The sequence below is a fragment of the Oncorhynchus keta genome, chromosome 1 (assembly GCF_023373465.1).
Source record: "Oncorhynchus keta strain PuntledgeMale-10-30-2019 chromosome 1, Oket_V2, whole genome shotgun sequence".
NCBI lineage: Eukaryota > Metazoa > Chordata > Actinopteri > Salmoniformes > Salmonidae > Oncorhynchus > Oncorhynchus keta.
The window spans coordinates 70,104,367-70,176,455 of NC_068421.1; positions in this window are offsets into that span (position 1 = coordinate 70,104,367).

A 72,089-nucleotide genomic window follows, 5' to 3' on the forward strand; every position below is an offset into this window, starting at 1 on the left:
ATAATGCAGATGGATTCCCATTGGAACTCTACAGCGACCAGGATATCTGGCCCCGATTACCACCGGAATGCCATAGAAATCCAGCCTCTGAAAGTAAGGGACAAGTTCAGGAGAGAAACATCCTGGATTTTCTTAAACATTTGTTCAATTAAGAAATGCTGGTGGAAAAAGATCCCAATCAAATGGACTACCAGCCCATCAGACAAAAGGGGTCAAAGGTTTTTGTTTTTTGAGCATTTAAATAAACAGGGTTACGTCCTCCTCCTTTGGGCCCAATGAAGTCCATTAAAGAACATGGTAATGCCCATATGAATGGATGCAAGGACTCTCAAACTCCCGCCTTTTCCCTTTGTGTGAAAGAATGTAACATAAAAAACACAACCTCCAACCCATGGAAAACAGACATAAATTGAGCTTTAAATATTTTCTGCCCTGGTTATAGCTTTTAATCATGAAAGGGGGTTGCCAAGTGAACCATTTTGCAGTTTTCAGCAGATGTCAATATCTATGTTTTTGTGGGGAGTTAATTAATGTTTTTGTTTGCCCCAAGGTGTCAAAAAATGTAAAAGAAGAAAGAGATCAATATATAAATGTGGAGGGGATAAAGTAGGTCAAACAACATGAAAAAAAACATCCTGTCTAGACCCTGAGCATCCACCAAGGTCAGATGTCTACCATGCTTCTCACTTTACACTGTATTCTGTAACATGCATCGGCATTGATCACTGTAAACCATTCATCCTTTTGGCATGCTGTAATCTGTCAAGCAGTTGGACATGCATGTAGCATGCATTCTTCATCACATAGCATAGCATGGGAAGTCATTTTTGGGTCCCACGTATTGTTTATGTAGTCTTGTCAAAGCTTTTATTTGTTTCCTTTCTCTTGGTGGCAGAAGTGAAATGCTACCTGAGAAAATACATTTAAAAAGAGGTCCGGTGGCCATTATCCCTTTTAAGTGGAGGGTCCCAGTGGAACACTAACTGGCATAAGTAGGGTGCAATGAGCAATAGAAAATGAGAAGTAACACCTGAGTGAATATCATTGGCACCACTCTTCATTTATGTGTCTCTAGTGGTCCTGTATGAACTGACATCTCTCTGCTGTATGTTTTGGTGAACACACCCTAATGTCTGTGGAACACACGCACACGCACATGCAGACACACACACAGGAAAGTAGGTCATGTTTTCAGTGGAATCCCAGAGAGTCCTGTTCTGGACAGCCCTCAGTAAGAGGCAGGTGTTACCAGCTAGCCCGGCTCCAGAACCCCACCACACAGACGCAACATAACCTCTCCACATGCATTGCCTTTCAAACTGCTTTTAAATTTACAAGAGCTGGGGGGCAACTAGACTGGTTTGTATGAAAGCACCTCTCCAGGCCTTCATGGAACCCGAGGCTCATGCTTGCTTGGTTGGGTAAAGAGTTTCCCAAACCGCGGGCGGCTCCGGGGTGAGGTGGAGCCCGGAGCTGCTCTGCTCTCTTTCCAGCTGTACTAGTTGCTAGTGTCTAGCACTGGAGGACCCTTACGCTCAGACACCCACTCAATTAACAGGCATTTACAGTCACGTTCACCTCAGTACCGCACGGAGAGGCCCACTTAGCTTGCTGCCGTACCTTTCCACTCTCTGTAAATACAAAGTTACGGACAAGCAAGGGAGCAAAAAAAATCATATTTTAGAGCACGGTCTACAAATTGGCTGAAGGGTTACATTTGGAATGGCTTGGTGTACAGACTACATAATAGTGTCAGAGGGGACGGCTGCAGTTTTACGGACTCCTGACCAACTGTGCTATTTTGTGTTTCTTTGCATTGTTTTGTACTTATTTTGTACATAATGTTGCTGTTACCATCTCTTATGACCGAAAATAACTTCTGGATATCAGAACAGCGATTACTCACCTCAAACTGGACAACGATTTTTCTTTAATGAGTCCAACGCAAACGATATACTCTCCGAGACCAGGCCCAAATCCCCGTCATTCGTGTGAAGAAAAGACGGAAATACAGGGGGAGGATATCGGGGTGTCTTGTGAGAATTCATTGGGCGAGTGGATGATTTACGTTCAAGACTATCCTATCAACGGGATGTTAAAAACTGTTTTTCATGAGTCGTGGCTCAACGACGACACCAATAATATACAGTTGGCTGGGTTTTCCCTACGTCTGGAAGATGAGGGGTGGGGGTGTGTGTCCATTTGTCAATAACAGCTGGTACGCGATATCTAATATTAAAGAAGTCTCGAGGTATTGCTCACCTGAGAAAGAATACCTAAGCTGTAGGCCACACTATCTACCAAGGGAGTTCTCATCTATATTTTTCGTAGCCTTCTAATTACCACCACAAAGCAATTCTGGCTCTAAGACTGAACTCAACAAGCTGTATTAGGCCATAAGCAAACAAGAATATTCTCATCCAGAAGTGGTGCTCCTAGTGCCCAGGGACTTGAATGCAGGCAAACTTAAAGGAGTTTTTACCTATATTCTACCAGCATGTCATATGTGCAACCAGAGGGAAAAAAACTAGACTACCTTTACTTCACACACAGAGACGTGTACAAAGCTCTCCCTCGCCCTCCATTTGGCAAATCTGACCATAATTCTATCCTCCTGATTCCTGCTTACAAGCAAAACCTAAAGCAGGTAAGTACCAGTTACTCGCTAAATACGGAAGTGGTCAGATGACATGGGATGCTACGCTACAGGACTGTTTTGCAAGCACAGACTGGAATATGTTCCCGGGATTCATCCAATGGCATTGAGGAGTACACCACCTCGGTCACCGGCTTCATCAATAAATGCATTGACGACATCATTCTCACAGTGACCGTACGTACATATCCCAACCAGAAGCCATGGATAACAGGCAACATCCGCACTGAGCTAAAGGCTAGAACTGCCGCTATCAAGGAGGGAGACACTGTACTCAGAGCGGGACACTATACTCAGAGCATGCGCGGACCAACTGGCAAGTGTCTTCACGGACATTTTCAACCTCTCCCTGACTGAGTCTGTAATACCTACATGTTTCAAGAAGACCACCATAGTCCATGTGCCCATGAAAGCGAAAGTAACCTGCCTAAATTACTACCGCCCCATAGCACTCATGTTGGTAGTCATGAAGTGCTTTGGAAGGCTGGTCATGGCTCAAATCTACAACATCATCCAGGAAACCTTAGACCCACTCCAATTCGCATACCGCTTCAACAGATCCACAGATGATGCACTGCCCTTTTCCATCTGGACAACAGGAATACCTATGTGAGAATGCTGTTCATTGATTACAGCTCAGCGTTCAACACCATAGTGCCCTCTAATCTCATTAATAAGCTACTAAACACCTCCATCTGCAACTGGATCCTGGACTTCCGACGGGCCGCCCCAGGTGGTAAGTGTAGGCAACAACACATCTGCCATGCAGAGGACCGAACATGCCCCCGTTCTCATCGACGGGGCTGTAGTGGAGCGGGTCAAGAGTTTCAAGTTCCTTGGTGTCCACATCACTAACCGTTCTCATCGACGGGGCTGTAGTGGAGCGGGTCAAGAGTTTCAAGTTCCTTGGTGTCCCCATCACTAACAAACTATCATGGTCCAAACACACCAAGACAGTCGTGAAAAGGGCACGACAACACCTTTTCCCCCTCAGGAGACTGTAAAGATTTGGCATGGGTCCCCAGATCCTCAAAAGGTTCTACAGCTGCACCATCGAGTGCATCCTGACTGGTTGCATCACTGCCTGGTATGGCAACTGCTCAGCATTCGACTGTAAGGCACTACAGAGGGTAGTGCGTACGGCCCAGTACATCACTGGGGCCAAGCTTCCTGCCACACAGGACCTATATACTAGGCGGTGTCAGAGGAAGGCCCAAAATATTGTCACAGACTCCAGTCACCCAAGTCATAGACTGTTCTCTCTGCTACCGCACGGCAAGCAGTACCTGAGTGCCAAGTCTAGGTCCAAAAGGCTCCTTAACAGCTTCTACCCCCAAGCCATAAGACTGCTGAACAATGAATAAATTGGCCACCCGAACTATTAACATTGACACACCTCCCCACCACTTGTTTTTACACTGCTGCTACTGGCTGTTTATTATCTATGTATAGTCACTTAACCCCTACCTACAGTGGGGCAAAAGAGTATTTAGTCTGCCACCAATTGTGCAAGCTCTCCCACTTAAAAAGAGAGGCCTGTAATTTTCATCATAGGTACACTTCAACTATGACAGACAAAATGAGAAAAAAAATCCAGAAAATCACATTGTAGGATTTTAAATGGATTTATTTGCAAATTATGGTGGAAAATAAGTGTTTGGTCACCTACAAACAAGCAAGATTTCTGGCTCTCACAGACCTGTAACTTCTTCTTTAAGAGGCTCCTCTATCCTCCACTCGTTACCTGTATTAATGGCACCTGTTTGAACTTGATATCAGTATAAAAGACACCTGTCCACAACCTCAAACAGTCACACTTCAAACTCCACTATGGCCAAGACCAAAGAGCTGTCAAAGGACACCAGAAACAAAATTGTAGACCTGCAACAGGCTGGGAAGACTGGATCTGCAATAGGTAAATAGCTTGGTTTGAAGAAATCAACTGTGGGAGCAATTATTAGGAAATGGAAGACATACAAGACCACTGATAATCTCCCTTGATCTGGGGCTCCACGCAAGATCTCATCCTGTGGGGTCAAAATGATCACAAGAATGGTGAGCAAAATCCCAGAACCACACGGGGGGACCTAGTGAATGACCTGCAGAGAACTGGGACCAAAGTAACAAAGCCTACCATCAGTAACACACTACGCTGCCAGGGACTCAAATCCTGCAGTGCCAGACGTGTCCCCCTGCTTAAGCCAGTACATGTCCAGGCCCGTCTGAAGTTTGGTAGAGAGCATTTGGATGATCCAGAAGAAGATTGGGAGAATATCATATGGTCAGATGAAACCAAAATATAACTTTTTGGTAAAAACTCAACTCGTCGTGTTTGGAGGACAGGAATGCTGAGTTGCATCCAAAGAACACCATACCTACTGTGAAGCATGGGGGTGGAAACATGCTTTGGGGCTGTTTTTCTGCAAAGGGACCAGGACGACTGATCCGTGTAAAGGAAAGAATGAATGGGGCCATGTATCGTGAGATTTTGAGTGATAACCTCCTTCCATCAGCAAGGACATTGAAGATTAAACGTGGCTGGGTCTTTGTGGCCTAGCCAGTCTCCAAATCTTAACCCCATAGAAAATCTTTGGAGGGAGTTGAAAGTCTGTGTTGCCCAACAACAGCCCCAAAACATCACTGCTCTAGAGGAGATCTGCATGGAGGAATGGGCCAAAATACCAGCAACAGTGTGTGAAAACCTTGTGAAGACTAACAGAAAATGTTTGACCTCTGTCATTGTCAACAAAGGGTATATAACAAAGTATTGAGATAAACTTTTGTTATTGACCAAATACTTATTTTCCACCATAATTTGCAAATAAATTAATTAATGTGATTTTCTAGATTTTTTTTCTCATTTTGACTGTCAAAATTACAGGCCTCTGTCATCTTTTTAAGTGGGAGAACTTGCACAATTGGTGGCTGACTAAATAATTTTTTGCCCCACTGTACATATACAAATTACCTTGACTAACCTGTACCCCCGCACATTGAGTCGGTACTGGTAACACTTGTAGATAGCCTAGTTATTGTTATTTTATCGTGTTACTTTTTATAGAATTTTTTACTTTACTTTATTTAGTAAATATTTTCTTAACTCTATTTCTTGAACTGCATTGTTGGTTAAGGGCTTGTTAGTAAGCATTCCATGTGCAATGTTATTTGATTTAATGACTTCATATACAGTGTCACAGGGAATGTGTAGGGAGTGCGTAACTACTGTTCATAACCAAGTATACACACACACACTCATCCCTTTTGCTCTCTCGCTCTCTCCTTCTCTCTCATTCAGCAGATATCTCTCTCACCACTGGATGTGATCCCTTTCTTCCTCTGAATAAATTATTAAAGCTCTCATTCGCGTTTGCTGATACTGCCACAGTGGAGAAGCTCTTCCTGTGAAGGAGGGAGAGAGACAGAGAAGAGGAGGTAGGAGATGGGCAGAGAAATAAGGATAGCCAGCCAGGATGAGAGGCAGGGGAAAAAACTGAATGTGTGGGGAAAGAATGGAGGAAATGTTAGAGGAGAGAGAACTCACAGTGGTTGGGGTTGAGACAAGGTCAAGGATAAAGAGGGAGGGGAAAAGGAGTGAGAGATGAGGTAGTTCTCTTCTTCATCTGTCTCCGGAATGCACAGTCTATTATTTATCCAGAGGTGTTTAAATGAACTTTTATGTGGTTGTTTCTAGTAACACTTTTCATGATGTATATTACAGCTGCCTCAGATAATCAAATCAAGAAGTGAATTTCATTTGCACAATGAAAGTGAATGATGGAGGTGATGATGAAACATCAATCATGCCCTAATGTGCCTCATTTTTCTCACACCACATGGTCTACTATACCTGTGTGGAATGTCTGTCTTGGAGTCCTCAAAGGTTAGAATCTTCCATCCCCTCTGTTGTCATCTGGAGCAGAGCTCTGGGGGCGTGACCCAGACTCAGAGGACATGACCGAAGCATCTATCTATCTATCTATCTATCTATCTATCTATCTATCTATCTATCTATCTATCTATCTATCTATCTATCTATCTATCTATCTATCTAAACCACTAGGTGTGACTGCAGTATGTTTCATGTGAAATCAGGCCAGTTATAATCCTATGTTGAAATCTATGACTACGGACAGCCATGTGCACAACTCTTCACCTTATAAGTGCTATTCAAGGGCCTGTTCCCTATGAACATAGGAACGTTTGTTCACCTAACAGGGAGGTATGGCTGGGCTGGCCAGCTGGCTCACAAAGGTAAACCAGGGCTTATTTGCAGCCCTGCCATAAATCTCCTGAACACTTAAATAGCGGCTGGTAAACTTTGCCTTGTTAGCCGAGGTCTACAGGTATGCTGCTGCTGTGTGTGTTTTCTGACCATTAGAGCAGGTGTTCACAGGGTAATAAACACAAGTGCAACTACTGCAGCGCATTGGTTTCATTTTTGATTTACCAGTAACCAATGAAAGTGCTTCAGGTGCACTGGCAGAGGTTGATGATTGGCTTATACCTCCACCTGTTGTCAATTGTATTAGTTTAAATTGATCCTTTATTTTACTAGGCAAGTCAGTTAAGAACAAATTCTTATTTACTATGACAGCCTACTGGGGAACAGTGGGTTAACTGCCTTGTTCATGGGCAGAGTGACAGATGTTTACCTTGTCAGCTTGGGAAATCGATGCAGCAACCTTTCGGTTACTGGCCCAACGCTCTAACAAAAAGGCTACCTGCCACCCCGAATTGTACTGGTGGTGTGTTTATCTTGGTGCCCTTGGCCTACAAAAACCTGAGCAGGACCCACCCGCCCCTGTTCCCCTGGCCTGAAACACCTGAGGAGTAACCACCCGCCTCTGTTCCCCTGGTCTGAAACACCAGAAGCAATAACCACCCGCCCCTGTTCCCCTGGCCTGAAACACCTGAGCAGTAACCACCCGCCTCTGTTCCCCTGGTCTGAAACAACTGAGCAGTAACCACCCGCCCCTGTTCCCCTGGCCTGGAACACCTGAGCAGTAACCACCCGCCCCTGTTCCCCTGGCATGAAACACCTGAGCAGGACCCACCAGCCTCTGTTCTCCTGGCCTGAAACACCTGAGCAGTAACCACCCGCCCCTGTTCCCCTGGCCTGAAACACCTGAGCAGTAACCACCCGCCTCTGTTCCCCTGGTCTGAAACACCTGAGCAGTAACCACCCGCCCCTGTTCCCCTGGCCTGAAACACCTGAGCAGTAACCACCCGCCCCTGTTCCCCTGGCCTGAAACACCTGAGCAGTAACCACCCGCCCCTGTTCCCCTGGCATGAAACACCTGAGCAGGACCCACCAGCCCCTGTTCCCCTGGCCTGAAACACCTGAGCAGTAACCACCCGCCTCTGTTCCCCTGGTCTGAAACACCTGAGCAGTAACCACCCGCCCCTGTTCCCCTGGCCTGAAACACCTGAGCAGTAACCACCCGCCTCTGTTCCCCTGGTCTGAAACACCTGAGCAGTAACCACCCGCCCCTGTTCCCCTGGCCTGAAACACCTGAGCAGTAACCACCCGCCCCTGTTCCCCTGGCATGAAACACCTGAGCAGTAACCACCAGCCCCTGTTCCCCTGGCCTGAAACACCTGAGCAGTAACCACCAGCCCCTGTTCCCCTGGCCTGAAACACCTGAGCAGTAACCACCCGCCCCTGTTCCACTGGCCTGAAACACCTGAGCAGTAACCACCCGCCCCTGTTCCCCTGGCCTGAAACACCTGAGCAGTAACCACCCGCCCCTGTTCCCCTGGCATGAAACACCTGAGCAGGACCCACCAGCCTCTGTTCTCCTGGCCTGAAACACCTGAGCAGTAACCACCCGCCCCTGTTCCCCTGGCCTGAAACACCTGAGCAGTAACCACCCGCCTCTGTTCCCCTGGTCTGAAACACCTGAGCAGTAACCACCCGCCCCTGTTCCCCTGGCCTGAAACACCTGAGCAGTAACCACCCGCCCCTGTTCCCTGGCCTGAAACACCTGAGCAGTAACCACCCGCCCCTGTTCCCCTGGCATGAAACACCTGAGCAGGACCCACCAGCCCCTGTTCCCCTGGCCTGAAACACCTGAGCAGTAACCACCCGCCTCTGTTCCCCTGGTCTGAAACACCTGAGCAGTAACCACCCACCCCTGTTCCCCTGGCCTGGCCCACCCGCCTGTTCCCCTGGTCTGAAACACCTGAGCAGTAACCACCCGCCCCTGTTCCCCTGGCCTGAAACACCTGAGCAGTAACCACCCGCCCCTGTTCCCCTGGCATGAAACACCTGAGCAGTAACCACCAGCCCCTGTTCCCTGGCCTGAAACACCTGAGCAGTAACCACCAGCCCCTGTTCCCCTGGCCTGAAACACCTGAGCAGTAACCACCCGCCCCTGTTCCACTGGCCTGAAACACCTGACCCGCACCTGTTCCCCTGGCCTGAAACACCTGAGCAGTAACCACCCGCCCCTGTTCCCCTGGCCTGAAACACCTGAGCAGTAACCACCCGCCCCTGTTCCCCTGGCCTGAAACACCTGAGCAGTAACCACCCGCCCCTGTTCCCCTGGCCTGAAACACCTGAGCAGTAACCACCCGCCCCTGTTCCACTGGCCTGAAACACCTGAGCAGTAACCACCCGCCCCTGTTCCCCTGGCATGAAACACCTGAGCAGTAACCACCAGCCTCTGTTCCCCTGGCCTGAAACACCTGAGCAGTAACATTACATTACATTACATTTAAGTCATTTAGCAGACGCTCTTATCCAGAGCGACTTACAAATTGGTGCATTCACCTTATGACATCCAGTGGAACAGCCACTTTACAATAGTGCATCTAAATCTTTTAAGGGGGGGGGGGTGAGAAGGATTACTTTATCCTATCCTAGGTATTCCTTAAAGAGGTGGGGTTTCAGGTGTCTCCGGAAGGTGGTGATTGACTCCGCTGTCCTGGCGTCGTGAGGGAGTTTGTTCCACCATTGGGGAGCCAGAGCAGCGAACAGTTTTGACTGGGCTGAGCGGGAACTGTACTTCCTCAGTGGTAGGGAGGCGAGCAGGCCAGAGGTGGATGAACGCAGTGCCCTTGTTTGGGTGTAGGGCCTGATCAGAGCCTGGAGGTACTGAGGTGCCGTTCCCCTCACAGCTCCGTAGGCAAGCACCATGGTCTTGTAGCGGATGCGAGCTTCAACTGGAAGCCAGTGGAGAGAGCGGAGGAGCGGGGTGACGTGAGAGAACTTGGGAAGGTTGAACACCAGACGGGCTGCGGCATTCTGGATGAGTTGTAGGGGTTTAATGGCACAGGCAGGGAGCCCAGCCAACAGCGAGTTGCAGTAATCCAGACGGGAGATGACAAGTGCCTGGATTAGGACCTGCGCCGCTTCCTGTGTGAGGCAGGGTCGTACTCTGCGGATGTTGTAGAGCATGAACCTACAGGAACGGGCCACCGCCTTGATGTTAGTTGAGAACGACAGGGTGTTGTCCAGGATCACGCCAAGGTTCTTAGCGCTCTGGGAGGAGGACACAATGGAGTTGTCAACCGTGATGGCGAGATCATGGAACGGGCAGTCCTTCCCCGGGAGGAAGAGCAGCTCCGTCTTGCCGAGGTCCAGCTTGAGGTGGTGATCCGTCATCCACACTGATATGTCTGCCAGACATGCAGAGATGCGATTCGCCACCTGGTCATCAGAAGGGGGAAAGGAGAAGATTAATTGTGTGTCGTCTGCATAGCAATGATAGGAGAGACCATGTGAGGTTATGACAGAGCCAAGTGACTTGGTGTATAGCGAGAATAGGAGAGGGCCTAGAACAGAGCCCTGGGGGACACCAGTGGTGAGAGCGTGTGGTGAGGAGACAGATTCTCGCCACGCCACCTGGTAGGAGCGACCTGTCAGGTAGGACGCAATCCAAGCGTGGGCCGCGCCGGAGATGCCCAGCTCGGAGAGGGTGGAGAGGAGGATCTGATGGTTCACAGTATCGAAGGCAGCCGATAGGTCTAGAAGGATGAGAGCAGAGGAGAGAGAGTTAGCTTTAGCAGTGCGGAGCGCCTCCGTGATACAGAGAAGAGCAGTCTCAGTTGAATGACTAGTCTTGAAACCTGACTGATTTGGATCAAGAAGGTCATTCTGAGAGAGATAGCGGGAGAGCTGGCCAAGGACGGCACGTTCAAGAGTTTTGGAGAGAAAAGAAAGAAGGGATACTGGTCTGTAGTTGTTGACATCGGAGGGATCGAGTGTAGGTTTTTTCAGAAGGGGTGCAACTCTCGCTCTCTTGAAGACGGAAGAGACGTAGCCAGTGGTCAGGGATGAGTTGATGAGCGAGGTGAGGTAAGGGAGAAGGTCTCCGGAAATGGTCTGGAGAAGAGAGGAGGGGATAGGGTCGAGCGGGCAGGTTGTTGGGCGGCCGGCCGTCACAAGACGCGAGATTTCATCTGGAGAGAGGGGAGAAAGAGGTCAGAGCACAGGGTAGGGCAGTGTGAGCAGAACCAGTGGTGTCGTTTGACTTAGCAAACGAGGATCGGATGTCGGCGACCTTCTTTTCAAAATGGTTGACGAAGTCATCTGCAGAGAGGGGAGGAGGGGGGAGGGGGAGGAGGATTCAGGAGGGAGGAGAAGGTGGCAAAGAGCTTCCTAGGGTTAGAGGCAGATGCTTGGAATTTAGAGTGGTAGAAAGTGGCTTTAGAAGCAGAGACAGAGGAGGAAAATGTAGAGAGGAGGGAGTGAAAGGATGCCAGGTCCGCAGGGAGGCGAGTTTTCCTCCATTTCCGCTCGGCTGCCCGGAGCCCTGTTCTGTGAGCTCGCAATGAGTCGTCGAGCCACGGAGCGGGAGGGGAGGACCGAGCCGGCCTGGAAGATATGGGACATAGAGAGTCAAAGGATGCAGAAAGGGAGGAGAGGAGGGTTGAGGAGGCAGAATCAGGAGATAGGTTGGAGAAGGTTTGAGCAGAGGGAAGAGATGATAGGATGGAAGAGGAGAGAGTAGCGGGGGAGAGAGAGCGAAGGTTGGGACGGTGCGATACCATCCGAGTAGGGGCAGTGTGGGAAGTGTTGGATGAGAGCGAGAGGGAAAAGGATACAAGGTAGTGGTCGGAGACTTGGAGGGGAGTTGCAATGAGGTTAGTGGAAGAACAGCATCTAGTAAAGATGAGGTCGAGCGTATTGCCTGCCTTGTGAGTAGGGGGGGAAGGTGAGAGGGTGAGGTCAAAAGAGGAAAGGAGTGGAAAGAAGGAGGCAGAGAGGAATGAGTCAAAGGTAGACGTGGGGAGGTTAAAGTCGCCCAGAACTGTGAGAGGTGAGCCGTCCTCAGGAAAGGAGCTCATCAAGACATCAAGCTCATTGATGAACTCTCCGAGGGGACCTGGAGGGCGATAAATGATAAGGATGTTAAGCTTGAAAGGGCTGGTAACTGTGACAGCATGAAATTCAAAGGAGGCGATAGACAGATGGGTAAGGGGAGAAAGAGAGAATGACCACTTGGGAGAGATGAGGATCCCGGTGCCACCACCCCGCTGACCAGAAGCTCTCGGGGTGTGCGAGAACACGTGGGCGGACGAAGAGAGAGCAGTAGGAGTAGCAGTGTTATCTGTGGTGATCCATGTTTCCGTCAGTGCCAAGAAGTCGAGGGACTGGAGGGAGGCATAGGCTGAGATGAACTCTGCCTTGTTGGCCGCAGATCGTAACCACCCGCCCCTGTTCCCCTGGCCTGAAACACCTGAGCAGTAACCACCCGCCCCTGTTCCCCTGGCCTGAAACACCTGAGCAGTAACCACCCGCCCCTGTTCCCCTGGCATGAAACACCTGAGCAGGACCCACCCGCCTCTGTTCCCCTGGCCTGAAACACCTGAGCAGTAACCACCCGCATCTGTTCCCCTGGCCTGAAACACCTGAGCAGTAACCACCCGCCCCTGTTCCACTGGCCTGAAACACCTGAGCAGTAACCACCCGCCCCTGTTCCCCTGGCCTGAAACACCTGAGCAGTAACCACCAGCCCCTGTTCCCCTGGCCTGAAACACCTGAGCAGTAACCACCCGCCCCTGTTCCCCTGGCCTGAAACACCTGAGCAGTAACCACCCGCCCCTGTTCCCCTAGCCTGAAACACCTGAGCAGTAACCACCCGCCTCTGTTCCCCTGGGGAGATAAGTCTGTGGTAACTGTGGGTCGGCCTCTTCAAACAAGGTCATATGGAGAATGAACCGCAAAACTGTGGCATTTCTGTTTACACATACAGGAGGCTTACTATATGTGTAACCTAATGTTGGGGTGTCACTCACCTTTTTAATCAACAGATTCAAACTCTCTTCAACACCTTACACACACACACACATATACACACATACACATATACACATAATGTTTGCACAGCAATCTAATTAAACTACAACTTTGTCCTGTACTGCATGTAATAAATGGTGTTATTCCCTGAAGAACTAAGTTATATTAGATATATTGAAGCAACATCTCTAGACATCAGTCAGGAAGTTAAAGCTTGGTCGCAAATGGGTCTTCCAAATAAACAATGACCCCAAGCATACTTCCAAAGTTGTGGCAAAATGGCTTAAGGACAACAAAGTCAAGGTATTGGAGTGGCCATCACAAAGCCCTGACCTCAATCCCATAGAAAATGTGTGAGCAGAACTGAAAAAGTGTGTGTGAGCAAGGCCTCCAAACCTGACTCCGTTACACCAGCTCTGTCAGGAGGAATGGGCCAAAATTCACTCCCCCAACCTATTGTGGGAAGCTTGTGGAAGGCTGTCCGAATTGTTTGACCCAAGTTAAACAATTTAAAGGGAATGCTACCAAATACTAACTGAGTGTATGTTAACTTCTGACCCACTGGGAATGTGATGAAAGAAATAAAAGCTGAAATAAATAATTCTCTCCACTATTATTCTGACATTTCACATTCTTTAAATATAGTGGGGATCCTAACTGACCTAATACAGGGAATTTTTACGAGGATTAAATGTCAGGTATTTTGAAAAACTGAGTTTAAATGTACTATATTTGCCTAAGAAGTATGTAAACTTCCGAATTCAACTGTATTTAGGGCAGCAGCCTCTAATGTGCAGGGTTGCGTAACTCGGGGGAAGCCGGCTCGTGATGGCTATTTAACAGTCTGATGGCCTTGAGATAGAAGCTGTTTTTCAGTCTCTCTGTCCCAGTGTTGATGCACCTGTAGTGACCTCACCTTCTAGATGATAGCGGGGTGAACATGTCATTGCTCGGGTGGTTGATGTTCTTGATGATCTTTTTGGCCCTTCTGTGACATCGAGTGCTGTAGGTGTCCTGGAGGGCAGGTAGTTTGCCCTCCAGTGTGCACACTGGGCACAAACTGGTTGAATCAGCATTGTTTCAACGTGATTTGTCAACGTATTGTGACATGGAAGATCAGTTGAAATTTCATTGGATTTGAAAAAAGTAATCAACTGTTGTTCTGAGGGTGACATTTCAACCACAGGATTGTGTCATCATTGTAACAAATTTTCAAATAGACAAACCTAGATTAAAATATGTTGAATTTGTACCTTCGAAATCATGTCAGATCTTCAACATTATATCCAATATCAGAAAAAACACAATAGGCTGGGCCGCACCTCCTACCGGAGAGTTGATCTATAACTATTAATTTGGTCTCCCATCAAGGGTTTTCACCAAACCCAGCCTAGCTTTTATATGTCACTGACTACTACCAATGTGCTATCGTGAGAGTGATTATTGAGAGATCTCTGAATAATCTCTTAATAAGTGAATAGATTCACTGTTGATATCAAACTCAAAGTCATTCCAAAGGGTAGGTTTAAGGCAAATGAAATGTAACCATACTTTATCATTTATTTATCATCAATTATACGATTTAGGCCTATATAGAATTTGCAAAGTCATCAACAGCTTTTGTTTCAATTCAACCCAGGTTTCAACTAAAAATAGACAGTACATATAGGCCTAGGGATGAAAGTTTTGCTTGATTTCAAATGTAATCTTGAAGTTAATCACTAAAGCTCTGTTGGATTCATATCTCCATCTCGACTAAAAATCTAAGTTAAAGAATAAGACTAAATAAAATCAATTTTGGTTGAGATGGAGACATGAATCCAACATATCAATGATTAATTTGTAAACAAACTGGATATTGAATTGGGTTTTATTGTTAACGCAACCAAATTTCATAATTTGAACATCTTGTGCTTGGATAGTTCCATCTGTGCCACTGATTTAATTCCAGTTTTTCTACAAATTAATAATTGATAAGTTGGATTCACGTCTCCATCTCAACCAAAATTTGAATGAATAAATGAAATCAAATTTTAAATGCACTTTAAATAAAGTTTAAATAAAGTTTGATTTGATTTAGTCCTATTCTTTAACTTAGATTTTTGATTGCGATGCAGACGTGAAATTATTAATTTGTAATCTCCTTCAAATGTTGTTATTTGGTTGCATTGACAACCAAACACAACTCAATTACACTTTTGCACTACAGTAAATGGCCACTTAACTTGTTGACAAGTTAACAAATGATACGTTAGATTCACGTCTCCAACTTAACCAAACAAGTTAAAGAATAGGATTAAGCCAGTGGCTCAGATGAAACTGTCCAAAAATGACATTTTAAATGTAATCTCAACTGCAATCCAGGTCATTTGGTTGTGCTATTAGATCAAGCACAGTGATGACACATTAAGTTAATATATAAATATAATAATATAATATAATAATAATATTAAGTTGTTGTAGAAATACAACATATCTGACATTGTATTCCCATTTTAACTTTGATGTGCTTTTAAATGGTTGAAAGTGATAACACATTTAGATTTTGTGGGTAGTTGTTTTCTGTTTTGTGTTTCTGCACCTGACAGGACTGTTTTGTTTTCGTTCAGTCTCTTTGTTATTTTGTCTTGTGTTCAGTTTAAATAAAGATAACATGAACACTTACCACGCTGCGCTTTGGTCCACACCTTCATACGACCAACGTCGTTACATGTACCTTTAGATGGTTGTATAGTGATAACATATTGGGAATTCAACAAACTTCTATCTGTCTTTTTGAGTGGGTGAATAAAGGTTAACATCTCATTGATCAACAACTCAACCAAATATTACCAAAATATCCACGTTGAAATTATGTGATGTGCCCAGTGGCTGGTTACCTACAAATTGCAAAGGAACAGCCTGGAAGAATGACACTCATACACACTAACTCACGACTACACACCCAAAGAATTTGAAGTGTAACAGAAAAAAGGATGGTACTGTAAAGTGACGTTTAAAAGTGTTGTAAAAGTGTGGCTGTGTCCTAAGAATAACCTTTAACATTACACTGGATTTAAGCACTTCCCCTTTTGAAATGATGTAAAATGAAGAGAGCTGTTACCATGGCAGCCAGTGTAACTCAAATGTATTTTTATGTGTATCCAGAGTTTCACAACTTTTTGCTGTGCTGTGATGGAATCACAATTGGGGTTGGAAACCTACCGGTAATTTATGTATCAATCTTCAGTACGTTTGGTAATTGACAGAAAATCTAAGGCAATATATCATCATTTTGGTCATTTATACTTGTATAACTTATATACAAGTATTATATTCATATAACTAATTTATTATAACTGTGTCCATAGTGTCCATGAGTTTCTCGTAGATAGACCATATTTCTCAAGAGAAAATAGCCTAATCAATGAAAAAGGCATCTAGTCAACAATAAATACAAATTTAAAAAACAATGCCATTATTTTCAATTAAATCTGAAACTCTTCCAACTATTGACTGTGTTCACAACTGCAACCAGTTTGATAGCAAAACATTGACAACAAATACATATTGACATAGTAAAATACATAAAAGTGTGTACATGTGAGGAAGCCACACAGAGGGCCAAAGATGTTTACGGACACCTGTGATAATCTGAAGTACCCAAAAGGGTCACTAGATGTCTTGTAATACATTCTGGTAGTTTACTGATAAACTTACAAAGTTTCAAGTAACATACCCTCCCTTTGCAAATCTAATCAAAATAGTCACAAAATAGTCACAAACTAGCGAGCCTTGCAAGGATTATTGAGCAACTTGTGTGTTTGTATTTTGCAGACTGTAGTTCATAGTCATTTTGTGCAGGATTTGGAGTTAGTCCTCTCATGGTATAACCCTTAGTCTTGGTTCTCAGTCTATCACCTTCCTACCTCTCTCCAGGACTTTCTGGACTCCCGTCATGCTTTATGAAAAGCATTCAAAGCTCTTTCCAGAAGTCCAAGCTCCAGCTCATCCATCACTGTGAGTGAGGACCATTACAGTGCTTACTCCCCACTGTGGTCAAGAACCCTGATAACAAGGCAACTCAGAACCAGATGTGCATAAAGGTGAATGTGTGTGTGCTGGATCTGGAAAAGGTGAGTCCCTTGTGTGTGTTTTTTAGAAAGGTTTCCATCCAAATGGTGACATACTTTCATGCGACTATTCTAAAATCTGCATAAAGAAAATATGCACATTTTTCCACCAGAGGTGTGTTTCTACCAAACTGTGTGTGATGTCATAGTGTACACAAAATCTAATGTTCCGTGTGTTTCTACCAAACTGTGTGTGATGTCATAGTGTACACAAAATCTATGTTTTCCCACTCAAGTTTTCATGTACTCAATAAAAATATAAAGTTCAGTGTGTTTCCATTACATTTCCAACTCTACCGATAGTTTTGTCACAAACTATTGTGTTAAATAGCAAATGCGCCCACTCTGGTCTTGGCACGTGTGCTCTAACCAACAGCTGGCAGATACAGTGTTACACAGGATGACATTATTATGGATATTGTATTTGTCAAATGGCAGTCATGCATCGATCATCATCCCACCAGTATAAGACCATCAACATTTATTGGAAAGCAGCGTCAAGCTCATCACCGTGCACTTTCACCACCCTGTGAAGTTCATCATAACTTCTTTCATCTGTAACATAATAAACTGCATGGTTTCCCGAGTCGTAGTAGGGAGACCACACACTATGTCATTGCGTGACTCCAAGTTAACTTCGATATGATTGAAGAGCATCCAGACATAGTCTATATTTGGCAAAGGTCTTCTGACTGATTGTTGATGATAAAACACAGTCCCAGGAGACTCTCTGGGACACAGTAAACTTCACCAGGCTGTACAACCCTGTTGTCTCCCTGTGGGGTTGTCACTGTTACAGTTGTACACACAGTCTATCTAACAGGGTGGTTAGTGACTGGGGGAAGGGGGGGTGATAAAGCAGTCCTTTCTTCCATGGTTTCTCTGTTTGTTTCTCCCTCCCTCTGGACCTCCCTCTGCTCCTTGGGCCACCCTGGCCTCCTCCTGCTGCAGCCGGGGAGTAGGGGCGATTGTTTTACGCCAGGTTATAGGAAGGTCAGATCCAAAATCAATGAGGAAACAGCTCTGCTGCATGGAACTCTATTTCTGCCAATGCATGGTCCTCAGAGAGGAGTGGGAATATCAGCAGCAACCCAAAGGGATCACTAACACGAGAGAGGAGGGGAGAGAGCTTCACAGTGATGGATGAGCTGGAGCTTGGAAAGACTTCTGGAAAGAGCTTTGAATGCTTTTCCAATTACATCCACTGAACACGAGAGCCATTGCATGTACAGTGTCATATAATTTTACTCGGGCTCCCGAGTGGTGCAGCGGTCTACGGCACTGCATCTCAGGGCAAGAGTCGTCACTACAGTAGCAAGTTCAAATCCAGGCTGTATCACATCTGGCTGTGATTGGGAGTCCCATTGGTTGGCGCACAATTGGCCCAGAATCGTCCAGTAGGCCATCATTGTAAATAAGAATTTGTTCTTTACTGACTTGCCTAGTTCAATTTTTTTTTAAATGAAACATAAATAATGAGTGCAAGGTAGGCTGTCGCATGGACATGTTTTTTCTGCCTAGGTTGACAGCTTTAATTTGCAAAGTGGCAGTGGTGGAAAAAGTACTCAATTGTCATACTTGAGTAAAGGTAAAGATACTTTAATAGAAAATAACTAAAGTAAAAGTGAAAGTCACCCAGTAAAATACTACTTGAGTAAAAGTCTAAAAGAATATGGTTTTAAATATACTTAAGTATACTATAAGCATTTGCTTTTAAATATACTTAAGTGTGAAAAGTAAAATGTAATTGCTAGAACATACTTAAGTATCAAAAGTAAAAAATAATTTTCAAATTCCTTATATTAAGCAAAATAGACGGCACAATTTTCAAATGTACGGATAGCCAGGAGCACACTCCAACACTCAGACATAATTTACAAGACAAATCAGTCCACCAGATCAGACGCAGTAGGGATGACCAGGGATTTGCTCTTTAAGGAGGTGAATTAGACCATTTTCCTGTCCTGCTAAGCATTCAAAATGTAACTTTTGGGTAATTTTGGGTGTGAGGTGTTGAAATACTTTTTTTTACCCACAATGCACCCCACCATGGAACATTCCATTCTTTTAATGCTCACCATTTTTTTCACCGGTGATCATCATTCAAAATAACATACAACCATAGCTGCCATTACAAAATGTATTTCAATAGCAGTTTTAATAAATAACTTGTTGTTTTACTTTGTTACATTTACCAATGATCAAAAGTAGGGGGATTTTTTTCATTCCACAATATGATATAGAAAAAAACGACATACAGTAATATCAACCTATTCTAATCTGTAACCAAAGGCGAGGTGAAAGCATCTATTTTCTGTCCATATCCAATCTCTTTCCTCTGGGAGAGTAGAGGAGAGGACTACACACAATGCAATAAGCCCAGAGAGTCACCTGTCCTTCTGGAAACCTCAGGGGTGTTCTTTAATGTTTCCTTCTCTTTCTTCCATCTGTAGGCGTAGAGCGGATATTACACATTCAGAGCGTGGTGGTGTGTTTATGAAGTCTCACCCTGGCCATTAGCAACATGAGCCATTGGCTTTTAAGGTTTATTGTTCTGTAGAATTGGGCTGGACAGTTTCTGTATAAATGGGTTGTCATGGGCAGGTCACAGTGTCTTAGTTACGCTGTTCTCCTAGCTGGATACTGGCTCCAAAAACATCCCCCAGCTCTCATTGCTGACCCCTGTGGGTTTATCACATAACTCTTGAGTCTACTCACCCATTTGGGGGAGAAATTCACAGTTCTCTGTCTTCCACCTCAACCCCAAAGTGAGGAAATATATTATCAAAATCTAATATTTTTTATCGCCTAATGGGGAAAAAGGTTTTCACCTGCACTCCCTCCCTCTGCATTTCTAAACTATATTCCATCCTTCTCTCTCTGTCCATTATGTTTTCCCATATATTCTCTCTCAACCGACATTCTGCTCTATCTCAAAGATCATTATGCTAAATTGTTACCATGACCAGAAAGAAGCATGGTGGCTTTGTGACTCTCAGGGATCAGTTCCTCTTGCTCTCGAATGGAGGGATCAGCCTGACCATCAGAACAAACCCAACTCACAAATGCCAGTCAACATCAAAGCTCAGTCAGAACCATGTTACAATGGGGTGTAAGTCAGCCTCACCTGTTTCTAGCCTCACCTAGCTGGCATTACATCTGAGAGGGAGCACTCTCTTATTGTGATATTGTACAGTTCTTGCCTTTTTTTATAAACTAGGCAAGTCAGTTAAGAACAAATTCTTATTTTCAATGAAGGCCTAGGAACAGTGGGTTAACTGCCTGTTCAGGGGCAGAACGACAGATTTTTACCTCAGCTCGGGGGTTTGAACATGCAACCTTCCGGTTACTAGTTCAACGCTCTAACCACTAGGCGACCCTGCCTGGTCCAACCTAGAGAGGAAACATTGGGATTTACCCTGGCATGTTGTACAGGAGTGGCCATTGTTCAGATTTGGGTTATCGGAGTATGGGTGGGGTTTATGGCTTGAGTTTTACTGAGCTTCTCTATGGCTCTCTGGCTGTGATTGTATCCAGATATTTTATTTGTCTATGCTGTTTATTGGGATTAACACAAATGAAAAGTTACAGTGTTGTTCTGTTGACGATTAGGGTTAGATATGGGTAAAGGTGTTCCTACAGGAGGTTCTGACCTGGCCTGGCCTTTCAGGTGGAGAGATACAGCAAATATGCTCAATTTCAACCTTCATGATCTCTCTCAGTTTAATTGGCCTCAGCCTGAACAGGACAACCCCATCGACCCTGCCAAAGGTCACCAAAAGCAACAGAAATAGTTAACTTTGAGGCAAAACTGGGCCATGGAAGGTTGTTGGTCCTCAGATATACTGACCTTCTGCTCAGTTTCAGAACTCACCAAGGGACTATGTTGTTGTTACATGAGAGTCTTGATGCGGAGGTGTTTTCTCTCCGTCCAAAGGCAAACTGTGTAGAATTGCAGAAAACTTAATAATACTTGCTTAAAACGGCAACATTTTCTCTGCGCCCCATGGCAAAATGTGCAGAATTGCAGGAAATTAACTTTAAAACTTAAAGATGAACTATGCAGAAATTGCTCTGCTTAAGTTCCTGTAGACCAAAGTGTGGGAACAGCCCTCCCTCAGCCCTCCCGCATGTTTGAAGTTTCTCTGTGGTTCTTCAGACTTTAGTCACTTGGGTTGAGACTGCTCTCTAGAAAACATCCATCTGAATTGAGTGAGCATGGTGGTTTGGCGTGGACCAGAGGAGAATGGCAGGGTTGGGCTGTACCTACTGAATGATGTGGGCTCAGTTAGTTTTTTCCCCTTTTTCGTGGTATCCAATTGGTAGTTAAAGTCTTGTCCCATCGCTGCAACTCCCATACGGACTAGGGAGAGGCGAAGGTCGAGTGCCGTGTGACCTCTGAAACACAACCCAGCCAAGCCGGCCTGCTTCTTGACACAATGACCGCTTAAGCCGGAAGCCAGCTGCACCAATGTGTCAGAGGAAACACTGTGCACCTGGTGACCGTGTCAGCGTGCATTTTTCCAAACCCGCCACAGGAGTCACTAGTGCACGATGGGACAAGAACATCCCTGCCGGCCAAACTCTCGCCTAACCTGGATGACACTTGGCCAATTGTGCGCCATCCCATGGGTCTCTCTCCCGGTCAGCTGTGACAGAGCCTGATCTCTAGTGGCACAGCTACCTGTGCCTTAGAACACTGCGCCACTCGGGAGACTAACTAACTCACTAACTAACTCGCTCAGTTCGTTTTAACCAGTGGTGGAAAAAGGACCCAATTGTCATACTTGAGTAAAAGTAAAGATACCTACAAAGTGAAATTCACCCAGTAAAATATAACCTGAGCAAAGTCTAAAAGCATTTGGTTTCAAATATGCTTAAGTATAAAAAGTACATGTAATTACTAAAATGTACTTAAGTATCAAAAGTAAAAGTAGAAATAATTTCAAATTCCTTATATTAAGCAAACCCGACAGCACCTTTTTCTTGTTTTTTAAATTTGTGGATAACCAGGGTCACACACCAACTCTAAGACATCATTTACAAACCAAGCATTTGTGTTTTGTGAGTCCTCCAGATCAGTAGGGATGACCAGGGATGTTCTTTTAATAAGTGCGTTTTCCTGTCCTGCTAAGCATTCAAAATGTAACGAGTACTATTGAGTGTCAGGGAAAATGTATGGAGTAAAAATAACACAATTTTCTTTAGGAATGTAAGTGAAGTAAAAGTCAAAGTAGTCAAAAATATAAATAGTAAAGTACAGATACCCCAACAAACTACTTAAGTGCTTTAAAGGATTTTTACTTAAGTGCTTCACACCACTGGTTTTGACACAGTCCACATCGCTGCTGATCCCTCTGTATTGAATAAGCACATGGCTTTGGGGACAGGAAGATTGCTGCTGCTCCCATTGAACTCTGGGATATCCCTGTCCTTGGCTGGGGTGGATTTTGGGGTTTGTGGGTAATGGGAGGGGGAGGGGGACCACTTCCCTTGCTTGTTAAACAAGGCCATTAAATTGCATTATGAGCTGGCCTCTGAAATGGCTTTTACGTGTCATTGCTTGCATCTGTTGGAGGGTGTTTCTGGTCTCTCTGTCTATGTTCTTGTTTCTTTACATTATGCCAGAATAAGTCAGTGGAAATATTGAGAGGGACATGGAGAGATGCAGCAGAAACAGAGAGATGGCTGACTGCCATGCTCCTAGACGATCTGTTTCTGATCATCACCACCATCACTGATCAATGAGCTTCATCTAAAGCAGATGATTTGGGGACTATGTGACAGCAGAGAGATTCTATTCACACTTGAATTAGAAAAAAAACATTTCCACTGAAAAAAAACATTTCCACTGGAAATAATGGCAAGGAGAGACAGAACAGACAGAACAAAGGCTGGGAGTTACATGTAGTGACAGACAGCTGGTACAAAACTCCTTAATTTCTTCTCAGAAGGAACTTCAAAGCCTTTACTCTTAAGACACTGCAGCACATCCCATGATTTGGATGAACCACATAGTTAATGGGGCCTCCTGTCAAACTGGCCTCATCATGTGCCTAACTATTTACACTGGGAGACTATGTGAATGGCCTAATTGACGTGGTCACAGTGCTGTCAAAGTATAGTCTGAGGCTGGTTGTTACCCCATTAAACCTCAGAGGGAAGAGAATGATATGTGTCATATGTTTAAGACCCCTGACTGGGGTTATGCACACGTCAGTGCTCTGGAGGAATCTGCCAGGCCATCCGTTGTGCTGTTTGGGAAGTTCCACGGACAGAGAAATATAAGGGTGATGTTGGATAGGGGGGAAGAGATGACTGGCACCATTCCCAGAAATAATGCACTTATGGAAATTACTGGAATGTTCGTGTAAGACAAGAATGAAAATTTGTGCAGGGAAATAGAGGAGTGATCAACAGGACACGTGTAAAGTAAGAGGAGCATGACAGTAGACAATCTCTCTATCCTGTATCATCCCAGGTTCAGGGACTGGCCCTCTTACTGGGTCAGCTGGAAGTGGAAAATTAGCACAAATCCCCAGGCTGGGATTTATCTGACATCTCTTCCAATTAGCTTCCTGAGCTTCTGGAGATAATTGCAGCGTACAGTGGAGAGACAGGAGCTTCGACAGCCTCACTGCCGCATTCCCACGTCATTTCCGCAGACAGTCATGCGCTCTGTCACAAAAAGAGACCAGAGAGAGAGAAAGGAAGAGAGAGAGAGGGAGAAAGCGAGGGTGTGTGTGTGTGAGGGAGAGAGAGAGAGAATTTTGGGATCAACATCCCTACATCTCTACTGGTTAATCCTGCTCGGAGGAGGCCTCTTCCCCAGAGCCTGGTTTCGTTAAGTACTTACATACGCCACCAGAAGTCTCATTGGAGTTAGGAGTTGGTAGAAGTTTTGCATGTGTTGTCATTTATAGCGCTATCATCGTTAATAACAGGGAGGGATTAGTGCAGTCGCCTTTTGATCCTATAATCCTCGCTCTTCGAAATCCCCAAACTTTATCGGCTTGTCTTTCTAACGGACCCACTGATCTTCTGGGAAAGAAAGAAATTGACCTCAAATATGATGCAATGGCTGTGCTGTGAAATATCAGACAGGTGACGGGTAATTCATGGGGGAGAACAGTTGGTCTAATGTGGTACAGGGAGATGAGTGTCACAGGCTCTTATGAGGCTGTAGTCAGGGGAGATTAAAGGACTTCATAAATATGCCCTCCATTTTTTGCCTCTGTATATCACTGGGCTGTTAATAAGTACAGCCCATCTGTAACACTGTAATTGCATCTGAAAATGCTCAAGCAACTAGGAACTTCATCTAGCTACCTATACTGTACATCTATACTGTACATCTATACTGTCCATCTATACTGTACATCTCCATCGTCGATTTGTCTTAAATTGATTCACATTGAAAATAAATGAATGCAACACATCCTGTAACCTGCAACTGTCAGCATTTCTAATATGCTTGCAACTTAACCAAGCACAACCAATGTTTAGGGCAGTCCTATAGTTTGGAAATAATTACACTCTCTCAGACACACGTGTTACCAACACCTACAATATGTTTGATCCTCTTTGCCATAACGTTAGTGAATCCCAAAAATCCCTATCCATAAGAAATATTTGATGGATGGCTTTTAAAGGAGGGAACATTTGTTTAAGCTGGAATCGGTACGAGAGTGTTCTGCATGGCTTGGCCAGCTCTATTCATTAACCTGACACTGTCGACCTCCCCATCTCCTCCTCACGATTGATGCTCTACTTTCATTTACGGCCGGCCTTCCTTTTCTCTACCACACTTAAAGCAGGGCCGGGCCAGGGAGCGGGTTGGTCTCAGCCATGCAGAAACTGAGAGAGAGAAGCGAGTCGTGATCGCGCACTGGAACTAATTAATGAGCCAGGGTTCCGTTTATGTTAAGCAATGTTTGAGAGAAGAGAACGACAGGAACTTAATTACATGGAGCTGGAGACAAGAATAGCAGCTAACGGTTTCAGTGCAAAGGGGGCTAGGCTGTTTGAAGGGACTTGTGGTTTAGTAGAGGCTTTTGCTAGCTCACACTCATAGTGCTGCCTGCCTGCTGTCCATGAGTGGATGTTAAACCCTGTGTCACATTGTTTCTATGATTTGGGAGCATTGTATTTCTTATGGGTGATGTGTCCAAGGGGCTGTAGCATGTTAGAGATTCTTCTTCTTTATTCTCCTCTCTGTGAGGAGAGGGCTGGGCTGTCCTGATTAACCCAGCATCATGGCTCAAACCCTTCTAGAGTCCTGAGAAATGGGGCCCATACACACTTTGGTGTTCACCTGAATGGAATGGTACAGTACCAAGACAAATTAGTATCACAGTCCACGCTGTACCATATGTTGACCACCATTTTTCTTAAGGCAATCAATCAGTCATGATGTTTGATGTTATTACTAGATAAATGTGATCGTTCAGTATCCAGAGCGTGTGTGTGTATTTGGTGTTCCCTGTGAGAGTGTTGGATCCCGTTGGGTTATTTAGAAAGTCTCCTGACCTGGGGAGATGGGGCTGGAGGGGGGTTGGTGGGGGTGTCAGGAAGTGAGCCTGAGGTTAGCTCGGGGAGCCCGCAAGAACATTTTGCTGCCATAAAACAAAGCTGGGTTTCCAAATACCTCAGTGATAGATTTATGAACTTCAGACTGGGGAAAAGAGAGCAGTGTTTATTTAAGATGCTTAGATGTGATCCTTTTTTAAGGCTGGCTGCAATTTAGAGATTAAAAAAAGAAGAATAGGCTTTAGAATAGACTACAGGAATAGGCTAACTATAGGAATAGGCTAACTACAGGAATAGGCTAACTACAGGAAGTCACAGTGTAGGAGTAGAGTGAGTGAGTGAGTGAGTGAGTGAGTGAGTGAGTGAGTGAGTGAGTGAGTGAGTGAGTGAGTGAGTGAGTGAGAGAGAGAGAGAGAGAGAGAGAGAGAGAGAGAGAGAGAGAGAGAGAGAGAGAGAGAGAGAGAGAGAGAGAGAGAGAGAGAGAGAGAGACCATTCCATGCATCTTGGGGTCAGTGCGTTGGCGTTTGTAAAGCCGAGGAGGAAGTTATTAACTCAGGGTCATGGAGCGAACTATGAGCCTTGGCTATGGCCCTCCCTTGCCTCCCTCCCTCCCTCCCACACATGTTCTGTGAGGCCCTGCTCCTCCACCCAGACCTCAAGGGACCCGTCAGGTGCAAAGGACACTGGGAATTTAACAGGGCTCCCCACACTTCTCTGAAACGAGACACATGGGTCAGTGGCCTGCATGTGCCCAGCATCTGAGAACAATGTTATGGACACCTATAGAGTTCTCAATAGTTTAAAAAAAAAGAGCATCTACAACAGTAGAATCTCTAGCCTGGCCTCAGAGCTATACGAAACATCTGTAATTCACCTATTTCTTAGCACCTCCAAGACATATGATACCAACTAACAGTCTAGTTACTTTAGACAGAAACAAAAGTAGGGAAGTTGGTCAGGGAGGATGGGTGGGCGTAATCCAAGACTGTCTAGCAAGCTAAAGGTTGCGTGTTCCAGTAATGTCGGGGACAACTCAGGGACAACTGTAGCATGTTAGCTAACCCTTATTCTAAACATAACCCAATTGGGTGTAATCTGCAATCCAATGATTGTGTGTTTGAGTCATGTCGGGGACAACTGTAGCATTTGTATAACCCAATTCACCTAACATTCTACGTAAATTCACCTAACCTTTTAGTTCCCTTAACCTTTATTGTAAATTATCCTAACCTTTGTTGTTAGTTCTCCAAACTGTCAATGTATATTCTCCTCCTTTGTTGTTATGGCACAACATGCAACCTAATTTCAGAGACAGACTGACAATAGTACACTCTTGGAAAAAATGGCACTATGTAGAACCTAAAATGGTTCTTCGGCTGTCTCCATAGGAGAACCCTTTGAAGAATCCAAGTAGAACCCTTTTGGTTCCAGGTAGAACCCTTTTGGGTTTCATGTAGGACCCTTTCCACAGAGATTTCTCCCTGGAACCAAAAAGGGTTCTCCTACGGGGACAGCTGAACAACCCTTTTGGAACTCTTGCTTCGAAGAGTGTATATGTCCTCCAAGATGTCCTCCAAGATGTCCTCCAAGACGTATTATAAGTTACGTCATCTAATTCATGTGTTACTGTATGACCGGGTAAGACGTATGATACCATACATCTTATCATTTGTATGATATTTCCTTATTCCTAACGTAATATACAGTATCATACTAAATGGAGTGTCACAGATTTACATACAGAATAATACGAATTTCCCTGACACCACATTGGAATCTCAGAAGCCTTTGTTTTTGTTTATTCTATCCATATCAAGCAGAGGTATCTGGTTTAAGTCAGAAGTCTTCAGAAGTTTTATTAGTGTGATATACTGTAGAAAGATAAGATGTTTGTAAACATGCAGTATATCTATCATAATCATGTGATTACAGTACATGACATCAATTGCCTGATGTATTTTGTGTTTAGTAATAAAACCCACGTCTCTAAATGTAACAAATATGGATTCAGTTTACAGAGTGGAATGTAGAAAACTCCAGGCGGTCACAAAGTCTTGTTACGCCAACGCATTTAAACACGTTGTTATTTATTATGTTGGATTCCAGGGTTTCAGCACTCACCAGGCCCTCACCTGCTCTGCTGTCTGGAGTAGCAGCGAACCTCAGACCAGACTGGCTAACCTCAATACGTCTCTGGGACAGACGCAAAGGAAAGAATGGTCATACTGCTGACGACAGCTTGGTTTTGTGTATGTCGAGGGAGAGGGGGCAGGGAGGGCATGAGTGGGGGAAAAAGAGCTGAGTTAGTAAGAAAAGATCAATGTGCCTATGCTTGGGCTGGGCATGGTGGTCAGCCAACCCTCCTCCTCAGAACCACAAAAAGCCTCATACCAAAGAGGCGGCTGCCAAAGCCACAACTCTTATAGGGGAAACCTTGACCATGTGTGACGCAGCTCAACCCAAACATTCACAGCGACACCAATGAGCCATCAAAACACAGCATACCTTCCCTGCTATACTGCGACTTTCCCAGCCTCAGGACACACATCTTAATGTAGCTCAGTTGGTAGAGCATGGTGGTTCAATCCCCACTGTGGACCAGTCTGAAAAAAGTATTAGAATGGGTTTACTCACTAAGTTGCTCTAGATAAGAGGTTCTGCTAAATGATGGAAATGTAACATTAAATGTAATCTTGTTGCCTAACTTACATTCTGAGAAATCCCCTAAACTGCATTATAGACATTGATCAATCCTTTACTTGTCACTCACCCACTTATCTCAGTCACTGTGGAACCACATAGAAATCCCCTGATGGGAAAGTCATGTCTATAGGGAGAACTGTACATTCAGTAGCATGCTGTATTCTCTGAAGGAGATCCCCCTTATCTCCGCTGAAACTCTTGTTTCTCTGGACAGGAGTTCTTTCTAGTCTAGTTGGTTGTAGACAGGACCTCTCTCTCTGGTCTAGCTGATCACCATTGTGACTCGTGTCCAGGGTATCCAACGTCTCATTCCTGCCCAGAGAATAGCATGAAAGCGTACAGTATTTTTATAACCCAGTGATCACTGACTAACCTAATCAATCAAGCGTGTTGAATCTGTGCAAGGCCCGGATGTGGCCTCGCTCACTCTGCTCCCTCTATCCCAGTGCATCTGTTCAAGGGCTCTAACATTGCCCACTTGTTTAAAATTCACACGCCGCACGCTTCTTTTTATACTGGCTTTTTGATTCCCACCCCGGGGTCACCTTCCAGAGAATGGACTGAGCCGCAACCTCTTGGCCTGTAGCAGTGCAGGCCCTGGCTTGATGATTGGTGGAGAGTTGAGTAGGCAGAAGGTAGAAAAGGGTTTTGGTCCGCTATCTCATGACCTGGCTGCCTGAGAGGAACAACGAAGGATGACCTGAATACTACAGTGTAACAAGAATGTTTCAGCGCATGTGAATACTCTGTACAGGAAGAGGTACGTATGGACAGTATTAGTGTAATATACTGCTGGTAGGTGTCTAGACTGTTATTTTATGCATTATAGTTAGTAATAAAAAAAAGATAGCATGCATTGGCTATAGTTGGGAGGAATACATTCACAAATCCAAAAAGGTTTTAGTTCAGTCATTGTTCCTGAACTACAAAGCCAAAGGGCTCTCCCCCAAGGTGCCCTCTGTGTTACAGTAGTAATATGTTTATTTCCTGTAAACCAGTTTGTCATCACTCCACAAGGTGATTCATGGGAAGAGGGGTGGTGTATGGGGGCAGAGAGACAAGGCAGTAAATATATGGCATCAGTAATTTACGGTTAGTGTACGATCCTTGAGAAATATTTCAATTCAGCCCGATGGTACTCATAAAGAAAGACAGACAGGCCGACAGAGGAGAGAAGAAGCATCGTTGTCTCTCCCTCCCTGTTCTCTGAATCAGTCACACCCATTGATCTTTGCTGCACTCTACAAATCTACATGGTGTCTTTCTCTTTCACACGTAAGAAAATGAGAAAGAAAACGTATTTTATTATATAGCTCTTTTATTCCCTCTTTCTTTCTGTCTTTCAACTAAACGTCAGCCACTCTCTCATGACATTTCTGTAATTAAAGCCAAATGGCTTCCCTCGATAGGCTTCCAGCTGCATACGTTTAATTCCATACAATCAGTGTCCTGTTTAACTACTCGCTGTCACGGCTACCAAAGCTATTTGTCACAACAGAGACAAAAGGAACATTTATGAGCAATAAAGAATATCACTTAAACAGTTTTACCTCGTTAAGACTCCTTCAAAGAGAAAACAAAATAAAGCATATACCATTTCACAAACAATGGTAATTGTAAAGACTATTTTCAGAAACCACCGTTTGCAGTGTAGACTTCAATGTGTTCTGTGTTAAAGTCAAAGGCATGTTGGGAACCGCATAGAAATAAACCAGGGTCAACTTCATACACATTAAAGCTTAACATTTCTGAGGTTGACACTTGTGGAGAAAATACAACCACGGTGACCTGATACGTGGCACCTGATACGTGGTACCTGATACGTGGTACCTGATACGTGGTACCTGATACGTGGCACCTGATACGTGGTACCTGATACGTGGTACCTGATACGTGGTACCTGATACGTGGTACCTGATACGTGGCACCTGATACGTGGTACCTGATACGTGGTACCTGATACGTGGTACCTGATACGTGGTACCTGATGTGGCACCTGATGTGGCACCTGATACGTGGCACCTGATACGTGGCACCTGATACGTGGTACCTGATACGTGGTACCTGATACGTGGTACCTGATACGTGGCACCTGATGTGGCACCTGATGTGGCACCTGATACGTGGCACCTGATACGTGGCACCTGATACGTGGCACCTGATACGTGGCACCTGATACGTGGCACCTGATACGTGGCACCTGATACGTGGTACCTGATACGTGGTACCTGATACGTGGTACCTGATACGTGGTACCTGATACGTGGCACCTGATACGTGGCACCTGATACGTGGCACCTGATACGTGGCACCTGATACGTGGCACCTGATACGTGGTACCTGATACGTGGTACCTGATACGTGGTACCTGATACGTGGCACCTGATACGTGGCACCTGATACGTGGCACCTGATACGTGGTACCTGATACGTGGTACCTGATACGTGGTACCTGATACGTGGCACCTGATACGTGGCACCTGATACGTGGCACCTGATACGTGGTACCTGATACGTGGTACCTGATACGTGGTACCTGATACGTGGCACCTGATGTGGCACCTGATACGTGGCACCTGATACGTGGCACCTGATACGTGGCACCTGATACGTGGCACCTGATACGTGGCACCTGATACGTGGTACCTGATACGTGGTACCTGATACGTGGTACCTGATACGTGGTACCTGATACGTGGCACCTGATACGTGGTACCTGATACGTGGTACCTGATACGTGGTACCTGATACGTGGTACCTGATGTGGCACCTGATGTGGCACCTGATACGTGGCACCTGATACGTGGCACCTGATACGTGGCACCTGATGTGGCACCTGATACGTGGTACCTGATACGTGGTACCTGATACGTGGCACCTGATACGTGGTACCTGATACGTGGTACCTGATACGTGGTACCTGATACGTGGTACCTGATACGTGGCACCTGATACGTGGTACCTGATACGTGGTACCTGATACGTGGTACCTGATACGTGGTACCTGATGTGGCACCTGATGTGGCACCTGATACGTGGCACCTGATACGTGGCACCTGATACGTGGCACCTGATACGTGGCACCTGATACGTGGTACCTGATAAGTGGCACCTGATACGTGGCACCTGATACGTGGTACCTGGTACGTGGTACCTGATATGTGGCACCTGATACGTGGTACCTGATGTGGCACCTGATATGTGGCACCTGATACGTGACACCTGATACGTGGTACCTGATGTGGCACCTGATATGTGGCACCTGATACGTGGTACCTGATACGTGGCACCTGATACGTGGCACCTGATACGTGGCACCTGATACGTGGCACCTGATATGTGGTACCTGATACGTGGCACCTGATACGTGGTACCTGATACGTGGCACCTGATACGTGGCACCTGATACGTGGCACCTGATACGTGGCACCTGATACGTGGTACCTGATACGTGGCACCTGATATGTGGCACCTGATACGTGGTACCTGATACGTGGCACCTGATACGTGGTACCTGATACGTGGCACCTGATACGTGGTACCTGATACGTGGCACCTGATACGTGGCACCTGATACGTGGCACCTGATACGTGGCACCTGATACGTGGTACCTGATACGTGGCACCTGATATGTGGCACCTGATACGTGGTACCTGATACGTGGTACCTGATACGTGGCACCTGATACGTGGCACCTGATACGTGGTACCTGATACGTGGCACCTGATACGTGGCACCTGATACGTGGCACCTGATACGTGGCACCTGATACGTGGTACCTGATACGTGGCACCTGATATGTGGCACCTGATACGTGGTACCTGATACGTGGCACCTGATACGTGGTACCTGATACGTGGCACCTGATACGTGGTACCTGATACGTGGCACCTGATACGTGGCACCTGATACGTGGCACCTGATACGTGGCACCTGATACGTGGTACCTGATACGTGGCACCTGATATGTGGCACCTGATACGTGGTACCTGATACGTGGTACCTGATACGTGGCACCTGATACGTGGTACCTGATGTGGCACCTGATATGTGGCACCTGATACGTGGTACCTGATGTGGCACCTGATATGTGGCACCTGATACGTGGCACCTGATACGTGGTACCTGATAAGTGGCACCTGATACGTGGCACCTGATACGTGGTACCTGGTACGTGGTACCTGATACGTGGTACCTGATACGTGGTACCTGATGTGGCACCTGATGTGGCACCTGATACGTGGCACCTGATACGTGGCACCTGATACGTGGCACCTGATACGTGGTACCTGATGTGGCACCTGATACGTGGTACCTGATGTGGCACCTGATATGTGGCACCTGATACGTGGCACCTGATAAGTGGTACCTGATACGTGGTACCTGATGTGGCACCTGATGTGGCACCTGATATGTGGCACCTGATACGTAGTACCTGATATGTGGTACCTGATGTGGCACCTGATACGTGGCACCTGATACGTGGCACCTGATACGTGGTACCTGATACGTGGTACATGATACGTGGCACCTGATATGTGGCACCTGATACGTGGTACCTGATACGTGGTACCTGATACGTGGTACCTGATACGTGGCACCTGATGTGGCACCTGATAAGTGGTACCTGATACGTGGCACCTGATATGTGGTACCTGATACGTGGCACCTGATACGTGGTACCTGATACGTGGCACCTGATGTGGCACCTGATACGTGGTACCTGATACGTGGCACCTGATACGTGGTACCTGACTCGTGGCACCTGATATGTGGTACCTGATACGTGGCACCTGATACGTGGCACCTGATACGTGGTACCTAATACGTGGCACCTGATATGTGGTACCTGATATGTGGTACCTGATACGTGGCACCTGATACGTGGCACCTGATACGTGGTACCTGATACGTGGTACCTGATACGTGGCACCTGATACGTGGCACCTGATGTGGCACCTGATACGTGGCACCTGATACGTGGCACCTGATACGTGGTACCTGATACGTGGTACCTGATACGTGGTACCTGATACGTGGCACCTGATACGTGGCACCTGATACGTGGCACCTGATACGTGGCACCTGATATGTGGCACCTGATACGTGGTACCTGATACGTGGCACCTGATATGTGGCACCTGATACGTGGCATCTGATATGTGGCACCTGATACATGGCACCTGATACGTGGCACCTCTGTGTCATAGGTACCTTCAGATGTATGTTTTCCCCAACACAAATCAAATCAAACGGTATTTGTCACATGTGCCAAACACAACATGTGTAGACCTTGCCGTGATACGTGACCTTTAGAAAGCATGGTGACTGTGGGATCCCATGAAGTATCTACAACCATGAACACAGCACAGGGATGTTTTTGGACTAATTTCCCCTTATTTTGACTCAGTTACACACGTGGGCCAACACTGAGCCTAATTCACACACACACATGAACTCGTCCAGTGACCCTTTCGTGTTCCCATCAATTCTTGGCTTACCGGTTTTTCTTTCCATAGTGAAACATGTACCAACCACATCACGCCCTGTGATTGGGAATAGAGATGGCAGCTTCCTCGGCTCCCTGGGAGATCTCACTGTAAATCCCGCAAAGATGACTGTCCCTCAGTTAGTTTGGATGCTGCTGTCAGAGATAATGAGCTGTGTGTTTATTGTGGTGGTTGATGGTACAGACTGGCCCTACACTTCTTATATAGCGTCTCTAGGCATTGCCCGTGATGCTGAGTTGGGTTGGGTTCCATATCGTGCTGGCTTCTAGGGTTCCATGTCATGCTGGGTTCTAGGGCTCCTGTGCAGAATCTCAGACAAGAAGGAGAGGGAGGCATCTCTTTGCCTTATTGTTCATTGTTAATCTATCATTCCTCCTGGTCTTGGTTATATCAAGCATGCCAATGAACACAGAGAATACTGATCCACATCATAGAGAACACCCCCAACAATAAACAATCAAGAAATCTATCAAACATATTGGTTAACTCAGATGTGGTCAGAGAGAGAAAAGAGGCCTTCATAAAATGATGTTTCCCTGTAGATCTTGTACCTCTTGTAGAACCTTAAGGAAATGCTATAACGTTGGATGCCCTCAGACTTTAGGACCTATGATGTAGAACCTGCCCTACTAAAGGAGTTGTTTATATCTTACAGTGTTCTTGCAATTAGATTTATTTTGGAAAAACATCCCGTGTCTTGAAAGTACGCCTTGGAGAACATATATCCACTATCAGATGTCAAAATATCACCTCGCCAGAGACTTTATAGAACAAAATCACGCTATTAATGAATTGTGTTGTGCCGGGATCTAAAAGGTTCATTCAACGGAGAGGAGGTGACTACAACAACAAATGACTCCAAAGATAAGCCATGTGGACATATAAATTAGATTCCATATCCCTGTTTAAACAAAGAACTAGATATCACCTCCTTCCTATAGGCCAAATTTAGAATGTTATACAACAGTACTGTCAATATTAGATTTTGCCACACATATAGAGTTAGCCACACATATATTTATGAACGATGATGTCCTTTGTTGTAAAGCTATCTCATGAAATTATATAATATTTCCAAGTAAGCGGACACTTAAGGTAATTGATTCATGAATGGTGCACGCCTGATGCCCTCAATTGCCCTTCGTGCCCACTCCTATACCCTATAATTCAGTATTTCTTTGTGAGAGTGACTTGTATACAGGTAGACCAGAGAAGCCACATCCCTGAATGGTCAGATGAGTGACAACTCTGATAAGAAGCACCTGCTGCTCATCGGTTACTAACCTGTGTTTCCTACAAATGCTGTTTTGTATGAAAAAGATTTGTACTATATCAGTTATCCTGTTAGAGCGTCTGTGGCGAATCCACTGTGCTGTTTCATGGTTATGTCGCAGCAGTGTGTAGGAGGGAGATTCCAAGATGTGGCATGGGACAGAGAATTGTGTAGTTTTGGTGGGTAAAGTTGTGTGTGTCAACTGTAGGGGTGCACATGTTGCTGGGGATCATAAATGTCCGGTGAGAGAGAGGCAGGTTGAAGTGGGCAGAGTAGTGCAGAAGGTGTCATATGCTGAGACAATGAAGAAAGTAGAGGAGGATGGGTCAAGGGTGAGGTATTCTGAGTGTAGTAGATCTGTGCCAGCACAGAGGGATAGGCCATGAGTGATATATGCTTCAGTAAGGTTGGCTTCTTAGCTATCATAGCAATAGCTACCTGAAAAAACAGGTAAAAATAGGCCTTATGGAACAGCGGGGACTGTGAAGAGACACACACAAAGGTACAAACACACGCATATGCACACAAGCGCTAGCACACGCACAAAAGTTCTAGCCCACACACTCTAAACACACGTACATTGTAATACTGTTGTATGGGTGTTTTATACATTTTGTATTGTAGATATGTAGTGGTGTAACAATGTTATATGATGTACCGTTTAATCATTTGTTCTATATGTAATGTAAGTGCCTTAATGTGTTTGGACCCCAGGAAGAGTATGTTTAGCTAATGGGGGTCCCTAATAAACACAAATACAAATTGTACCGCAGACTTGGAATCACAGAAAATAGACAATGTGGTGGCAGTTGCAGAGAAGTACTTGGGGGTAGGAGATTTGACTTCAGAAGAGTTACAGTGTGTGTTGAGTGACAGTGTCCCGTCCTCTCAGGTTGTTGGCCTGGGTTAGGATGAGAGAGGGTTAAATAGTGGAATAAGGTGATAGGTTTTAATTTTTATTTTTGCCGGTTCCCATTTCCCATTTTGTATCACAAAGTGTAATACTATAGTTCAGCTGGGGGTGGTGATTGCATGTTTAACTAGGAAAGTCAGATAAGAACACATTCTGATTTACAATGACGGCCTACCAGAAGTCAAAAGGCCTCCTGCGGTGACGGGGCTGGGATTAAAAATTAAAAATTAAATAAAAATATAGGACAAAACACACATCACGAAAAGAGAGACACCTCAACACTACATAAAGAGAGACCTAAAGACAACAACATAGCATGGCAGCAACACATGAAAACACAGCATGGTAGCAACACAACATGGCAGCAGCACAACATGGTAGCAGCACAAAACATGGTACAAACATGATTGGGCACAGACAACAGCACAAATGGCAAGAAGGTAGAGACAACAATACATCACGCGAAGCAGCAACAACTGTCAGTAAGAGTGTCCATAATTGAGTCTTTGAATGAAGACATGGAGATAAAACTGTCCAGTTTGAGTGTTGTTTTGCAGCTTGTTCCAGTCGCTAGCTGCAGCAAAAAGAGGAGCGATCCAGGGATGTGTGCGCTTTGGGGCCCTTTAACAGGATGTGACTGACAGAACGGGTGTTGTATGTGGAGGATGAGGGCTGCAGTAGGTATGTCAGATAGGGGGAGTGAGGCCTAAGAGGGTTTTATAAATAAGCATCAACCAGTGGGTCTTTCGGCATATTGGATGCCAACACTGTTAAACAAAGAAGAAGAAGAGGAAATATTTGCACCTACACACTGAAGAAGGCTGCACCTACACACTGAAGAAGGCTGCACCTACACACTGAAGAAGGCTGCACCTACACACTGAAGGCTGCACCTACACACTGAAGAAGGCTGCACCTACACACTGAAGAAGGCTGCACCTACACACTGAAGAAGGCTGCACCTACACACTGAAGAAGGCTGCACCTACACACTGAAGAAGGCTGCACCTACACACTGAAGAAGGCTGCACCTACACACTGAAGAAGGCTGCACCTACACACTGAAGGCTGCACCTACACACTGAAGAAGGCTGCACCTACACACTGAAGGCTGCACCTACACACTGAAGAAGGCTGCACCTACACACTGAATAAAGCTGCACCTACACACTGAAGAAGGCTGCACCTACACACTGAAGAAGGCTGCACCTACACACTGAAGAAGGCTGCACCTACACACTGAAGAAGGCTGCACCTACACACTGAAGAAGGCTGCACCTACACACTGAAGAAGGCTGCACCTACACACTGAAGAAGGCTGCACCTACACACAGAAGAAGGCTGCACCTACACACAGAAGAAGGCTGCACCTACACACTGAATAAAGCTGCACCTACACACTGAAGAAGGCTGCACCTACACACTGAAGAAGGCTGCACCTACACACTGAAGAAGGCTGCACCTACACACTGAAGAAGGCTGCACCTACACACTGAAGGCTGCACCTACACACTGAAGAAGGCTGCACCTACACACTGAAGAAGGCTGCACCTACACACTGAAGAAGGCTGCACCTACACACTGAAGAAGGCTGCACCTACACACTGAAGAAGGCTGCATCTACACACTGAAGAAGGCTGCACCTACACACTGAAGGCTGCACCTACACACTGAAGAAGGCTGCACCTACACACTGAAGAAGGCTGCACCTACACACAGAAGAAGGCTGCACCTACACACTGAAGGCTGCACCTACACACTGAAGAAGGCTGCACCTACACACTGAAGAAGGCTGCACCTACACACTGAAGAAGGCTGCACCTACACACTGAAGAAGGCTGCACCTACACACAGAAGAAGGCTGCACCTACACACTGAAGGCTACACCTACACACTGAAGAAGGCTGCACCTACACACTGAAGAAGGCTGCACCTACACACTGAAGGCTGCACCTACACACTGAAGAAGGCTGCACCTACACACTGAAGATGGCTGCACCTACACACTGAAGAAGGCTGCACCTACACACTGAAGAAGGCTGCACCTACACACTGAAGAAGGCTGCACCTACACACTGAAGAAGGCTGCACCTACACACTGAATAAGGCTGCATCTACACACTGAAGAAGGCTGCACCTACACACTGAAGGCTGCACCTACACACTGAAGAAGGCTGCACCTACACACTGAAGAAGGCTGCACCTACACACAGAAGAAGGCTGCACCTACACACTGAAGGCTGCACCTACACACTGAAGAAGGCTGCACCTACACACTGAAGAAGGCTGCACCTACACACTGAAGAAGGCTGCACCTACACACTGAAGGCTGCACCTACACACTGAAGGATGCACCTACACACTGAAGAAGGCTGCACCTACACACTGAAGAAGGCTGCACCTACACACTGAAGGCTGCACCTACACACTGAAGAAGGCTGCACCTACACACTGAAGATGGCTGCACCTACACACTGAAGAAGGCTGCACCTACACACTGAAGGCTGCACCTACACACTGAAGAAGGCTGCACCTACACACTGAAGAAGGCTGCACCTACACACTGAAGGCTGCACCTACACACTGAAGGCTGCACCTACACACTGAAGAAGGCTGCACCTACACACTGAAGAAGGCTGCACCTACACACTGAAGAAGGCTGCACCTACACACTGAAGAAGGCTGCACCTACACACTGAAGGCTGCACCTACACACTGAAGGCTGCACCTACACACTGAAGGCTGCACCTACACACTGAAGAAGGCTACACCTACTGAAGAAGGCTGCGAAGCCTAAATGTCTGTGTGCACCATCCCTGACACAGTGAAACATATAACAAACATCTAAAAATGATGTAAACTTTATGCAAAGTATTTTTGAGTCTGGACCCATCACACCTTTTGATTTATCTGAATTCACAGGTTTTACGCACCGACCAAACTTCTGAGAGAGTGCGATGGTTCCTTTTTTATTATCTGTTCACAACACAGAAATGTTCTCACTCACATAGAAGGATGTTATGTCTCTAAAGGATGAAATATATTTATTTTCAGAATCACAAAATGGCCAAAGAAATTGTGAACAGCATGATGAGGTAATCTGGCCTTTTCTTAATTATGCAGAACTAATAGTTGGCCTGAGATTATCACATGGTAGCCAAAGAGATTTACGGATTATAGGAAAGCCTATCATATCTGTTTGTTCTGGAAGGGAGGCGAAGGAGATAAATAATTTGCTGGGAAAAATTAACCCATTTGAAACATTCTTCCGTTCTTTATGTTGGCCTTTTAACTGTTGAAATTAGGCTCTTTTTTTCATGACTGCTGTGTTTTGTGGGGGCGTTGGATGTAGGAGGGGAATTCTCTCCCTGTCTGACGCCAGCACAGCCCCGTATCCCGGAGGCGGGTGGCCAAAACACTTCAGCTTGGATTTAGCGCCATCGTTAAACTATTGTGAAGTAATTATGAGGCACTAAATGAAGAGTGGGGTCACCCTGTAGTCAGTGGAGAAAAAAGTCACTCCACATGAAGGTGTGTCACGACTACAGGGCTGAGTGACAGGTCTCCAAGCGGACCTCACACACACACATGCAATGGAAGTAATGGTCTGCAAGAGGACTACACACATTCACACACACTCTCTCTCTCTCTCTCTCTCTCTCTCTCTCTCTCTCTCTCTCTCTCTCTCTCTCTCTCTCTCTCATCTCTCCACTCCCTCTTTCTCTCTCTCCTCTCTCTCCTCTCTTCTCTCCTCTCTCTCTCCCTATCTCTCCATCCTCCCTTTCTCTCCTTCTCCTTCCTCCATCCTCCCCTAAATCTCCTTCCCTCCCTCCCTTTCCCTTTCTCTTCCTCTCTCTATCTCTCCATCCTCTCCCTTTCTCTCCTTCCTCTCCCTTTCTCTGCTTCCTCTCCCTTTCTCTCCTTCCTCTCCCTTTCTCTCCTTCCTCTCCCTTTCTCTCCTTCCTCTCCCTCCATCCTCTCCCTTTCTCTCCTTCCTCTCCCTATCTCTCCTTCCTCTACCTTTGTCTCCTTCCTCTCCCTATCTCTCCATCCTCTCCCTTTCTCTCCTTCCTCTCCCTATCTCTCCTTCCCCTCCCTTTCTCTCCTTCCTCTCCCTTTCTCTCCTTCCTCTCCCTCCATCCTCTCCCTTTCTCTCCTTCCTCTCCCTTTCTCTCCTTCCTCTCCCTATCTCTCCTTCCTCTACCTTTGTCTCCTTCCTCTCCCTATCTCTCCATCCTCTCCCTTTCTCTCCTTCCTCTCCCTATCTCTCCTTCCCCTCCCTTTCTCTCCTTCCTCTCCCTTTCTCTCCTTCCTCTCCCTCCATCCTCTCCCTTTCTCTCCTTCCTCTCCCTTTCTCTCCTTCCTCTCCCTTTCTCCATCCTCTGCCTTTCTCTCATTCCTCTCCCTATCTCCCCTTCCTCTCCCTTTGTCTCCTTCCTCTCCCTATCTCTCCATCCTCTCCCTTTCTCTCCTTCATCTCCCTATCTCTCCTTCCCCTCCCTTTCTCTACTTCCTCTCCCTTTATCTCCTTCCTCTCCCTTTCTCTCCTTCCTCTCCCTTTCTCTCCTTCCTCTCCCTCCATCCTCTCCCTTTCTCTACTTCCTCTCCCTATCTCTCCTTCCTCTCCCTTTGTCTCCTTCCTCTCCCTATCTCTCCATCCTCTCCCTTTCTCTCCTTCCTCTCCCTATCTATCCTTCCCCTCCCTTTCTCTCCTTCCTCTCCCTTTCTCTCCTTCCTCTCCCTAGCTCTCCCTATCTCTCCATCCTCTCCCTTTGTCTCCTTCCTCTCCCTATATCTCCATCCTCTCCCTATCTCTCCTTCCTCTCCCTATCTCTCCTTCCCCTCCCTTTCTCTCCTTCCTCTCCCTTTCTCTCCTTCCTCTCCCTGGCTCTCCCTATCTCTCCATCCTCTCCCTTTCTCTCCTTCCTCTCCCTTTCTCTCCTTCCTCTCCCTCCATCCTCTCCCTTTCTCTCCTTCCTCTCCCTATCTCTCCTTCCTCTCCCTTTGTCTCCTTCCTCTCCCTATCTCTCCATCCTCTCCCTTTCTCTCCTTCCTCTCCCTATCTCTCCTTCCCCTCCCTTTCTCTCCTTCCTCTCCCTTTCTCTCCTTCCTCTCCCTCCATCCTCTCCCTTTCTCTCATTCCTCTCCCTATCTCTCCTTCCTCTCCCTTTGTCTCCTTCCTCTCCCTATCTCTCCATCCTCTCCCTTTCTCTCATTCATCTCCCTATCTCTCCTTCCCCTCCCTTTCTCTACTTCCTCTCCCTTTATCCCCTTCCTCTCCCTTTCTCTCCTTCCTCTCCCTCCATCCTCTCCCTTTCTCTACTTCCTCTCCATATCTCTCCTTCCTCTCCCTTTCTCTCCTTCCTATCCCTATCTCTCCATCCTCTCCCTTTCTCTCCTTCCTCTCCCTATCTCTCCATCCTCTCCCTTTCTCTCCTTCCTCTCCCTTTCTCTCCTTCCTCTCCCTAGCTCTCCCTATCTCTCCTTCCTCTCCCTTCCTCTCCTTCCTCTCCCTTCCTCTCCCTATCTCTCCTTCCTCTCCCTAGCTCCCCTATCTCTCCTTGCTCTCCCTATCTCTCCTTCCTCTCCCTATCTCTCCTTCCTCTCCCTATCTCTCCTTCCTCTCCCTAGCTCTCCCTATCTATCCTTCCTCTCCCTAGCTCTCCTTCCTCTCCCTATCTCTCCCTATCTCTCCTTTCTCTCCCTAGCTCTCCCTATCTCTTCTTCCTCTCCCTATCTCTCCTTCCTCTCCCTTCCTCTCGCTATCTCTCCTTCCTTTCCCTAGCTCTCCCTATCTCTCCTTCCTCTCCCTATCTCTCCTTCCTCTCCCTAGCTCTCCCTATCTCTCCTTCCTCTCCCTATCTCTGCTTCCTCTCCCTAGCTCTCCCTATCTCTCCTTCCTCTCCCTAGCTCTCCCTATCTCTCCTTCCTCTCCCTATCTCTCCCTATCTGTCCTTGCTCTCCCTATCTCTCCTTCCTCTCCCGAGCTCTCCCTATCTCTCCTTCCTCTCCCTATCTGTCCTTCCTCTCCCTAGCTCTCCCTATCTCTCCTTTCTCTCCCTATCTCTCCTTCCTCTCCTTCCTCTCCCTATCTCTCCTTCCTCTCCCTATCTCTCCCTATCTCTCCTTCCTCTCCTTCCTCTCCCTTCCTCTCCCTATCTGTCCTTCCTCTCCTTGCTCTCCCTATCTCTCCTTCCTCTCCCTATCTCTCCTTCATCTCCCTATCTCTCCCTATCTCTCCTTGCTCTCCCTATCTCTAAGCAGCACCAAGCATCTACCCCATCAATTCCTCTGCATCTCTGAAGCATGATGATTTAGTTTCACATTGTGTGCTCTGGATTCATCCTTCACTTTGAATGAGGCTGTTATTATGCACATCCATCCATTGTTGTCCAAACAGGCAAATCAATGTTTTCACCCTCCTTTGTGTCAACCATTAGATCACTCTTATGAGATGACTCAATGTTGATATTGTTGTTATGGTTGTTGATTGGATATAATTAGGGTATAATATTCACCTATTTCCTATAGATATAAAAAATATTCCTTGATTTGATTTCAACATTTTGATTTCAGGTGCAAATGACATGGACATAAAACTTCAAGACAGAACAACCTCAGCCCACCTAGCGGTCCATGAGGTAAGAGGGACCCCTTAACTTTAACACATCGTAGTCCCTCAACCTCAGCCCACCTAGCGGTCCATGAGGTAAGAGGGACCCCTTAACTTTAAAACATCGTAGTCCCTCAACCTCAGCCCACCTAGCGGTCCATGAGGTAAGAGGGACCCCTTAACTTTAACACATCGTATTCCCTCAACCTCAGCCCACCTAGCGGTCCATGAGGTAAGAGGGACCCCTTAACTTTAAAACATCGTAGTCCCTCAACCTCAGCCCACCTAGCGGTCCATGAGGTAAGAGGGACCCCTTAACTTTAAAACATCGTAGTCCCTCAACCTCAGCCCACCTAGCGGTCCATGAGGTAAGAGGGACCCTTTAACTTTAAAACATCGTAGTCCCTCAACCTCAGCCCACCTAGCGGTCCATGAGGTAAGAGGGACCCCTTAACTTTAACACATCGTATTCCCTCAACCTCAGCCCACCTAGCGGTCCATGAGGTAAGAGGGACCCCTTAACTTTAACACATCGTAGTCCCTCAACCTCAGCCCACCTAGCGGTCCATGAGGTAAGAGGGACCCCTTAACTTTAAAACATCGTAGTCCCTCAACCTCAGCCCACCTAGCGGTCCATGAGGTAAGAGGGACCCCTTAACTTTAACACATCGTAGTCCCTCAACCTCAGCCCACCTAGCGGTCCATGAGGTAAGAGGGACCCCTTAACTTTAAAACATCGTAGTCCCTCAACCTCAGCCCACCTAGCGGTCCATGAGGTAAGAGGGACCCCTTAACTTTAACACATCGTAGTCCCTCAACCTCAGCCCACCTTGCGGTCCATGAGGTAAGAGGGACCCCTTAACTTTAAAACATCGTAGTCCCTCAACCTCAGCCCACCTAGCGGTCCATGAGGTAAGAGGGACCGCTTAACTTTAAAACATCGTAGTCCCTCAACCTCAGCCCACCTAGCGGTCCATGAGGTAAGAGGGACCCCTTAACTTTAACACATCGTATTCCCTCAACCTCAGCCCACCTAGCGGTCCATGAGGTAAGAGGGACCCCTTAACTTTAAAACATCGTAGTCCCTCAACCTCAGCCCACCTAGCGGTCCATGAGGTAAGAGGGACCCCTTAACTTTAACACATCGTATTCCCTCAACCTCAGCCCACCTAGCGGTCCATGAGGTAAGAGGGACCCCTTAACTTTAAAACATCGTAGTCCCTCAACCTCAGCCCACCTAGCGGTCCATGAGGTAAGAGGGACCCCTTAACTTTAACACATCGTAGTCCCTCAACCTCAGCCCACCTAGCGGTCCATGAGGTAAGAGGGACCCCTTAACTTTAAAACATTGTATTCCCTCAACCTCAGCCCACCTAGCGGTCCATGAGGTAAGAGGGACCCCTTAACTTTAAAACATCGTAGTCCCTCAACCTCAGCCCACCTAGCGGTCCATGAGGTAAGAGGGACACCTTAACTTTAACACATCGTAGTCCCTCAACCTCAGCCCACCTGGCGGTCCATGAGGTAAGAGGGACCGCTTAACTTTAAACATCGTAGTCCCTCAACCTCAGCCTTCCCTCTTACCTGATCTCCTTCACATCCTTGGTGTCAGAGACTTGGAGATATGACTTTTACTTCATCACTTAGAAATGTCTCCTTTCCCCATTTATTTCTCTTTATTTAACAAGGCAAGTCAGTTAAGAACATTTTCTTATTTTCAATGCCAGCTTAGGAACAGTGGGTTAACTGTCTTGTTCAGTGGCAGAACGACAGATATTTTATATTTTTTAATATATATATAGTTTATACCTTGTCAGCTCGGGGATTCAATCTTGCAACCTTTCGGTTACGACTCCAGCACTCTAACCACTAGACTACCTGCCGCCCCCTAAAGTGACCAGCTCTGCCACAGTCCTGTGGAGTTAGTCAGGTCCAGACTATCAGACAGATGTGTTTTATTTGGCTTTATCTGCTGACATATCCTGTCTGTGTTGCATGCGAGGACAGCATTGCACTCCCACTGGCACCGAGTTAGGGCAGAGCCAGAGCTAGAGTCACTGACTGAAACTTGAACCCCCCCTCTCCTCTCCTCTCTTCTCGTCTCTTCTCCTCTCCTCTCCTTATTTCTTTTTTTTTTTACCTCTATCCACACTCCAAAGGGTTACTTTTTAAAGCTTTCTCAAAATGGCATGTTTTCAGTTCCACAAAACAAAAACAAAAAGGAAAAACAAGGGAGATGTCACTGTAAATCTTTCATAGGAAATTGACCGTCGTCACGGATATTGGTACAGTACTGTAGCCTTATGGGAAACAGCAGTCAATACAGTGGTTGAACTCCTCCAGAGAGAGAGAGAGAGAGAGAGAGAGAGAGAGGGCTGTGTATGACTCCAGTCCACATCAGTCATTGTTTGGTTGCTTCACATCTTTCTATCCCCATATATTCTTCATAAACCCTGAATGACCCCCCCTCCTCCCCTTTCTATTCTTCCTCAAAAAGGTAGAGGGCTGAAAGGGGAAATGGGTTGCCGTGAAAGGGGGCACCTCGTGATGTTGTTATGATGGGGTTGTCCCAGTGGTCTCTAATGGTTAAACTGGGCAGTGACCCACCACACACACACATACACACACACACTGTTCCTAGGCCGTCATTGTAAATAGAGTGTGTTCTTAACTGACTTGCCTAGTTAAATAAAGGTTAAACAATATTTATTTTTTTAAACACACACACACACACACCTTTCTTGCTGGTCATTAATGAATATGGCTCTAATTGAATTCATTGAAGACAAACGAGTGTTAATTGGGAAGATAATAATGACCACACCTAACAAAAGAGAGTCCTCTGGCTGCAAGCCTGTTCCTCCCAGCAGGAGGTGGTCTGTGGAGGGCAGAGGGGGGACAGAGTGGGTGGTGGGGGACGTTACCTTCTTTTGTGCTCCTTTTCTTTGGAAGGAAGCAATAAAGTAATAAAAGGCTTGGCAGTTGAGTCTTCCTGCTCTGCACTGGCTCCCCCTGCACTGCATAGTGAAACACAGGACCCAGTGACAAATTCATAACCACTAATGAGAGCTAGGCCTGTGTGTGTGTGTGTGTGTGTGTGTGTGTGTGTGTGTGTGTGTGTGTGTGTGTGTGTGTGTGTGTGTGTGTGTGTGTGTGTGTGTGTGTGTGTGTGTGTGTGTGTGTGTGTGTGTGTGTGTGTGTGTGTGTGTGTGTGTGTGTGTATGACTGTGGATATATCCCTTAATTTTGTGACTGAAAGCCATTTCCCTGTGGTAGGACAGAGCAGGCAACGCAGTCAGATGAACTGTCTGACGGTGGCCAGCAGCGTTCATCTGAAATTCTCTCTCATACACTTGTATATATTTGTTTAGATTTTTTTGTCAGAAATATTGCGAAATTGCATTTTGAGTTATTTCATGAGTTAAAATAAAGAAATGAAATATTCACCAGAAACCCACCCATTATTGTGGAAGTCATAAATGCACACAGGAATGACCCTGAAAAGTGGTCTTTAATATGGAAGAGGATTGAAAGACCCTAGGCTTTTACAATGCACTATGGTTATTTCTGTCAATACCATTATTGCAATCATATTCTCTCTATGCTGTGATATATATGCTGTAAATATTTTAAGAAGTTGTAAAGGCACATTTGTTTACACTCGTTTGGTTTCCCCACAAAGTTCATTTCGCCTTCATAAATTGTAAATGATTGATGTTTTAATATGGCTTCACCATAGCTTTTGAGGATACTTCAAAACCCTCAGTCTCAGAAAACAGACACTACTGCAGGTAGCTAATATTCTTTATTTATTGTTTCCTCTATTAGTTCTGCTGTAATCTCTCCTTTCCACTCCGGCCCATATTCCAATGAGACCTTTGGCCTTAGGGGCCTGTTTAAGTTGAGGAGTAGAGGAGTAGAGGAAGAGGAGGGTGGTGGGCTGTGATAACAGGACCCACATGTATCGGCATAGTATCTCACTCCACTACGCTGGCCAATAGAGACTGAGCAGGCCAGAGGTCATAGGTCAGGGCATCACATTAGTTAGGCATAATTTGGTGGTTTTGACTGATGCCAGGGTTGGGGTACTGGATAGAGCATTGGACTCTGCTGGACCTATGGGCTAAGATCTGAGTAATGGTTACAGTAATGCACATACCCCTGTTATGATGATGATCCCCATTATCCTGTGATGCTGTTGATACAACACATTACTTTGAACCTGAAGGTGATGGTTGAGTGTAGAGAGCACTAGAACCTGGGACCTGTGTATTGGGATGGTCTCCCGAGGTGTGAATTCTCTAAGTAACATACAGTAGAAAGATGCTATGCTATTTTTCCCGACCCTCTTGTAGACACGACACGGCAGCACTCTATCACCCCCACTGTGACCCTGGATCGTGGACAGGAGTTCAGAGATATGTGCAGCCTCCCCATCAACCTAAGAATCTCTCCCATCTCCCCTCCCTCTCACCTCCTGCGCTGGCATCTGTCTTCTGTCCATATATCAGAGGTGAGTGTTGGCCGTAAAGGAGATTACTGTGAGGGGAGTATGTGCATCCATTTCCACCATTAAACAGGATTCAGGTGCTGCTGCCTCTCCTGCTCTCTACAGGCAACCTATGAGTAATGGATATCCTCTCTCTCTCTCTCTCTCTCTCTCTCTCTCTCTCTCTCTCTCTCTCTCTCTCTCTCTCTCTCTCTCTCTCTCTCTCTCTCTCTCTGCAGTCTGGAGACACACAGACACATACGCAAAGAAGGAAATATACTGTATGCACTTTCTTTTAGTTAACTGCAGTCTGGGGGTGCTCAGGACACTTTTACTCAGGGGGAGGATTGTTGGACCATGACCCACCAAGAGATGGATCATTCAGCCTAAACTCTACTCTCCAATACCCCCCTGTCCTTTTCTACTGAACCACCCCTATCCTTTTCTACTGAACCCCCTGTCCTTTTCTACTGAACCATCCCTGTCCTTTTCTACTGAACCCCCCCATCCTTTTCTACTGAACCCCCCTGTCCTTTTCTACTGAACCATCCCTGCCCTTTTCTACTGAACCCCCTGTCCTTTTCTACTGAACCATCCCTGTCCTTTTCTACTGAACCATCCCTTTCCTTTTCTACTGAACCCCACTGTCCTTTTCTACTGAACCCCCCTGTCCTTTTCTACTAAACCCCCCCTGTCCTTTTCTACTGAACCCTCCCTGTCCTTTTCTACTGAACCCCCCCTGTCCTTTTCTACTGAACCACCCCTGTCCTTTTCTACTGAACCATCCCTGTCCTTTTCTACTGAACCTCCCTGTCCTTTTCTACTGAACCCCCCCTGTCCTTTTCTACTGAACCATCCCTGTCCTTTTCTACTGAACCACCCCTGTCCTTTTCTACTGAACCACCCCTGTCCTTTTCTACTGAACCACCCCTGTCCTTTTCCACTGAACCATCCCTGTCCTTTTCTACTGAACCCCCCCCTGTCCTTTTCTACTGAACCACCCCTGTCATTTTCTACTGAACCACCCCTGTCCTTTTCTACTGAACCCTCCCCTGTCCTTTTCTACTGAACCATCCCTGTCCTTTTCTACTGAACCCTCCCCTGTCCTTTTCTACTGAACCCTCCCCTGTCCTTTTCTACTGAACCATCCCTGTCCTTTTCTACTGAACCATCCCTGTCCTTCTCAAACCTTGAAAGGCTCCACACGTGAAAGGCAGAAGCGAATCTCTTACCATACCTTGTCTGGGTTGTCGGTGTATCCTCAGATCCCACACTGACCCACACTGAGTGCTAAAAGCCTTCAATGCATGGCTCTACTGGCTCTTCCGTAACATAGGAATGGTTTTCACGGCTGCCTGAGAGGATGACAGTGTCTGAGAGAGGATTTATGTGGAAAGGAGGCCTGTAACAGTTGCAGAGATGAAGAACCCTGTGATTGAGTATGGAGAGAGAGAGAGAGAGAGAGAGAGAGAGAGAGAGAGAAAGCTCCTTAATTTATTTATCCTGTAAATGGAATGCATCAACAGGTCACACTCTTCAAATGAACAAACATAGATTTAAAGAACAAATAAATCAGTACACCAACAGAACATCTGAGGCTCAACAGACGAGATTACGGAAAGAGCCAAAACATTTGCAGAGCTAATTATGCTTATTTCTCTGAGTGGTTAGAGGTTGTGTGGAGAAGACACTGTCAATTAGCCAAGGGCTGCATTGCTCAGGGACCATACTTTAACTTTTAATTACAATCATCAAAATATAATCCTTTCCTTCCGTGTGTGTGTCTCATACTGGTTTTATTCAAGTCCTCACAGTGTTTGGAATGGCAACGTTTGTGTCTTTCAAAGATATGAGTAATTGGCAGCAGTACAGGTTATCTGGGTTTGTTGTTGACCAACAATTTTTCATTGAAGTTCAAGATACTTAAAAAGAATGCTAACCTACTGTAGGACCTGAGTCACAGGAATAGACTGGATAGAGAGAGACAGTGTAATGCATATGTGTGTAGCTAGTGAAGATGAGTCAGGCACAGGACAGCAGATATGAGTAATGTACGCAATTTTACTCAACAATAATCACAATACAGGTCAAATAAATCCAAGGCCACAATAATGGATCGCAATACAATAAACAAACAATCACTCACAAACAACCATGGGGGAACAGAGGGTTAAATAATGAACAAGTAATTGGGGGATTGAAACCAGGTGTGTAAGACAAGGACAAAACAAATGGAAAATGAAAAGTGGATTGGCGATGTCTAGAAGGCTGGTGACCACCGAACGCCGCCCGAACAAGGAGAGGGACCAACTTCAGCGGAAGTCATGACAGTACCTCCCCAATGACGCGCGGCTCCAGCAGCGCGCCGACACTGACCTCGGGGACGACCCGGAGGATGAGGCGCAGGACCGTACCCCTCCCACTCCACGAGGTACTGAAGGCCCCTCGCCCAACGCCTCGGGTCCAGGATGGCTCGAACAGCATACGCCAGGGCCCCCTCGATGTCCAGAGGGGCTGGAGGAACCTCCCGCACCTCAGACTGCTGGAGCGGACCAGCCACCACCGGCCTGAGGAGAGACACATGGAACGAGGGATTAATACGGTAATCTGGGGGAAGCTGTAACCTGTAACTCACCTCGTTCAGTCTCCTCGGGACTTTGAATGGCCCCACAAACCGCGGGCCCAGCTTCCGGCAGGGCAGGCGGAGGGGCAGGTTTTGGGTCGAGAGCCAGAACTGGTCCCCCTGTGTGAACACCGGGGCCTCACTGCGGTGGCGGTCGGCGCTCGCCTTCTGCCACCTCACAGCCAGTTGCAGGTGCACATGGGCGGCGTCCCAGGTCTCCTCAGAGTGCTTAAACCATTCGTCCACTGCAGGAGCCTTGATCTGGCTCTGATGCCGAGGTGCCAGAACCAGCTGATACCCCAGTACTCACTGGAAGGGGGTGAGGTTAGTAGAGGAGTGTCAGAGTGAGTTTTGAGGCTGATCGAGACATGCAATGAACGCCATCCAGACCCTGGACGTGAACTGGGGACCCCGATCAGAGACTACGCCCTCTGGCACCCCGTAGTCCCGAAAGACGTAAGTGAACAGGGCCTCCGCAGTCTGTAGGGCCGTAGGGAGACCGGGCAAAGGGAGGAGACGGCAGGACTTAGAAAATCGATCCACAACGACCAGAATCGTGGTGTTGCCCTGTGAGGGAGGAAGATTCATCAGGAAGTCAATCAACAAGTGCGAACACGGCCGCTGTGGAACAGGCAGGGGTTGTAACTTCCCTCTGGGCAGGTGCCTGGGAGCCTTGCACTGGGCGCACACCGAACAGGAGGAAACATAAACCCTCACGTCCTTGGCCAAGGTGGGCCACCAATACTTCCCACTAAGACAGCGCACTGTCCGACCGATGTCTGGATGACCAGAGGAGGGTGATGTGTGGGTCCAATAGATCAACCGGTCACGGACAGCAGACGGAATGTACAGACACCCAGCGGGACACTGGAGAGGAGTGGGCTCTGTACGTAACGCCCGCTCGATGTCCGCGTCCAGCTCCCACACTACCGGTGCCACCAGGCAAGAGGCCGGGAGTATGGGAGTGTGATCCATGGACCACTCCTCTGTGTCATATATCCGGGACAGTGCGTCTGCCCTAGCATTCTGGGAACCTGGTCGGTAGGACAGGGTGAACACAAAAAAAACATGGCCCACCTTGCCTGGCAAGGGTTCAGTGTCCTCGCCGCCTGGATGTACTCCAGAATGCGGTGGTCAGTCCAGATGAGAAAAGGGTGTCTCGCCCCCTCAAGCCAATGTCTCCACGCCTTCAGAGCCTTGACAACAGCCAACAGCTCCCGGTCCCCCACATCATAGTTTTGCTCGGTGGTGTACCCAAGCGCTGAGAGAGCACTGCTCCTGTCCGAGGCTGGCCTCGGCGCATCCACCTCCACTATGAACACCAAAGAGGGATCCGGATGGGCCAGCACGGGAGCCGAGGTAAACAGAGCCCTCAGGTGACCAAAAGCCCTGTCCGCCTCAGCCGACCACTGCAGTCGCACCAGTCCCTTCAGCAGTGAGGTAATGAGAGCAGCAACCTGACCAAAACCCTGGATAAACCTCCAGTAGTAATTGGCAAACCCTAAAAAACACTGCACCTCCTTTACCGTGGTTGGAGTCGGCCAATTACGCACCGCTGCAATGCGGTCGCTCTCCATTTCCACTCCTGATGTGGAAATCCGATGCCCTAGGAAGGAGATGGATTGTTGTAAGAACAAGCATTTCCAGCCTTGACATATAGATCATGCTCCAACAGGTGACCAAGCACCCTGTGCACCAGGGACACTTGCTCAGCGCGTGTAGCGGAGTACATCAGGATATCATTGATATACACCACTACACCCTGCTCATGCAGGTCCCTGAAGATCTCATCTACAAATGATTGGAAGATTGAAGGATCATTCATCAACCCATATGGCATGACACGGTACTCATAATGACCTGAGGTGGTGCTAAATGCTGTCTTCCACTCATCACCCTTCCGAATACGCACCAGATTGTACGCACTCCTGAGATCCAATTTAGTGAAGAAGCGTGCCCCGTGCATTGACTCAATAACCGTAGTTATCAGAGGTAGCTATATCAGAGTTATCAGAGGTAACTATATTTCACAGTGATTTTATTGAGACCTCGATAATCAATGCACGGGCGTAAACCGCCATCCTTCTTCACAAAAAATAAACTCGAAGAGACGGGTGAAATGGAGGGCTGAATGTACCTCTGATGCAGGGATTCAGAGACATATGTCTCCATAGCCACCTCCGTCTCTGCTTGCGACAGGGGATACACGTGACTCCTGGGATATGCAGCGTCTAGCAGGAGATCTATCGCACAATCCCCCCGTCGAGAGCCAAATTGGAATATTCTGGGGGAATGCGCACGGTGGAGACCTGGTCTGGCCTTTCCACCGTAGTAGCACCAACAGAAACCCCTAAACACCTACCTGAGTACTCTTGCGACCAGCCCAAGCCCTCTGTGGCCAAGAAACAGTGGGGTTATGACAAGCTTACCAGGGTAGGCCTAGCACCACAGAATACGTAGGAGAATCAATAAGGAAAAGACTAATCTTCTCCTTGTGACCCCCCTGCGTTATCATACACAAAGGTGCGGTAACCTCCCTGATAAACCCTGACCCTAATGGTCGACTATCTAAGGCATGAATAGGGAAAGGCATATCCACAGGAACAATAGGATCCCTAAACTATGAGCTAAACCTTTATTAATGAAATTCCCAGCCGCGCTTGAATCTTTTAGCACCTTGTACTGGGAATGCAGGGAAAAATCAGGAAAGGTGACAGAGACAAACATTAGTGTAAACAGAGGGCTTTGGATGAGAATGGTGCCTACTCACCTGGGGTGATGCCAGAGTGCCCTCCTGTCTCCCTGCGCACCATCCCTCCCAATTCCATAGGTTCGGGGGAGAGGGTGCAGGAGGATGGAACAACCAGACCCCGATCTAGACGTCCACAAGTAGCCAGCATGTTGTCCAGCCTGATGGACATGTCCACCGTCAAAGGTTAGGGTGGTGTCTCTACAGGCCAACTCCCGACGGACATCCTCGCGTAGACTACAACAGTAATGGTCGATCAGGGCCCTGTCACTCCATCTAGCGCTGGCAGCCAGGGTCCTAAACTCCAGAGCAAACTCCTGTGCACTCCTCGTCTCCTGCCTCAGATGATAGAAGCGCTCAACCGCCGCTCTGCCTTCGGGTGGGTGGTCGAATACTGTCCTGAAATGGCGGGTGAACTCCTCAAAATGGTCCAACGCTGCATCCTCCTCTCTACACACAGCGCTGGCCCATTCCAGGGCTTTCCCAGTGAGGCATGAGACGAGGGCGCAACTCACGGTCCGATGGTACTGGGGAAGTTCAATTTAAGGAGAAAACCCTGGCAGCCGGCAGTATCTCCGTTGTATCCCGTAGGTAGGGATAAATTGATCTTCTTAGGTTCAGGAGGAGAAATAGTGTTCAAGGGAGATCCCGGTTGTGGTGGTGGAGGCGATCCATGGCAGAGCTCAGACTGTCAATCTCCTCCGCTTGTTCGATGATGCATTCCTCCACCTCCATGAGCGAAGTGTCTTCTCCTGCTGACTTCATATTTTTGGTCAGAGATTCTGTCAGAGTCGTGTGTATAGGTGGCAGGGAAGTCAGGCGCAGGAGAGTCAAAGGGAGTGTAAATGGAGTCTTTTAATAAATGTCCACTTAACATGCTCCAAACACTAATATGTACATACAGAAATATACATGGGTATGAGGACCCTTTACGCACCTATACAACCATAAAACAACACTGACCGGGCGACCTTATCTTATTCCTAACAAACCCAGAAAACTCCCTCTCTCACTTGCAGATCCTACTACAGTGTTATAGTTATTTCTCTGGATATAAGGTCAATCTTGATAAAAGCTAAATCTTACCGTTGTCTGTCTTTGACCATCATACCATCAAGCACAAGTTTCCTTTTAGATGGTCGCCTATGGGCTTCACATATTTGGGCATAATGGTGGATGGTAATCTGAACAACCTCTATAAACTCAATCGGGCCAGTTTGTTGCAAAAGGTGGAGGTTGACCTTTGTAAATGGATGGACTTACCTCTCACTCTACTGGGTAGAATCAATGTAATTAAAATGAATGTCCTGCCCAGATTTATATATCTGTTTCAATCTCTCCCTATCCCTGTTCCCGCAGCATTTTTTTCCTCTCTCGACAAGCTGACCAGACGGTTTATCTGGCACGGCAAAACCCCTAGGGTTGGCCTGGATAAACTGACCCTTGATTACAGTCAAGGGGGCTTAAACCTCCCCAATTTTAGAATGTACTACTGGTCTGCACAGTCTAGGTTTCTGGCTCAGAGGTTTGACAATGGTCCCTCTCCCTCATGGTTGAACATTGATAAGCTTGAGGTAAATGATGACACTGGGGCAGATTTGTTTTACAAATGGGACAGAAAATCTATAAAAACCATCACAGACAACCCTTTAATCATACATTCTGTCCTGGCATGGTGCAAACTGCATAAGCTGTTCGGACGAGGGGGATTCCTTTCCCCTAAAACCCCTTTATGGAACAATAGATTGATCCCTATGTTTTTCCAGAATAGTAACTTTAGACCATGGTCTGATAAGGGGATCACTCTTCTGGAACATTGTTACGAGGAGGGAGTTCTTATGTCTTTTGATCAGCTGAAACAGAAATACCACTTGCCTAACAGGGACTTCTTTAGCTACCTACAACTACGAAACTTTATTAGGGTGACTCTCAAGGGACAATGGAACCTACCTAAGATGTCACCTATTGAACAACTCTGCCACGCAGACCAACCACTGTTCAAGACCATTTCCCGTGTTTACAATGCTCTTATGTCAGGACTAACACTGCCTGGGCTAGATAAACCCGACTTAGATGGGAGAGAGATCTGGGTATTGATCTTGATGAGGATCTATGGAGTGACCTATGCAGGGATGGTGTTACATCCACATTGAACTCCAGATACAGACTGATCCAGTTTAATTTCCTCCATCAGCTCTATATCACCCCATCTAGACTGCACAGGTTCAACCCAGATATCTCCTCCCTATGTTTTAGATGTGGCTCAGATGAAGGAACATTCCTCCATTCCACTTGGCAGTGTTCAAAACTACATGGTTACTGTCAGGGGGTCTGACTACTGGGTAACTTTACTAACACCAATCTTAGGCAAAGCCATACTATAAAGCTAACAGAAATATTGCTAGCGATTGCCAAGAAAGGTATTGCCTTGAAATGGAAATTGGATTCCTCTCTGCCAGTTGCAATGTGGCTTTCGGAAGTTAATAGTTGTATCCCTTTGGAGAAAATCACTTACTGCTTGAGGAATAAGTTAAAGACATTTTGCAGAATTTGGCAACCTTTTATTGACTATATGGAGAATCTCCCCCCACATCTCATTGATTGAATCTATATATAATCCTCACATAATGTTTCACACGTAATGTATATTATAAAATGTAATATTTTTTTGGGTAAATTATTTTTTTATTATTGTATGTTTGTTTATATAACTATAATTATAATTTATTTTTGTTACGTTCGTCTGTTACTGTCACTTTGTCCTATCGTTGTCTAATATCTTTTCACTTTTGTTTTGAATGTTCTTAATTGTAAAATGCAAAAATAAAATATATTTTTTTTAAACTTAAAAAAACAACACTGACAAAAAACAATCTCTGACAAAGACATGAGGGGAAACAGAGGGTTAAATACACAACAGGTAATGAATGGGATTGAAACCAGGTGTGTGGGAAGACAAGACAAAACCAAATGGAAAATGAAAAATGGATCAATGATGGCTAGAAGACCGGTGACGTTGACTGCCGAGCACCCGCCCGAACAAGGTGAGGTAACGACTTCGGCAGAAGTCATGAGAGATACATTAATCCTCTTGCGAAGTGAAGGAAATTAATGAAACACAGAGACGAAAGATAAAAAATAAATATTGGTAAATTCTTTGGGAAGCCTGGCTTCCCTTGGCATCCATGAATACACACCACTGATCTGCAGATTAAGGGCTGAGATGTGAGGTGTGACGTTGACCTGTGTGAAAAAGAGCACAGGGGAACCTGTGATGGCATGGCAACACACGTGGATGTGTTGGGGCGGTAAAATAAAACTCTCCCCCTGTAGAGCTCTACCTAGGCCATGTGTTTGACTTGAAACATTCCAGAAGTGTTAAATTATTCCTGAATGAAACCCAATATATCCTCCTTCTCGCCCAGTGCTAGCTCCAGTTCGGTCGGGTTTGATCATCCCACCACAGTTCAAAGTTGTCCTCTATGAAAGGCTGTTGTTTTTTCCCCTGGTTACTTCCTTTATTACGGGTAAACGTCCATAATAATTTATGTCTCTTGGTTTGGGAGCAGAACATCTTTGATGAATGAACCACCCATATGAAAGGGGACCAGGAAGTGTCTCTGGGAAGCTTAGGTAATTCATCAAAGACCCTCCACGCTCCACCAGAACCAGAACCTCCGTTACCTCTCCCAAACAACACACAGACACACAGCAAAGCATTCTGGAGGATCCTACACTGGAGCCCTGCTAGAACACCTGAAAGACCTGAAAGAGAACCGACCGCTGGGAAATTCCCTATCCAGCAGCATATCACAGAGGCATGGCCTAGAGTGGAGGTCTGTTGCTCTCAGCATTCAGAGACTACTATGTAGCATGACTTAGATATATCATTTTACTGTATCTCAGACCTCATATATCAAAGTCTGTTCTAAAAGTAGAGAAAATGAGACATTTATCCTCAACTAAGCATTATTGAGACAGCTATTTAGCATAGGGTGCGTGTAAGGTGATGTGCCTTTATGTTACGTGCATGGGTGTTGCCAGACTTTAAACTATGTGTTTCTTAACTATAGAGAGTGTTATTGCTTGCGACTGAAGAGCATGTGGGAGTTTAGTTAGTGTGTGGGCTGAGGTTATGTTTGTATATTTTGCCCTGACTCAGGGCGAGACAGAGAAGGACAGAGGGCAACTTAATGAGATGTACGAGACAAGACTGGATGACAGATGCCAACGGGGGGGACCTTACGCAAACAAACCAACTGAAGACAATGTCAATCAACAGACCCAGATTAGAGGTCAGAGTTTTAGGCTCTCACTCTGGACTAAAATCCTTCCTCTCCCCTTGAAGAGAACAGAGCGCAGAGCTAAGAACTGAACTGACCCATATATAAACTACACCGCGGCACATTGAAACAGGCTGCAGATATAACTTCAGTCCCATATGTCTGTGAGAACACTGAATTTTTTAAGGCTGGTGGATCGCTGTGTTTAGGGAAATCGCTCAATAACATTGATTATTGTTTCGGTCATAGAGCTATTATATCATAGCCTTCCATAGTGACAGATCTCATAGTGATTAAGGCAAGTTGATTGCCAAAGTGTTGCTGTTTAAAGCATCTGGTGAAGTTTATAAAGGCTGTCTGACTGTCGCTGGCTATTCCCCAGAGCCCCACACACAGAGATTTCCATCGCCAGAAACCAGGTGTTTGTTTATAATTGGCTAGCTGGGCGAGAGATCTGAAATGCAAGACTTAATCCCTCAAGTATGTAACTACCATGGACAGGAGATTGCATATCAGCCATCAATTGAAATACAGTATTCTGTAGAATGTTGATGCTGGAATGTTTACCATTGGTGCATAAGACTACTTCTTTGGCTTGCCCCCGGTTCTCATGATGACAGAAGGGGAATTATGCATAATCAGATAACAAAGAGAAAGCGGGAAAACAAACTTTCTGATATCATCTGACTAAAGAAAGGTTCCCTGCCAAAGCTTACAAAAAGCCTCCATGATTTTGTCATCCCGGGAAGTCCCCCTTTACTGGTAGTGAGGTGAATATTTGTGTTTCTAAGTTAAACGAACAGTAGGTATTGTTAATGTGATGTCTGAGGTCAGTAGTGTGGTAGGTTGTATAACTTGTACAGAGTCAATGCAGAAAGCAGGAAGGTAACAGAAATGGCGTCAACATCTGACCAGTTCATATTATACAATGTGCTATTCTTACCTTTTCTTACTGCATACTGTTTGAGTATTGGGGTAAGGATGTGGATGCCTTTCTCTATAAACTATAAACCCAGACCACTGTATAAACCACATGCAGTGTATCTGTCTTAATGACAGACTGATGACATACACTATGTGATCTGTGTCTAACAACTAAACCAAGTAAATTAGATATTGATATCTGGTTTTGCAATATTGGTCTTTTTTTTAGCAGTACACACTCATATGAACCTGGTACACTCACATGAACACATAAGGGTGCCAGGGTTCACACTCGCACACTCACACATGCACACACAAACACATACAGTCTTGTATAGCTAACCTTGTGGGGACACACAATTCAGTCCCATTCAAAATCATATTTTCCCTAACCCCTAACCCTAAACGTAACCCTAGCTCCTAACCATATATGTAATTCTAACCCTAACACTAATTCTAACCTTAACCCTAACCCTCCTAAAGATAGCATTTGACCTCGTGGACACACACACACACACACACACACACACACACACACACACACACACACACACACACACACACACACACACACACACACACACACACACACACACACACACACACACACACAATCAATCACATTTATTTATAAAGCCCTTCTTACATCAGAATGTCTCCTGATCCCCTAATACCCCAAATAGCAAATAGTTCAGGTGTAGAAGCACCAGGAAAAAACCTAGAGAGGAACCAGGCTATAGGGGGTGGCCAGTCCTCTTCTGGCTGTGCCAGACACACACACACACACACACACACACACACACACACACACACACACACACACACACACACACACACACACACACACACACACACACACACACACACACACACACACACACACACACACACACACACGTAGTTTCAGGGGTGAAGAGTGCATAAACACGTGGGATCCCCATCGTCTCTGCTCATAGTTAACTCTGTTTTACAGCCCCTTTTTATTCACGAATCTACAGCTGGTCCTTGGGTGATTTTTTTTTGCATTGAAGTGAAATCACACATTTTATACATTTATAGATCTCACAAGCTCTTTTCCACACTCCAGCGACACTTGTAAATGCAATCCCTCTCTGTGGAGGGTTTTATGGTGTAACCCAATGAATTGCAAGAGGAGCAATAATGTATTAGAGTTCTTTCTCAATAGCTGCATGTGTGTGTCAGAGGAGGTCTGGTAATGTACAGCAGCATACATGTACTGTATGTGACTTGACAACGATTGGGAAGTCAGACCAGAGTTGGAAAAATAGATGCACCTGGTTTTAAACTGCAACTAACTATTTTCCTTAACAACACATTTCAAAACAAAGTTGTCCATCAGTGAATAATGCTGTAAGTCTGTCCGTTGTCTGACTTAGTGACAGGGGCCAAGGTCACTGTGTCTATGACATTAGTATGGACCTTATGCTCACTCACTGCAATCAAAACCACAGAGAAAAGCAATGGAAACATGAACTTTATTTTGACAGTACTGACTCCTCATCAAATCAAATCAAATGTTATTGGTCACATACACATGGTTAGCAGATGTTATTTTGAGTGTAGCGAAATGCTTCTGCTTCTAGTTCCAAAAGTGAGGGAATATCTAAGAATTAATATCAAACAATTCCACAACAAATACCTAATGGAATAAGGAATGGAATAAGAATATATAAATATATGGATGAGCAATGACAGAGTGGCACAGGCTAAGATGCAATAGATAGTATAGAATACAGTATATACATATGAGATGGGGAGGCAGGTAGGTTAGAGTGTTGGACTAGTAACCAAAAGGTTGCAAGATTGAATCCCTGAGTTGGCAAGGTAAAAATCTGTTGTTCTGCCCCTGAACAAAACAGTTAACCCACTGTTCCTAGGCTGTTATTGAAAATAACAATTTGTTCTTAATTAACTTACTTGCCTAGCTAAATAAAGGTAAAAATGAATAATGCAAGATATGCTCTTCCCTGGGGCGGCGATATTCCCCAGCCTGTGCCCAGGTTCCCTTTCCGTCCAAAATCTCCTCCCATGTCCAGGAGTCCAGAACCCTCTGCTCCAGTTTACCACGCTGCTTGGTCCGGTTGTGGTGGGTGATTCTGTAACGAATCTCCTCTTCGTCTGAGGAAGAGTAAGAAGGATCGGACCAATACGCAGCGTGGTAAGTGTTTGTCATATTTTTAATTAGAACTGAGCACTACACAAAATGAAAACTAAACAGTTCCATGTGGAAAACACAGACACAGAAAATAATCAGCCACAACCAAAATGGGGAAAACAGGCTACCTAAGTATGATTCTCAATCAGAGACAACGATCGACAGCTGCCTCTGATTGAGAAACATACCAGGCCAAACACAGAAATACAACATAGAAAAATGAACATAGACTACCCGCCCCAACTCACGCCCTGACCAAACTAACACAAAGACAATAAAGGAACTAAGGTCAGAACGTGACAACATCAGCATCTTTGTCAAATTAGACATGAGAAAATATCTCATGATGTAATTGTAATTGCATGTATTTTTCATACAGAACTCATAATTATCAAACCTGAAATCATATCATGATTTTTCCCATTTAAAGCATAACCTATGTTTCTGCACATATTTACTTCCGGCGCCGACAGAGATGGCCGCCTCGCTCGCGTTCCTAGGAAACTATGCAGTTTTTTTTTTTTTTTTTTTTACGTGTTATTTCTTACATTAGTACCCCAGGTCATCTTAGGTTTCATTACATACAGTCGAGAAGAACTACTGAATATAAGAGCAGCGTCAACTCACCATCAGTACGACCAAGAATGTGACTTTCGCGAAGCGGATCCTGTGTTCTGCCTTTATAATAATAATAATAATATATGCCATTTAGCAGATGCTTTTATCCAAAGCGACTTACAGTCATGTGTGCATACATTCTACGTATGGGTGGTCCCGGAATCGAACCCACTACCCTGGCGTTACAAGCGCCATGCTCTACCAACTGTGCTACAGAAGGACTCTGAGATTGTTGAGCTGAGAATATTCTAAGACAGCAGTTCAGACAACTGACACACAATCTCCACTCCAGCTCGAAGTCTGACTCTCAAGATCTAATAATATATTACATCTTATATATTCTAAGCATCTTCTTCTCTCCTCTTAACCACTGTGTAATTGAGTCAAAGACACAGACAGCGGAAACGTTTCCACATTCCACACAGAGCACAGGCTAGATTTAGAAGCCATGTTGCCTTTCACCCAGGACAACGGAATGGATCCCAGCCGGCACCCCAAAAAACGACTTCGTAAAAGAGGGAAATGAAGCGGTCTTCTGGTCAGACTCCGGAGACGGGCACATCGTGCACCACTCCCTAGTATACTTCTCGCCAATGTCCAGTCTCTTGACAACAAGGTTGATGAAATCTGAGCAAGGGTAGCATTCCAGAGGGACATCAGAGACTGTAACGTTCTTTGCTTCACGGAGACATGGCTCACTCGAGAGACGCTATCGGAGTCCGTGCAGCCAGCTGGTTTCTCCACGCATCGAGCCGACAGAAACAAACATCTTTCTGGTAAGAAGAGGGGCGGGGGCGTATGTTTCATGGTTAACGGACGTGGTGTGGCCACAACAACATACAGGAACTCAAGTCCTTCTGTTCACCTGATTTAGAATTCCTCACAATCAAATGTCGACCGCATTATCTACCAAGGGAATTCTCTTCGATTATAATCACAGCCGTATATATTCCCCCAAGCAGACACATCGATGGCTCTGAACAAACTTTATTTGACTCTTTGCAAACTGGAATCCATACATCCTGAGGCTGCATTCATTGAAGCTGGGGATTTTAACAAGGCTAATGTAACGGCGTTCGTCCGTTCGTCATGTTCTTTAATGAAAATTATACAATACATGAAATAACTAAATATATAAAAAACAACAAACGAAACGTGAAAACCTATACAGCCTATCTTGTGACAACAAACACAGAGACAGGAACAATCACCCACGACATACTCAAGAATATGGCTGCCTAAATATGGTTCCCAATCAGAGACAACGATAATCACTTGACTCTGATTGAGAACCGCCTCAGGCAGCCATAGACTAAGTTAGACACCCCACAAAACCCCATGACAAAAACGTACCACAATAACCCATGTCACACCCTGGCCTGACCAAATAAATGAAGACAAACATACATTACTTCGACCAGGGCGTGACAGCTAATCTGAAAACAAGACTCCCTAAATTGTATCAGCATATCGATTGCGCAACCAGGGCTGGCAAAACCTTGGATAATTGCTATTTTAACTTCCGCGACGCATTATAAGGCCCTGCCCCGCTCTCCTTTCGGAAAAGCTGACCACGACTCCATTTTGTTGCACCCTGCCTACAGACAGAAACTAAAACAAGAAGCTCCCATGCTGAGGTCTGTCCAACGCTTGTCCGACCAATCTGATTCCACACTCCAAGACTGCTTCCATCACGTGGACTAGGATATGTTTCGTATTGCGTCAGACAACAACATTGACGAATACGCTGATTCGGTGTGCGAGTTCATTACAACGTGCGTTGAAGTTGTCGTTCCCATAGCAACGATTAAAATATTCCCAAACCAGAAACCGTGGATTGATGGCAGCATTCGCGTGAAACTGAAAGCGTGAACCACTGCTTTTAATCAGGGCAAGGTGACCGGAAACATGACCAGATACAAACAGTGTAACTATTCCCTCCGCAAGGCAATCAAACAAGCTAAGCGTCAGTATAGAGACAAAGTAGAATCTCAATTTCAACGGCTCAGACACAAGAGGTATGTGGCAGGGTCTACAGTCAATCACGGATTACAAAAAGAAAACCAGCACCGTCACGGACCAGGATGTCTTGCTCCCAGGCAGACTAAATAACTTTTTGCCCGCTTTGAGGACAATACAGTGCCACTGACACGGCCTGCAACCAAAACATGCGGCCTCTCCTTCACTGCAGCCGAGGTGAGTAAAACATTTAAACGTGTTAACCCGCAAGGCTGCAGGCCCAGACGGCATCCCCAGCCGCGCCTCAGAGCATGCGCAGACCAGCTGGCTGATGTGTTTACGGACATATTCAATCAATCCCTATCCCAGTCTGCTGTTCCCACATGCTTCAAGAGGGCCACCATTGTTCCTGTTCCCAAGAAAGCTAAGGTAACTGAGCTAAACGACTACCACCCCGTAGCACTCACTTCCGTCATCATGAAGTGCTTTGAGAGACTAGTCAAGGACCATATCACCTCCACCCTACCTGACACCCTAGACCCACTCCAATTTGCTTACCGCCCAAATAGGTCCACAGACGATGCAATCTCAACCACACTGCACACTGCCCTAAAGCATCTGGACAAGAGGAATACCTATGTGAGAATGCTGTTCATCGACGACAGCTCGGCATTTAACACCATAGTACCCTCCAAGCTCATCATCAAGCTCAAGACCCTGGGTCCCGACCCCGCCTTGTGCAACTGGGTACTGGACTTCCTGACGGGCCGCCCCAGCAGCGTCTCTTCAACCTCAGGAGTCTGAAGAAATTAGGCTTGTCACCAAACGCACTCACAAACTTCTACAGATGCACAATCGAGAGCATCCTGTCGGGCTGTATCACCGCCTGGTACGGCAACTGCTCCGCCCACAACCGTAAGGCTCTCCAGAGAGTAGAGAGGTCTGCACAACGCATCACCGGGGGCAAACTACCTGCCCTCCAGGACACCTACACCACTCGATGTCACAAGAAGGCCATAAAGATCATCAAGGACAACAACCACCCGAGCCACTGCCTGTTCACCCTGCTATCATCCAGAAGGCGAGGTCAGTACAGGTGCATCAAAGCTGGGACCGAGAGACTGAAAAACAGCTTCTATCTCAATGCCATCAGACTGTTAAACAGCCACCACTAACATTGAGTGGCTGCTGCCAACACACTGGAGCCAACTCCAGCCACTTTAATAATGGGAATTGATGGGAAATGATGTAAAATATATCACTAGCCACTTTAAACAATGCTACCTAATATAATGTTTACATACCATATACTGTACTCTATATCATCTACTGCATCTTTATGTAATACATGTATCACTAGCCACTTTAACTATGCCACTTTGTTTACATACTCATCTCATATGTATATACTGCACTCGATACCATCTACTGTATCTTGCCTATGCCGCTCTGTACCATCACTCGTTCATATATCTTTATGTACATATTCTTTATCCCCCTACACTTGTGTGTATAAGACGGTAGTTTTGGAATTGTTAGTTAGATTACTTGTTGGTTATTACTGCAGTGTCGGAACTAGAAGCACAAGCATTTCACTACACTCGCATTAACATCTGCTAACCATGTGTATGTGACAAATAAAATGTAATTTGATTTGATTTGCACCAGTTAAATCCAACATGGCAGCCGAACACAGTCAGCATATTCTAAACAGGCGACCCAATCACAGCCAAAGAAAATTGTTACTTGGCAACATACAGTAAAACAGTTCCTCACTCCAGCATTGGCATGTGCTATACATTTATACATGAACATCAGGCATTCCAGGGCTTCTGAAGGTTCCTCTCTCCACTTACAGAGTCTACACTGAGACACATGATACGTATGCTGCTTATTAAACAGAGCTTACTGTAATTAACCCTCACAGATGCTTCAGTCTTCTCCTCTCAGAGTGATGAGTGAAGAGTAATGGGTTTCATAACGTGTTACAGATAAATGACAGCCTGTTGAAAAGAATACAGGAACACACTTCCAACAAACTCAATTAAGCCAAACACTGTTTAGCCCTGTTTGTTGAACTTGGTAAATTATTCACAAAGTCCTTGCTGAGAATCTGTCATTAAAGCATCATCTTCAAAGTTGTTTAATTGCCACAGTATTTTTCAAGTCCCTGTGAAGTTAATGTACGTGATATGGCAATATAATTATGTCTTATATTCAGTAATATAGGATAATTAATATATACATTATACAGTACACTAGATGTGATTAAAGACGGTGCTGTGCAATATAGCTGAGAACATGTGAAAAATCATCTTATCGGTCAACATACACATCTGGTAGGTGAAACCAGGGGAGGCCATTGAGACAAGATATATACCTGTTTACACTGGAAAGACAGAGCAGATAGGACAGGTCATCCTGAAGTGAATCAACATATTGAAAGATTAAGAATAAGATTGAGATTGGAATAAATTACACCTTTTTTAATTAATCAGCATCCTTTTTTAACCATGCCCGTAAAACAAGGAAGCACTGTAATTAAATTAGTATAACTTCAATGTAGATTTACATTTTAGTCATTTAGCAGACGCTCTTATCCAGATCGACTTACTGGAGAAATTAGAATGAGAAAATCCCTTGCTCAAGGACACATTGATAGAGTTTTCACCTAGTCGGCTTGGGGATTCGAACCAGCGACCTTTCGGTTACTGGCCCAATACTCTTAACAGAAATAAATAACATACAGGTACAGTATTAAAGCTGAGCAGACAGACTAAATGTGGCATAACCCAGCCATGCAAAAAGGCAGGAAGCAACGTTTACCCTGCACTTATTGCAAGCTAAAAGTGGTATCAGGAGCTGGTCCTTGACTGTGAATGGTCCTGGTTCTGCATGTCTAGGCCTCCAACACCTCACTGTGCAAAGCACACAGAACATAGAATGTGTTTTACAGAAAGATCTGGCAGCAAGTATGTCTTTCTCTCTCCGCTCCCTTGCCAATTAGTGTTCTTCCTCACTTCAAAAAGCACCCTCCTCCACATTCCCATTCTGGCATGCAGAGCACAGCACCTTCCTCTTTCTGTTCTATTCTGTTCTCAACCTGCTCTACCTCACCAGGCTGGACACACAGGGACACAAACATGAAAAGAAACCTAAAAAAAAGGGCTGATCTTTCCATTTTTAAACATGGAGAGTTGATTTTTACAGTCTCCAGCTGGACTTTTCCTTCAGCGTGTGGAAGCAATCAGTTAACAGAGAGAAAGAAAGGGAAGGAGAGAGAGAAGGGGAGAGAGGAGAGAGAGAGGAAACTGAAAGCGAGAGAGAAAGAGAGAGAGAAGGGAGGGAAATTAATAGAGAGAGAGAGAGAGAGAGAAAGGGAGAGCGAGAGAATGAAAATTGAGCGATCACAGACTGGTGCATCACCAAACCCCTAGGATCATGTATGGAACTCTTAAAATGCTTGTTAAAATAAATTCTGGTGTGAGTGCTTGGGCAATTGTCCACCAATTGATGCAGCATTGTTGCTTTTTTTGTCGGTGAGGATGAAGGGCCAGTTTGTGAAAATTGAAACATTTCCTTTGTGTGTCTGGCCTACATGCCCCTCATCAACCCAGGAAAGCCACTTCAAAGCCTGTTAGTCACTCAACGACTGGCCCAATGGAGTGGATTGTAAAAGAGAACACAATTTCCACATCTTTGTCTCATATTGGTTCAAATGATGTACCCAGGAAGTCATTGTCAACCATATGACTGAAATTATGTGACTGTGATGTCTGTGTGCAGTTGGCTTCAGAATTTTAATAGACCAACCAACCACCCATCCAATAATAGCTATTTATTGTCTGTGTTCTCTATCATCCAACATTTCATGACGTGTGTCCCAGTGGAGTACACTAGTAGACATACTAGCGCGTAGGGAAATCCCTCTTTGAACAGGCACGAATGTCTTCATCCACCACATGGGGTTTGAGTGAATGTGTACATATGAAAGTTCAAATATACAGTAGTGAGTCATTAAAGTGTGAATTTCTCTGTGAGTGCATATGTGGTATGTACCTCCATGCTTACGTGGACTAGTATGCATGTGAATGTCTGTGTGTAGCATCGGTGAGATACAAAAGCCTCTTTAAACCTGGCTAGGACACTTGGTGCTCCCAGGGGCAGAGTATGACTCTGCTGTGCCCCCGTTGGGCCTGTAGGCCTGATGGATGTGTTCTGTCCAGGCAAGGTGGCCCTGTGCTTTCATCAGGCTGTCTACAGGCAGACAGGCCAGGAGCGATGGAGAAGCATCACATGCTTCCTGCACTGGAGATAAAACGACCATCCTATGTCACCACGCGGGAGATAAAACAACTCTGCTCTTCACAGATCATACATCAACGTTATGCAGACTGAGGACAGGAAACTGCAAGGTATGCTGGGTAAGTGACACACCTCAGAGATGGATGTCTTTAATCTGAGGAGTAAACATAAATTATCCTGCAGCACGGGAGGGAGACTCTTAACCATGGGAAGACATTTTCAAGTGAGGAGATCTAGAAATGTATGTTGAAGTGCAACAAAGAATAACAGCAGAAATGACTGTAATAACCATACAACCACTGATAATGGTAATTAATGTATCTAATTTTGATTTTTCACTGTGAACCTGGCATGTTTTACGGTATAAATCTGATATCTGACATAAAAAATGTCCTTTGTTAGTGTACGTACGTCTGTGGCCAGAGACGCCCCACTGGGATTTGGCATGTACAGACTGAGTAAAAGGCATAGGATGACACACACCCAAAAATGTTTTGTGGAGGTGCTGACTAACAGAGTCAACTATAAAAAGAAAGAAAGTCAAGAAGGCACTGTGTGCCGATACGTTGGTTGCTATACCCATTTCTATCGAGTACAGGCTTAAATTAATGAACAACAGAGACAGAATGCAATATGGGATTTTATGAAATCATTTGGGGTAATGCTCCTCAGAGCCAGATTCTGATGACAGGTAGCCATTTTCTGGGCAGCTGGCATCAAACCCACTGCTAGGGTAAAGGAGTTCCAATGTTGGGCCTTAAGGTTATTATAGCTGGTGCTGGTGCTGGTGGTGGGGAGGTGAATGGTTGTCGACAACTGTTGCTGAAAAACAGCAAGTGAGAGAACATAGATAAGTTGACATATAAATACATCCCCCAAGATTTACACCCATTGGTTGAGAGGGAGGAAAGTGATAATTGCAGGACTGAGTCCATAGGTTAAACAGCAAGTTGCAGAATGTGCATTATTGTTCCGTGCTTATAGGCTGAAGGTAAATAGGTGAATGACATTCTGCACATGGCTCATAGCAAAGAGAAGAATGAGACGCTATGCTGATTATGAGACATTTGTATCCATGCCCACTATGCCAGTAGAATAGAAAACAAAGTGCATTTTGTTCTGCTGCTTGATGAAGTTTAAAGAACATTCAGACCAGCCTTCCTGAGTGAACTTTTGTAAACGACATTAAATGTTTGGGAACATAATTACAGTGTGTGACTTTCTTTCTGTATGTACAGACTGGATGACAGACTGACACCTCCCTCAGTGACACTCTTCATCTGAAGGTGAAATGGTTTTCCTGTTTCACCTTTACTGGCACCATAATGACTCATCAACAGCAGTACTCTTTTACCACCTTTAAAGATATTCTATGAGAACGCAAATCAGCTGTCACCCAACTTAAAGGGGTCTCTTCAGCCCTCTTATCTGGTGTGTGTGTTTGTGTGTGAATGTTGCTGGAGATGGATAGGGTTGTGGACGGTAATAATATACTCTGGGTGGAAGGGGTCTGACAAACAGCTGACAGACTTGTTTGGCGGTTCCTCCTGTGTTCTCCACATTTCAAGTACAATTACACTTGATTGTTCTGTTATCCAGTGAGTGCTCTGAGCTCCAGTCACCCTGTCATCCTACTCTTTGCCACTTACCCAAATGTGGTTTTCATATCCCTAACATGGTTTAGATTTCTCAGAGGAGCAGGGCTGCGTGTCCCCCCTCTGTGACCGTGAACTGGGCCGCTGGGTGGATTACGGCGTGGTTGAGACACCCGCTGCTCGCGGGGGACTGTTTATTTGGAGAGCTAGCCCTCACTCCTGCTGCAACACTACCACCCAGACGAGAGCACTACATGCCTTAACTATTGGAGTTTGAAATGAGGCACTATTAAAATGAATGACCTCCATTAAAGCAGTATTAGCTAGAGGACAGATGCCTTTGCCGGTGGGGTGAATGTGGAAAGCAGGGGGGGGACACTTGACCCGACACACAAGTGCCTGAATAAACAGCTTGGCAGGTTTTCTTTCTCTCCATCTCTCTTTCTAAAGTCCCACTGCGACTGCCATCAAGATTACAACCACCTGGCAGTGCAGTCCAGCTCCCCCTTCACCAAACATTTTAATCATGGATGAAATTAATTTATATGTTGCAATAATTGTCCCTAATTGTTTCTTTGAAAGGAGTGAGGCCGGCAGCATCTGGCTGACATATGGCTGCCTACCGCCTGGCTGTTGGGAGAGTGACTTTGTGCCCAGCATGAAAATGCTGGCCCTAATCCTTTCCCTAATGCCCTTTGAGCTGTAATGGAGGTATGTCTTGGTGTTGACCTGCTGGCTGAGGAGGTTGCCTGAGTACCCGGGGTAGGTGTAATGTGCTAATCCTCTCCCCCAGTATGTGTGAGCCCCAGTGGATCTGTGTCACCACAGGGCCTGGCTGTCTGGTCTGGACCTGTTTTTTTAGCTCAGGAATTCAGCAGCACAACTCTTTATTCTGGAGTTCTCCTGTCTGATGACACATTTCATACTAATTATTCTGGATTTTTCCTGTCTGATTACACATTTCATACTAATTATTCTGGAGTTCTCCTGTCTGATGACACATTCCATACTCCTTATTCTGGAGTTCTACTGTCTGATGACACATTCCATACTCCTTACTCTGGAGTTCTACTGTCTGATGACACATTCCATACTCCTTACTCTGGAGTTCTACTGTCTGATGACACATTCCATACGCCTTAATCTGGAGTTCCACTGTCTGATGACACATTCCATACTCCTTACTCTGGAGTTCTTCTGTCTGATGACACATTCCATACTCCTTACTCTTGGAGTTCCCCTGTCTGATGACACATTCCATACTCCTTACTCTGGAGTTCCACTGTCTGATGACACATTCCATACTCCTTACTCTGGAGTTCTTTCTACTGTCTGATGACACATTCCATACTCCTTAATCTGGAGTTCCACTGTCTGATGACACATTCCATACTCCTTACTCTGGAGTTCTTTCTACTGTCTGATGACACATTCCATACGCCTTACTCTGGAGTTCCCTGTCTGATGACACATTCCATACTCCTTACTCTGGAGTTCCCCTGTCTGATGACACATTCCATACTCCTTAGTCTGCAGTTCTCCTGTCTGATGACACATTCCATACTCCTTACTCTGGAGTTCCACTGTCTGATGACACATTCCATACTCCTTACTCTGGAGTTCTTTCTACTGTCTGATGACACATTCCATACTCCTTAATCTGCAGTTCTCCTGTCTGATGACACATTCCATACTCCTTACTCTGGAGTTCCCCTGTCTGATGACACATTCCATACTCCTTACTCTGGAGTTCTTTCTACTGTCTGATGACACATTCCATACTCCTTAATCTGCAGTTCTCCTGTCTGATGACACATTCCATACTCCTTACTCTGGAGTTCTCCTGTCTGATGACACATTCCATACTCCTTATTCTGGAGTTCTCCTGTCTGATTACACATTCCATACTCCTTAATCTGGAGTTCTACTGTCTGATGACACATTCCATACTCCTTACTCTGGAGTTCTACTGTCTGATGACACATTCCATACTCCTTACTCTGGAGTTCTACTGTCTGATGACACATTCCATACTCCTTACTCTGGAGTTCCACTGTCTGATGACACATTCCATACTCCTTACTCTGGAGTTCTTTCTACTGTCTGATGACACATTCCATACTCCTTAATCTGCAGTTCTCCTGTCTGATGACACATTCCATACTCCTTACTCTGGAGTTCCCCTGTCTGATGACACATTCCATACTCCTTACTCTGGAGTTCCCCTGTCTGATGACACATTCCATACTCCTTAGTCTGCAGTTCTCCTGTCTGATGACACATTCCATACTCCTTACTCTGGAGTTCCACTGTCTGATGACACATTCCATACTCCTTACACTGGAGTTCTTTCTACTGTCTGATGACACATTCCATACTCCTTAATCTGGAGTTCCACTGTCTGATGACACATTCCATACTCCTTACTCTGGAGTTATCCTGTCTGATGACACATTCCATACGCCTTACTCTGGAGTTCTCCTGTCTGATGACACATTCCATACGCCTTAATCTGGAGTTCTTCTGTCTGATGACACATTCCATACTCCTTACTCTGGAGTTATCCTGTCTGATGACACATTCCACACCCCTTACTCTGGAGTTATCCTGTCTGATGACACATTCCATACTCCTTAATCTGGAGTTATCCTGTCTGATGACACATTCCACACCCCTTACTCTGGAGTTATCCTGTCTGATGACACATTCCATACTCCTTACTCTGGAGTTATCCTGTCTGATGACACATTCCACACCCCTTACTCTGGAGTTATCCTGTCTGATGACACATTCCATACGCCTTAATCTGGAGTTCTTCTGTCTGATGACACATTCCATACTCCTTACTCTGGAGTTATCCTGTCTGATGACACATTCCACACCCCTTACTCTGGAGTTCTCCTGTCTGATGACACATTCCATACTCCTTACTCTGGAGTTCCACTGTCTGATGACACATTCCATACTCCTTACACTGGAGTTCTCCTGTCTGATGACACATTCCATTCTCCTTACTCTGGAGTTCCACTGTCTGATGACACATTCCATACTCCTTACTCTGGAGTTCTTTCTACTGTCTGATGACACATTCCATACTCCTTACTCTGGAGTTCTCCTGTCTGATGACACATTCCATACTCCTTACTCTGGAGTTCTGTCTGATGACACATTCCATACTCCTTAGTCTGCAGTTCTCCTGTCTGATGACACATTCCATACTCCTTACTCTGGAGTTCCACTGTCTGATGACACATTCCATACTCCTTACTCTGGAGTTCTGTCTGATGACACATTCCATACTCCTTACTCTGGAGTTCTCCTGTCTGATGACACATTCCATACTCCTTACTCTGGAGTTCTGTCTGATGACACATTCCATACTCCTTACTCTGGAGTTCTCCTGTCTGATGACACATTCCATACGCCTTAATCTGGAGTTCTTCTGTCTGATGACACATTCCATACTCCTTACTCTGGAGTTATCCTGTCTGATGACACATTCCACATCCCTTACTCTGGAGTTCCACTGTCTGATGACACATTCCATACTCCTTAATCTGGAGTTCCACTGTCTGATGACACATTCCATACTCCTTACTCTGGAGTTCCCCTGTCTGATGACACATTCCACACCCCTTACTCTGGAGTTATCCTGTCTGATGACACATTCCATACTCCTTAATCTGGAGTTCCACTGTCTGATGACACATTCCATACTCCTTACTCTGGAGTTCTCCTGTCTGATGACACATTCCATACTCCTTACTCTGGAGTTCCCTGTCTGATGACACATTCTATACCACTTACTCTGGAG